The sequence below is a fragment of the Solenopsis invicta genome, chromosome 11, assembly GCF_016802725.1.
Source record: "Solenopsis invicta isolate M01_SB chromosome 11, UNIL_Sinv_3.0, whole genome shotgun sequence".
NCBI classification, from domain to species: Eukaryota; Metazoa; Arthropoda; class Insecta; order Hymenoptera; family Formicidae; genus Solenopsis; species Solenopsis invicta.
Window position 1 is genome coordinate 12614503 of NC_052674.1, and position 64181 is coordinate 12678683.

Consider the following 64181-nt stretch of genomic DNA (forward strand, 5'->3'; position numbering starts at 1 on the left):
TAGACAAGTGTCACTGCACAAAGTAATTAATAATAACGCTCGCAATAACACACCGTGCAAACGTGCGGCTTCAATGCGGCTGCGTTTTTTATGGATTTTTTATATACGAACTTACGTTGAAAGAAAGAGCAAATTTATCTTATTTTTGTTCTCTTTCTGTTTTTGTTCGATACTTTATTCAAGATTATTTCTTATGGTAAAGTGTATGCAATCATTAATAAACATCGTGTTTGTTTGTTAGATGATAATAATCCGGTGCGGGATAATAAGAGCTCTGAAAACTGCATTCACAACAGCTTAAGGTTGTAAAATCATTTTTGATCGTCTTGCGTAACAAATCAATAAATCAGTGACACCGTTTTATCGATTTATTCCTTTAAGACGTGTACGCTGAATCACATATAATTAATTTTAGACATACGATGTTTTGCAAGTATACCATGTTATGCTAAAAGAATGCTATAACTGATGACTATTTAAGTATTGTATGCTCTTATCCTTACAGACAATTAATGAGTCAACTTCTTATTAGTAAAATAAGTAGTTTCAGGAGTTTATGTTATTTTTTCTTGTCTATCTCCTGTGTAGTTTTGTATAAAGTTGATTAGAGACTGTGAAAATTGAAAAAGCAGCAGATAACCCGTTTTCTATATTTCAATTATTGAATTTATTTACCTGTAGCAATTTGTTGTTTAATTCTTTATTCTCGTGCAATATTACTATCAGCAGAGTCAAAGGTGGGCTCTGATTAGCAATTTGATCAGACGATTCGCACGAGCAACAGCTATTTGACGAGACAATTGTTTGTCATTATTCGTATCGAGATAGATCTTCTTGCACACCGTGGTAACATTATTAAAAAAATCTGAAAAAAATTGTTACCAATAAAAATATGCATTTTTTTAACTTTTTTCTTTCGTTAAAATTACTTACAATATTTATATACAATTTTTTTATATCTATGTTTTTCAAATGCTTTCTAAAGATGCATAGACAAGAGTTGCTGAAGAATTTTTTATACTTGTAAAAGTAATAAAAATTAATTTATGAAGATTCCAGACCTAAAACAGAAAGTGTCAAAAACACGTATTAACAAAAAGATTATATAAATTTATTAGATATTATCCCAGACAACACGCCTTATAATATGCGTGTTGTTTAGGATTAAGAAAAAAAAAGTTTGTATTACATAGGATTAGCAGAGTACCAAGTTGTACGAAACCTCGGCCTTTGGTATTTCTCAAACGGGCACAGTGTACAGGAGCAATTTCCTTGATCTGTTTATAAATAAACATATTAACAAAGGTTATATAATTATATGATAAAATATATGTTCTTTTATTTTTAAATTAAGTTATTAAAACATTTTATTTATTTTAATAAATAAAACTAATTAATTTTCTTATTATGTTAATTACATGTATATATATATTTTTTCTGTATCACATAATTATTTGTTTTCTAAACTTTTATAAAGTTTCATTATTTGAACATTATATTTTAATAAGGTATTTTTCAGATTCATATTTAATACCTCCTGGAACGATAATATTTTTGTGTATCTACGCAGTACATCACGACTCAAACTTTTGGCCAAATCCGGAATTATTTAATAGGGATAGATTTACCGATGAAAATAAGAAGAAACATTATCCTTATTCATACATATCATTCAGTTTTTGACGTCATGACTGCATTGGTAAAATATTTATTGATATCATTTTATGTGTGTAAATGGATTTTAATATATATCAAATTACAGGTAAACATTTTGCTTTGCTGGAAATGAGAGCAATAATGGCTGAATTAATTCATAACTTTTATTTGGAGCCAGTGGATCTTTTGAAAGACATGCAACTGGAAGTTGACATGCTCTTACACCCTATTAATCCGAGGCGTATAAAATTTATTCCAATCACCAAATAAATATAAAATGATATCAATAAATATTTTACCTATGCAATTACGTCGTCTAGCACTGAATGGTATATACGAATATTGATAATGTTTTTGCGTTTTCATCTGTAAATTTATCCGGATTAAATAATTCCGAATTTGGCCAAAAATTGAAATCATGGTGAACTGCGTAGATACACAAAAATGTTACGTCTAGCGGATAAAATTTTTCTTTCCTTTCTTCATCCGCTTTTAAAACTTAATAAAGTAGTTACTTCTGCATGGCGGCACAGCAGCTGTCTGAAGTTTGCTCCTCGAATTTGCGCCGAGAAACGCTAAAGTCACAAAATTAATCTGAAAAACAAAAAATTCAAGAAAATTTTGTTAGTTTATGTAAAAACGCACAGCATATACTTTAACAAATATAATCGTTCCAGTTTCAATATAAAGTATTTATTATAAACAAATTATTCAATAAAATAAAAACGGCTGCCATACTATTTCTCCTCTAATAATTGTCATACTAAAAGAATTAAAAGAATAACAAGAATAAAAGGAATAACAAGATTAAAAAGAATAAAAAGAAATAGTACCTGTGGAGCAGATGACTATATCAATGTTTCTACAAGTATTTGTAGTATACATATACATATATATAATTCAAGTATAGACTAGTTAAGTGATTAATATGCGTTTTTATAATTTTGGTATGAGATAGAATATTAAGGATAACCTAATAGAAAAGTTGTAACATCTATTTTTTGTGTTGGAAGCTTATATAAACGACATTATTATTAATAAACAAAATTGTTAACAAGTATATCTGTCTAGGATTACATGCTCCCTTTATTTTACATTGTCTTTATAATTAAAAGTCTTAATATATGATATTAAAAAATGTAATTACTTTATATGTTATTACCTTTAAATCATCTGGATGACGAATAAATACCATAGGCACAAATAAATTCCATATTTTAAAAATTGGATAATATAGGTCACTTAATGTGATTAGAAGCTGCCAGAGAATATCTGAAAAATATGTAAGTATCTCATATATACACTTGACAGTAAAATGAAAGTATATAAATATACAAATTTCGAGAAAGCGAAACATCATTAAAAACGTTTATATAAGCATTTTTTTAAGTATACTTTTATCTTAAAGTATCTACTTTTTATATCGATACTTGAGTAAACAATTTACTGATTTTTGACTAAGAATCGACGACGACCAACGAAGCAATATATAAGAGCTTAACGCTTGTAATTATTGTATCAAAAACGGTATTGAGAGTGCCGCAGTCAGTAAGAGATGTATCCGATACAGCGGTTAACAAATTTTGCAGAAATATATTGAAAATTGTAACTTACCTGCTGATCCAAATAATAAAATATTTTCAATGATTGGATAATTGGCCTTGGTCCTAGTATTTTATTTATTAATTTACTTTTTATGGTCCATATCACATATCCAATGCAATATAAAGAATGATGAAAAATACATCATTGCAGGTTGAAATGTTTACGTAAGATCTGTGAAAGTAAATGGATGAGATTTAAGTAAATAAAAGTTGATTTTTAATTAAAATTTTTATTATTGTAGGAAAGCTCGGTCATTTTATCAACAGAAAATTATCGCTAACAATTTTGTAATGCTATTCATTAAGGATGTAACAAATATATTGCTACGTATAAATGTATATGTTAGTATATCATAAATTTCCCTTTAGAATTAGTAATTTATATTAGTAATTGTTACTTTTTCAGTAACATGTAATATAAAGGATATTTGTATATATCTCGTAATTTAAGTCCATTTATATTTATAATACGAATATTGTTGTTCACAAGCTTAATGTTAAATCAACATCTCAGCAACATTAAATTGCAAGGTTGTAAAAATTTCAATAACATTACGTTTAGATAACAAATTCTAATAATTACTTATAAAATTATTCTGTATCGTAATGTATTGTCGGTTGTAAGCAGACGGCGGTTGTTCCAAGTCAAATTGCAACGGTAGGGTGCTCTAAATAATTACCGTTCTACGGACTCAGGACGAATAATTCGGTGCGCGAGATCGACACGTCGAATCAATAAAGAGATGTTCAGTTCCTTATGCCAGGAATTAATTTATTTTCGGTGTTCTCTCCAAGAGAAACCTCGTTTAAGGAGTAACACCACCTTTGAGGCCCTAAAATGATACCTAAGTTTGGAAATTTATTGTCGGTAAATAAATAACTTTATATAAAAAAAGCTTAGAGGGCTTTATTGTACATATATTGACAAGTAAAAAAATATTTTTTAATTTTCTTTTATGCACAAAATGGCGACGTACTGGCCTATTTACAAAATGTAACATCGTCTTTTCTTAAAAATGAATTTTTGCGTGCAAGTTTTCTGCGACATGGTTTATGCTGGAACCAAACAAAAAAAATCTACATTATCTACATATTCAAAACTAAGAAAGTACGTAGGGATTTTTAAAAATATTAATTTTTATTGAAATGGCAGCTATTTATAGAAAAAAGTGCATTTTTCACCCAAAAATTTGTTTAAAAAATGCTGATTAAAAAAAAGTTTTCAACATTTCGCAAAAAGCCTACGTACTTCCCTGTAGAATAGTTACAAGAAGATTGTGTTAAAATTTCAAGTCAATCGGATAAAAATTGTAAGAGTAACCTTGCACGCAAATTTGAAAAATTGTGTTTTGAGAAAAACGCGTTTAAAGTTTTGGTAACCGATTTTTTGTGTATAAAGTTGACAATTTTTAATTTACCTCTAATCTGCGATGCCTGCCCCATAAAGCTGTCCTTCCACGAGTTCAGCAGCCTCATCATGTTTCTTTCTTGTTGCAAATAATAATGTTCTGGCCTCTTTTGCTTCGTGAGTGAGACTGCGCTCGGCAAGTGCGATGCGGCGCGCATCCGATTCTTGGCAAAATGTATAACATGTAGGGCCCACTAAGAAGTTTAACACTTTCATAATTGCCATTAGACCGTTATAGCCATCATTATAATAGCAAACAGCCAAGTTTGCTGCTATATCTAAAATATTTTTGCTACTTGAATACGATTTTGGAGTTATCGACCATATTGTAGCGTTGATACTCTCGTTACAATTTTGTGTGAAGCCTCCTATACATCTTGTGAGTAACTCATCGCTACTCAATTCTTCGTAAATCGTACAGCTTTGAATACATCTTCATGCATAGCTGGCTTGTGTTTAAAATCAGAGAGTTTGTCAGTGGCCTTTGCTTTTTGATATAATCACCACGAATTTTCGCCGGTAGGACAGAAATCATGCTGCGGCTTACTATCGGTAGAAATTTTGTGATAAAGTGTGGCCCATATCTCTTTTCTCATGTCTTCCACGGAATCCTTATTACGCCTTATTGCTAAACCATAATAAATCGACAGTTCATCAATTAGTTTTCTAGTTAATTTGCCCTTGCCGAGGACTTTCGTATTTTTTTTTAAGTTACGCAGACGGGTCCCCATCCGTTTTTGAACGTGACTTACGCATTCCTTTTTAAACACAGGAAAGGTTCACTATCTAAGATGCCTTTAAACGTCTTATTATCGCCGTCACCTACATAATAGCGATATTTCAGGCCATGTAACTCTTCGGAACGAGAAAACATTTCGATGACTGAGTCAACTTCCATTTTGCCGGAGGATCCTTTGTGGTTCGCATGGCACTCGTTTGCATGATTCTCCAGCTATTCGTCACATTCAGCAGTGGTTTTTTTCTTTTCCCAGAATTCGCATCCTTTACAATATTTTGACTTAACAATCACATCTATAACTTTATGAGTATACCAGCCGATTAATGTAGTAACTCCAAATAAAGAAGAAAAACCTCTTTTGCGCCAAGATCCATCGCCAGATACTGTCAAGCCAGTGTTTTGCCCATGTTCCTCATTAAGTTTATTTTCCTCGGTAGCTGCATTTTTAAATGACTTCTCACAAACAGTTGCAGTAGTGACGGAAATATTTTTTATAATTGTGTCATAAAAAGACTGAAAAATTGGATGCGGTAAGTTCATAAAGGCGCAAAACTTAGTAATGCCGTTTAGGCCGATGCCAAGTAGCCTCATAACAAACACGATACGACGATTTATATCATAAGTATGATTTACAATTTGAGGACTTCCATTAATAACAGTTGGTCTGCATCCTTTACAATTCACTGCAATTTTATATCCTAAACCTCTCATACTTTGATCAGTAAATGTAATGTCTGTTTTGCACTGCTTACATATTAATACCTGAGATAATGTAGAAAAAACAGTGAAAAAATCGATAAAACGATACTCAAAGAACGGAGAAACATCTATATCGTATTCTTCAGTTGAAGACTTCAGCTTTTTTGCAGAGGTGCTTACGCTCTCAGTTTCCTTCTCCAATACATATTGATTGTATGGCTTTCTTCCTTTAATATTACGTCGAAAAGCACGTTCAGACGAACTATGGGTACCTTTCTTCCCACTGTACAGTTTTTTTATCACTCATATTGTTTAATATGTCTTAAAATTGATCGTAAAGACAGAGACAATACGGGAGGGTTCCGATAGCGCACATCCTGATAGCCCACCAACCAATCATCTTGACTTATTTAACTTAACCTACGGAAAATCTCTAGGCATCTGTCATTGTGAGTAGTTATCTTAAAGAACTTAGACTGGTACTTAGACGCTTCTGTAGTCTGATATCCAGGGCCTCCTAAAAAAGAAGAAAAAGAAAGTGAATGGTTTGTGTGCTATCGGGATGTGCGCTATCGGGACCCGCCGAGACAAATACAATACGCGTGCTTTCCAGCTAAGCTAATGGCGTCGCATAAACACAAACCGACGCTTCCAAAACTATTTACCGATATAGTACAAGTAATGACATCTATATTGTGTTAGTCGAAGGTCTATTTTTGGTACCTAAATAAGGCCCAAATACCAACGGAATATACAGAAGACGGGGCCGCTCCAAATCGCTTGCAGCTGCTCGGTAGGCGCATAGAGACGATTCATTTAATCAGCTCAAACACCATAATACAGTTTGAATTTTGTTCTAAAACTACTTACAGCATATTTTTATAAGTATAAACTAATGATTTAAGCAAAAAAAAAATCGATTTTTTCAAACTTCAAAGGTAGTGTTACCCCTTAAGTACAGATCTTTACAATTGTTATTTTGCGGCTCCTCGCGAACAAGAAGATGTTGCTCAAGTGTATGCAAAATGTTTGTATGTTGTGAGAAGTGTATAATGTGAAGTAGAAAAATATATGTATGTAAGTCCGTTTCTACATGCTAGCTCGCTATTTATACCCTTGGCTCGGTTATCTCCACGCATTTGTAATAACAAATCAGGAGAAACAATACTCTGTGTGAGGCTACTTATTTGCTAATTGGTTATCGATAACTGTCTCTAAGAATACGTAACATATTCATTTAGTAGTTTGTCAGTTTTTAATGGCACTAATGTGTCCACAAACGATAGCTGATTATAAGACATTCTCTTACTTTTAAACAATTCTAAACTTTTTCAAGGTACATTTTAGCACTTAGTTACACGTACGTACTTTCTCATTGTTTTTAAACTTGCTATCACACGAACGTATATATATACTTGAGTGTTTTTTTGTAATTTAACTTTTTATTCCTCTGTACACACTTTGAGTTATGCAAAGTTAAACGATAACATGGGATTTTATTAGAATAGTTTTCTAAGCAAAATTGTCATATTGAAATATTTTTCAATAAAACAATTGTTACATTAAAGAGCGATGTTCGAAAACATTAAAAATATCACATTATGTTTGTTGTTTAATGTTAAACAGGCATAAAATGATATTTCTAACGATACATATCTCTAGTCTTTAAATGTAAAAAAAATTCTAAATGAATAAAATTCTAAACAATAAAAATTAAAAATTTATAACTTTCTAACAAAATACTATGTCTTTTTAAACCAAACCGTTTTTTAAAACACTATTTTTGAGCTAGCCATATTACCACTACTTTTATCTTCCACCGATTATGCAATGCGTCACATTTTTATAAATCGCGTCCTAAGTGCTAAACATTTCATTACTTTAAACGTAAAATCAATTAAACATGACGAATATAATCGTTTAACTTTCAATACAAAGTATTGATTGTAATCAAAGTTATTCAATAAAATAAAAATGGGGGCCATATTGCCCTCTTCTCCTCTACATGTCGTAACAGAGCAATAATAAAGTAACTTTGAAGACACGGTTGTTTTCTTATTAACTTACAAAGAACGGTGACGCTATATGTTGAGTAATTTTCCAACAAAATGAGAACAATTCTTCGCAAAAGTAATATATATATAACGTCGTCTACTATTTAATCTACGTGTTTACTTTACTTTTATGATAAAGTTAGTACTTGGGAATACGTGATTATTTAATACGATAAGTGCCACGCCGGTTTTACGTGCCGTTCCGTTGATGCCACAGTTAGCCGTCAAGCGCCCCCTTTCCGGGCCATCGATAGGCAAGGCAGATAAAGGTCTGCCGCTGGTCCTACCGGCGAGACCTGAACGGAAAGTCTAGCGCCACTACCTAGGGACCGGCGTGGCAATTAACGTGTTAATAAAAATAAAATGTTATGGTTACATAAAATAATAATTAAATTAATAATGGAAAATTTTTATATACTGTATCAGAGATTTGGCTAGAAATAACACATGCATTCTATATATCCCAGAATTTTTTCAAATTAGTCTAAACCTCCGTTTGTTTGTAATCTAGGCAAAATTAAAAACGTAAACTTTTCGAGAAAAATATTCAATCGACCAATGAGGACCAATCCCAGTAAACATTTCGCAGCATTAATGTCTTCAAGACATCTAAAAGACATCTTAAAAACATCTCAGAAAAGATGTCTTGAAAAAGACATCTTCAAGACATCTAAAAGATGTCTTAAACAAAACATCTTGGAGACTTCTTTAAATAATGTCTGAAAGATATCTTTAAGACATCTCGTAAAAGACATCTTTCATACATCTCTAAAAGATGTCTTAAAGATATCTTTAAGAGATCTCGTAAAAGACATCTTCCACTTGCGCACGCGCACGGTAACGGCCAATCAGACTTAGACACACTTTACCTCGTCGCAACATTCCGCAGTAGCTTCCTCCCGCATCGTAATGCTCTCTGTCCCTATATTTCTATGTCCATGGCGAGAACTATAACCTAACGTTGTTCCGTGGCCGTCATTGACGTCGTTGTTGACTCTGGTTGAATCACAGACTTCTATAATACACTAGACCGCTAGCTTGCGTGATCTTAACAGAGATAATGGCCAAGAAATCCATGTACAAGTGGAGGTACTGTGGAATGCGGATTCCATTGGTTGACTTTGACGATAGTGGGGGTTCGTCCAATCATTGCTTATATACTTGCGCGACGATGCATGCGTAAAGACAGCACTTGACCGAGAACGGCGAAGTATGTTGTTAAGGTTAAGAAAGTGAATATAAAAATAAATAATGCCAATGTGTTGTTGTGTTCTTGGCTGCCAAAATAAGGCGGACAGGTAAAAAAATATCAGTCTTTTTAGGTAAGTGAAAATAATATGTTATTGTTAGTATTTTAATCAATATATAAATCAATATAATCGATATAAATAATGTCAAATATTTTCTAGATTTCCACGGAATAAAGACATTTTAGACTCATGGATATCATTTGTGGGCAGAACAAATTGGCAACCGACTAATACCTCTCGAATATGCAGTTTACATTTTAATAATGATGACTATTATCGTTGGAACGACAGGTTATTTCTAAAACCTGGAGTTCTTCCAAGAAAATGTATTGTGCGGATGAGTGACAACAAAGAGAATTTTGATCCCTTCAAAGTATTAAATGATAAATGTAAGTGATATATAAATGCATAATTAATTTATGCGTTTCTAATATGTTGTATTTTTGTATTTTGAGTAAATCATATATGCTATATATTAGTTAAGATAATATGTACATTAATTTACACTATAAACAGATAATTGTAATTTCAGTAACTGTGAATAGCAGCAAACGTGCGTTCGAGGAAACATTAGAAAGCGCAGAGAATTTTAAACTTCAAGCAATTTCGACAGAATCTTTTAATGAAATTGAAATATTAAAGGAACGATTGCAACATGATCGTGAATTACATCAGCAAGAACTAAAGAAACAAGCAGAAATGTTCTCTGTGATTTTGGAAAATGAAAAGTCAAAACTCAAGTCCGAGATAAAATCTGGTCTTGAATTGCATCAGCAAGAACTAAAGAGACAAGCAGAAATCTTCTCTACAATTCTGGAAAATGAAAAGTCAAAATTTAGGTCTAAGATTGAATCTGGACAACAAAAATTGCATACTCTACAACGTAGTGTAAAACGAAAAGAGGAACAAATAAAGTCTATGAAACATTTATTCGATGAATTAAAAAAGAAATATGTAAGTGATACCGATGCACTTAATATGTTAAGTCGCGAGTTTGAAGGCATGTCACTCAATCTTTTTCAAAACGAAGTAAAAAATAATTTGCGATCTGCAAGTGGTAGAAGGTATTCGAAGGAAGTAAAGAAGTTTGCTGTAACCTTATTCTATAATTCTCCTAAAGCTTATGACTATTGCCGGTTGGTTTTCTTTTTTTCTTTTCATTTATTTACATGATTTGTTGTTTTGCATGATTTGCTGTTTTGCACTTATGTTTTATATTTTTCTATTATAAAATACAACAAAATAAAATTTGTATGTTACTATAGAATATGCTTTATTTATATCTAGCGGGATTTTCAATTTGCCACATCCGTCGAGCATCAGACATTGGCATTCATCTGTAAACGCTGAACCTGGGTTCCACAAAGAGATAATTTCATTTTTAAAGAATTTGCCCGCAGAGGATAAAGATTGCAACATGATTTTTGATAGTATGTCGATACGGCAGCAATTACTCTGGAATGAACAAGAAGGGAAACTTGTTGGGTCTGTGGACTATGGAAATGATATTCATATAGAAGAAAAAAATTCATTAGCAAATGAATCATTAGTATTCATGCTGGTTGCCCTTAATGGCAAATGGAAATGGCCCATAGCTTATTTTTTGAAGAAATCTTTATCTGCTGCGACACTTGCAGAATTAATATTGACTGCCTTATCTTTAACAAGTAATAGCGAGTTAAAAGTACGATTTATCACATGCGACGGCGCATCCGTTAATATAAGCGCATTAAATAAGCTAGGATGTTGTATTTACGTAAATAATTATGAATCTATTGTTAATAGTTTTAAGCATCCTACACAAGATTATAATGTTTATGTCATATTGGACGCATGTCATATGTTGAAACTAGCTCGTAATGCGTTAGCAGATTTTAAAGAATTTCATACAAATGATGGTAATATTGAATGGCGATATATAATACAATTGCATCAATTGCAGAATCAATTAACTTTTCGATTTAAAAACAAATTAAATTCGCAATGCATTAATTGGTGGCAAAACAAAATGAAAGTTAAATATGCCGCTCAGACATTAAGTTCATCTGTAGCAACAACAATTGAATTTTTAAAAGAATATTGTCCTGAATTTCAGGACTCTGAAGCTACAATAACATTCATTAAGGTTATAGACAAATTATTTGACTTTATGAATTCAAGAAATCCCTTTGGAAAAGGATTTCATACACCTATAAATCGAAATAACATAAACGCGTTAGAAACAATCATGATTGAAAAAATAAGTTTTTTATTTTCATTAAAAATTAAAACTGGTGATATGCTGTGCTTAAGTGGTAGAAGAACATTTATTTGCGGAATGGCTACAACAGTTAAATCTATATTCGCTGTGGCAAAAGATATATTTTCAGAAAGAGAATCCTTTAAATATATCTTGACGTACAAATTTTCACAAGACTATTTAGAAATATTCTTCTCAAAAATTAGAAGCAGACATGGTTACAATAACAACCCAAATGTTTTACAGTTTAAATATGCCATGAGACAAATTCTTCTAAGAAATGAAATAAGAGGCTCACCAAATAGCAACTGTTTACATTTAGATAGTGATCCTAGTGGCACAATGTATCAATTTATTTGGAAAAAAAAGAAGCAACAAAATGCAATATTTGAAAGTATGGACGATGAAAGTGACAATGAAATAGAGACATTTAATAATGATTCATTATCTAATTGCAGCACATTAAAAAAATACATTTTATTTTATATCGCTGGATACATTATAAAAAAAAATTATTGTCGCAGATAGATTGTTATACTTGCGCCATTAATTTACAAAAGCAAAGAAGCGACCATAATTATGCCCATTCAAGTATTTATTCTAAGTTTTTAGATTTTGCTAATAATGGAGGTTTGATAATTCCAGATAATAGTGTATTTAAAATCATAATTGAAACAGAGCGACAAATCAACATACAAACAAACAATTTTAGCAATCTTAGAGATCCTAATCTTAATTTAAAAGTATTAAGCAAAGTAAAAAATTCTTTGACTTTAGACAATAATATCTTTCCAAATTTAAATTGTGAAAATATTAATATATTAGAAACTTCACATAAAATAAAACTAATAGTTGTGATAGCAACACGGTATATAAAAATACGATTACACTCCTATTCTAAATTTTATTGCAACGAAATCCTGAAACTGATTCGCAAACGGCATCGTTTAACGAAGCAAATTTTATTTTCAAGTGAGTGATATTTAATAATATTGTTACAAATAAACATCACTCACTTGAAAAAAAATTACTTCTTTTTTATATTCTCTATTCATTGTAATATATATATATATATATATATATATATATATATATATATATATATAAAATTAAAACTATTGATATATATTGCAAATTTGTATTTTTATCTTATAAATAAAATAATATAAAAGAATTTTGCAATTTAGGATTATTAGATCCATACAAACAACGCACACGTCTGATTAAGGCAAAACCGACTCGTAACCTAACATGACGTGGCAGCCATCTTGCATTCCTCAATACTGGCAGCAGTACATAGATTTTTCGGCCAGGCTTACATAGGGAGCTAGCGGTCTAGTGTATTATAGAAGTCTGTGGGTTGAATCTGCTGTGAAGACCGTTGGTCCGTTTGGGGCAACAAACGTATGTGGACTCATTTATTGTTTATCCGTTACGAGTATCAAAAATTAACTAAGTGAACTGTGCTAATATAATCAAGTTTAAGAGCAACTCTATATTATATTAACCTCATCAAGAGCAACTCTATATTATATTAACCTCATCAACCTCATTCCTTGTGGAATGATATTATTTCCTAAAATAAAAGAGATAAACTATTATGAATTGCATTGATTTTAATACATTGATTAATTAATGTATTAAAGTCATTCCAAAAGGTATTACTATAGCAATAACAATTATGTTCTTACATCGGAACCCAGAAATCTGGCCAAATCCATTAATGTTTGATCCAGATTGCTTCCTTCTGGAAAATTCTCGCAACAGGCAAAAATATGCTTTCATTCCATTCAGCAGTGGACAAAGAAGCTGCATAGGCCAGCAATTTGCAACAATAGAACAGAAAATTATATTGACTGCTGTTCTCAGAAAGTAAACGGTAAAGAGCGTAAAAACAATGGACACAATCAAGTATAGTGCCTCAGTTCTTTTTTGCGATCTGCAGAGAAGATACTTACACATTTTACGTGTAAAAAATAAAGTTTGGTAACATACATGTTATTGTTATGATTTTTTTTCTTAGTGATTTATAATGTAACAGTAAACATTAATAAATGTTTAAAGCGAAACATAATGATTTTTTGTACTGAAATCTTTTGACATTAAAAATAATATTAAAAAATTTAAACATTTTACTTACGTCCAATAGTTGACAAATTATATTAACTATTTAATGCTTTTCAACCTTTAAACGCATCATCTTAAACAAATACAATTAGATAGGAAGATAGAAATGTTAAAAAATTTTAATATAAATAAGGATAATAAGTTTTCAGGTGCGGAGAGTACAGACAACTTTTCGGGTGAAAAGGATATATTCAACTCACTTCCAAACTTTTGTAGGAAAAAAGTGGAATCGTTCCACGAATTAAATATTATTAAGGAAATTGATAACAATATTAAAGCTAAAGAAATGGTTTTATTTGACCTAATTAAATTAGCTAACCTTAGCTAAGCTTAGATAAACCAAGCCAGGTCAGAGAGTACTTTCTTATTAAATATTTGAGGACAATTTCCAAGGAATTGTGTATTTCAAATCCAATATAAATTTAACAATAAATTAAAACTAAAGTTTTGTGAAATTCGGTTTTTTTCTATATTTTGTTAGTTCTGTCATAGTTAGAGTCCTCCTCCATTGGAATTAGAAGCATTAAAAGTGAATACAGTAAACTTTTTGATCTATTGTTAAGTTGACATTGCATGCCTCTAAGAAACCTGATTTTATTGTAATGATAGGTTTTCTTTTAACAACTTCTCTACATTCAGACATGAAAATCATGAATACACTAAGGGAAAGGGGTTACTATTGTCTGTAATAATTCTTTGGATCCTATTTTACACGACCTGGAGCTTTTTTGGAGAATAACTGAATTAGAAATTGTTTGTATATCAATCTTTTGTAAAAGCTTTTTAAATAATAGTATTTCTATTGTTTCTTTATATAAGCCTATAGGCAAATTTATATCTAGGAAGGATTGAAATGACTTGTTTAACTTTTTCAAAAATAACGGTATTCTTGAGGAGACCATTATCGGTGGGAATTTTATACTTTATTTTATAATTACTTGATATGTGCGTATTATTCTAAGTATTTTTGTTTGTAACTAAAATAGTACGATTTGCCATCGTAATTATCTCATAATCTCACCAAAACATTATTTTAGTATTCTGAAAACGACATGAAATATATAATCTTATCGTTTCCTTAAAAGTTTTCTTTCAATTTCAAATTGCAAAATATTTTTTTTATTTTTTAGTAAACTGCAATATATACTATACAATATATTAATATTTATACTATATATTATCTATTTATATCTGTATTTTTAGTTGAACATTTAAATTTATAATTCTAACTCAAAAATTTATGTTTAAAGAAAACTTAGCAATTATATTACCCTATGTAAAATCACATGAATAAATATAGGCACTAAAATCCAGCTACGACCAAAGAACGCTTTCTTATTATGAAGGCGTTGTTACATTATCGGTCCAAAAATATATCTCTACTATATTATAAAAATCAAACGCAGTAATCATGTATGTACGTATGCATGTCAGAGTTCTCTTCATAACTATTTGTTTCCTTTTCAAAAATTAATTAAGTTTAAGCTGATAAATTACTTGTTTGTTAGAGTACACATATTTAATCTCTATTTAAGATTTAGTTAAATTATTCTTTCCTACTAGATTAAATTATAATGCATGATTTATATATACATAGTTGAAGATGTGATAGTACCTGTAATCGAAATAATGTGAACAGAACAATCTCCTAACAATCTTTCCTGTTTAACGTCTTCTGAGTCAGTAATATCGAGGAAATAAGCACGCGTGTCATAGTTAGCATTAATTATGTTTTTACGGTATATTTATTGGTGTTTTTATGGTACGTTTATTGATAATAAATATACAATCTATTTTCATTTTGTCTCAATAAGTTTGTCTAATTCGAGTCTTCTTTAATGAACCGCAAAAAAAAGTTATTATAATAAGATCAGAAAATGGAATTAACGCAAAACTTGACGCAAACATTACACAGCAATTGTTTAAGGACAGGATTGCCTTGATCAATCAAGTAAAAAATAAAAGAAATAAAGAAAGAAATAAAGAAAAAAGTGGTTATCAATTTGTAATTTATTAAATATTCGTAAATATTTTTGTACATGTTTACATATACGAGTATCAATATCCGAATAGCCTGTAACACCTGCGTCAGCGTCTCAATATCCGCACATAACTTGTCCTAATGTCTGTCCACAATGTGACAATCAGTTTGCTGATATTAAAAATATATAAAAGAAAATATAAACAATGATAAAATTAGTAAACTCATTTTCATTTATGTGTGAATAAAATATTTAACATTAGTATTATAATATAATATTACAAAATTTCTTCAACTTCGCTTTTTGTGAAAAACTCTTTTTTTAGTCGTCTTTACTAAAATATTGTTTTTATATTTTTTAAATCACGTAGCTTTAGGAACATTAAATATTGTACTTACTTTTCTTATAGAAACGTTTCATTTTATTTTTAATACTATTTACTTCTAATTCTTCTTCTAACGGTAAATATTTTCTTGAGAATACATTTTTTTTCATTTGACGTTTTGTATAATTCGCAAATTATAAAAACCTATTTTAATTTAATTCCTATTTGTAACATAATATTTTTAGATGTATATTATAATATTTATAATGTATTATAATACTTTTAAACATTAATATAAAGAATTTAAATAATATTTATTTCCAGTGCTGTTATCCAATCATTGGATGAAAAAAATTAAATACTGATTGTTTTTTTGATAGAAAAGGCGACAAAAGTAATATTTTATTAAAATATATAGTAACATATTTTTAAGTAACTTTTAAAGTAATTAAAACCAATTAAGCAAAAACAAAATTACTTTTTTGTTCTCGAATTCATTTTTGGATAACCTAGCATCCCACATAGACAAAAGCATCCTCCAGCACATATTGATTGAAGCTCGATAAGAGCGTCAAACAACGTGGATTCCGTTGTCAAAAGAAGAATCCCAGCACTCACTAATTAAAATTTAATCTTAGTCGTGGACCAATGCGGACTCTATCTTCTTTCAAGAACAGTCCCAGCACCCATTAATTAAAGCTTGATTAAAAGCGTCAATCAACGCGGACTCTGTTCTCGAAAGAATAAAGTTTGTCCCATTAACTCAGGTAGCCAAATGCAGTGAATTTGTTGTCATGTTGCCAACAATGTTGCAGCAATCAAGTTTGATAAACTCGGGACAAGGTGAGACAGCATTTTGTCTGTAAGGTTGCACTCGAGTGATTTCCAATTCTATTAATGGAAAATAAATAGCAACATTTCAACATTGAATTTAGTACTTGCAAAGTTGTTGCTATCAAGTTGCTGTCATTTTTTTCGAGAACAGTCCCAGCACCCATTGATCTAAGCTCGATAAAGAGCGTCGATCAACGCGGACTCTATTCTCGAAAGAATAAAGTTTGTCCCAGCACCCATTAACTCAGGTAGCCAAATGCAATGAGTTTGTTGTCATGTTGCCAACAATGTTGCAGCAACTAAGTTTGATAAACTCGGGACAAGGTGAGACAGCATTTTGTCTGTAAGGTTGTACTCGAGTGATTTCCAATTCTATTAATGGAAAATAAATAGCAACATTTCAACATTGAATTTAGTACTTGCAAAGTTGTTGCTATCAAGTTGCTGTCATTTTTTTCGAGAACAGTCCCAGCACCCATTGATCTAAGCTCGATAAAGAGCGTCGATTAACGCGGACTCTATTCTCGAAAGAATAAAGTTTGTCCCAGCACCCATTAACTCAGGTAGCCAAATGCAATGAGTTTGTTGTCATGTTGCCAACAATGTTGCAGCAACCAAGTTTGATAAACTTAGAACAAGGTGAGACAGCATTTTGTCCGTAAGGTTGCACTCAAGTAATTTCCAATTCTATTAATAACAAATAAATAGCAACATTTCAACATTAAATTTAGTACTTGCAAAGTTGTTGCTATCAAGTTGCTGTCATTTTTTTCAATAACAGTCCCAGCATCCATTGATCAAAGTTTAATCTTAATCGTCAATCGATGCGGATTTTATTTTAAGAACAGTTTCAGCACCCAATGATTGAAACATGTTCAAGACTTCAATAAATGGGACTAGAATTGCTCTTGAAAGAGGATAGATCATAGGATACATCTTTTTGTCTATCTAGGATGTTTATTTACCTAAAGATGAACGTAAAAACAATAAAGATAATTTTGTTTCATAGTCTTAATTACTTTAAAAATTTTATAAAAAGTGTTACTTTGTTACTATTAGGTGTGCAAATTAATTCCGTATTTATATTTTATATCATAACTCTGTTTTAAAACTAAATGTTTTTTCACTACTTTGCAGTTCGTACGTGTGTATCTTTAAGTGCACAAAACCTAATATGCCTTAAGGAAGAAGGCATTATGACCTCACGAAACACCTGTGAACACGGCGATCGACAAGTAGCATTTGAGACGGAGCACTCTTTTCGCATTTCAATTAAAAGTTTCAATTAAAGACGATTGCTCCGCAAAAAATGCATCGAATTAATTTGCACACTTAATACTTTAACGATTGAAAGATTACTTTGGTCGTTTTTATCATATTATAATGAATATAATTTTATCATAATCTTCTACATATTATATTTATAAATTTTATATCAGCTCAGGAAAATGTTTCTGATAGTGATTCATTTCTGACAATAATGATTATTTTATAATTTATAATAGAAAAGGTGAGCAAAAATGACAAGTATTTTTGTGTATTAGTTTAAGAATAAAATAATTTCTAATTATAACACAATATTTAATATCATAAAGCTAATATATAATTAACAATTTATTAAATTATCAAGAAAGGAATAATTATTGAATGATTACGTACATTAATAAAAAATACATGCGATATCTTGAATGAATTAATAATACAACAGTACACCAAATTGTGATCACTAATAGCAATATAAATTCAGACTGTCAAACTTGAGGACGGACATTGGAACTGTCCTAGACTAACAATAAGTTTATATATAGTAGCAGACTTTAAAATATTTAAAATCAATTTAAATATAATAAAAAATAAATTAATACAAAATCATAGAGAATGTACTCAAAGAATCATTTTGAATTAAAATATCAAAATATTTATTTCAAAAGTCAATTAGAAAGATTTTTTACGTTACAAAAATCATTTGCTCTTAGTAAAATAATTAAGGATTAAAGTTTTCTTATATAATGTTACCTCAGCTAATTATATTATTATTTAAGTAAATATTACACAACAAATGTAAACATTTAGTTATGTATACAAGCATAAAATATCAACGTCTTAAATATTGTAAAGTAATTAACAACAAATAAATAAGTAACCAAGAACACGAAAGAAAAAGGAAGGCGATTTGGTGGTCGCCTTTTTCTTTCCTGCTTCTATATAAAACAAATATACCTACCTATCTACACGAGTAAATAGGTAAACTAAATCGTAAAGATCGCTAGGATAAGTTTAAGATCAGGAAAAATTCGTCATGCTGATTATCGCGAGCAATAAACATAATTGTTAAGCACCTATGAATAACCTATGAAGCAATTGTAATATTAACTATCGCCTAGAACGTATAACTCCAGCAAACTTTTCCTCTCAAAAAGTAATGATTTTTATACAAAGCAGAAAATAGGTCTTTTAGCGAGATTTATTAGTAAGTTGATAGTTATGTAAACCACAATATCTTGATTTAAATAATTCTTTGATGGCACGATCACTTTACTAATAAAAAAAAGAATATATATATATATATATACATATACATATAATTTGAACTAAGATAGTGAATGAAACTTTCTCCTTCTTGTAACAAAAATAACTTTGAAGTTTTCTCTTAAAAAAAAGACCTTTCAAATGTCCAACGAAAAATAAGGGGGCTTTTTTCCTCCCTGTCGCTCTCCCTTATATTCCATGCAAGGTAAAAATCTCGCAAATCCATTAGATTAAGTAAAACTAATTGAACCACTTTTTACCCGCGTCAATCAGCGAATCAATCTCGCACTTGTCACTCATATTTAACGTAAAAGGAAAAACTCGACGAGATGCACTGCGATGCCCACGCTGGCAAACTGACGCTAAATTGCATCGAAAATGGCATCCGTGGTCCTGCAAGCACGGAGTAAGACCCTAAGAGTGAGGGAAGCCACAGATGCTTCGCCCAGGTAAAGGCCAGAAGGTGTGAAACAAACGGAGAAATAAAAAAGGGATGTAAGGATTAGAGAGTAAAACCCCGGAACATGCACGTGTTTCAATATTCGAACTTATAGTTCAACAATGTCATTTCTGAAATAAGAGGAAGTCTTACATCATTATATTAACTAACCGAATGTCACATTAGTAATTGTGATTTATCGAGCTATCAACGTACACATACATGTATTCTTATACGTACAAAAATATAAATATATAAAAATATACATATACAATAAGAAAGCGAAATAAGGAAACTAACTCCTTGTAAGAAAAAGAAATTTATATTGTAAAAAGAGGACAAAGGGATTAAGAAAAAGCTGTATTTTTCCTTTCCTGCTCTTTTCTTAGAACCTCAGGATGCACGTCTAAGAGAAATCTTACATGTGGGTCCTCCCTTAAGGAAAAAATACCCGCGAAAGAAAAGAATTATCCTTCTTATTCTGCAAATGTTGTGTACCCCCAACATTTGTCTAAGGCGGGGGGTGTTACGTCCTGTGGAGTAACAATTCTTTTCTTTCGAAATCGATGCGGCCAAGCAACCGAAAATCGCGAACAGATGGTCTATCTTAACCGTGCAAATAAGCTAAAATTGTCTAGTCAAGTCAATACGGTTGGCCTACGCTTGACACGTGCCGGTTTTGGCGGACGCAAGCGTTGAAACGCGGATGATTGACCCCATCGACATGAAACACTTGTCGCACAATTAATAGGTAACGTTCTTCTAAGGAACCTAACTGACAGGATGGATTACTCAGATGAAAAAACAGATTAGAAATCGAACGCGCTGAGAACGCGCGGGCAACAATAAGAGACAGTACACCTGCGGATTAAACCGAGGAACCATAGGCAGAATCGGGTATAAAAAGAAGGAGCTCCTGAGCATTTCACTCATTTTTTCGCCATTCGTTGTTCGCGATTCATAATTCACTCCAGTTCGATCCATCGCACATTCCGTGACATTATATGTCCGAGTTTGTGACGTTCGAATTCGTATTCATCATACTTAAATTTGACGCGGCTCTGTGAAAATTAAGTCAAAGTATTCTTCTGCAACTTCTGAACACTCTGAGTGCCAACCGTCGACCAGCCGTACACCGTTGTAAGTTGAATCCGTTCCGCCAAACACCAAATCATTCGCACCTTCATAAATTTCAACCAACAGTAAGTCTTAGACATCCATTATTGTTACTTTTCATAAGACTACCCTCTCTCTCTAGCAAGATTTTCATTATATTTTTCAAAATATTTTATACCCAGTATTATTTCACTACCTTTCCTTTCCTCCTTCTATTACCCTCTTTACTTTCTGCAGGATACAATCGAACTCTCTTTCGATTGGGTCCGCAACTCTCTTTACTTTCCGCAGGATACAATCGAACTCTCTTTCGATTAGGTCCGCAACTCTCTTTTTTTCTTTCTGCAGGATTATCGAGCTCTTTAGATTGAATCCGCAATTACCTTTTAATCCCTGCTGGATACAATCAAACTCTCGTTCAATTGAATTCGCAGCTTTGTTTCATTCCATCGGAAACGAAGAATTCCTTTTCTTTTATTAATTCAAACTCTTTCCTTTTCTTTCTTTCGAGTAGATACAATCTAGATTTTATTTTCCTTTATTAAAAAGAGAGAACGTAGCCTTAAACCTCAAATTCATTCTAGTGCGTAATCGAGTCCCTGAACATAAGTCTCGAAGAGGCATTAAGAACTGTCGGAATCGTCGAAACAGGAAGGTCCAGAAGCTTGGCGCATCGTTATCGCTCTCCGAAAAATTAAACAATCTGCGAGGAGAAAATTCTGTTTTGCCTAGCGCTCTAACTAATTTAAGAACTTCTGACGAACCGACCGATTCATCTCCACCAGTCTCAAATCCGTCCGCCGAATCATTTTCTCTTTCCTCCTGTCGTCGTCGAGAGGGATCTCCCTCTAACTCCCCTGGATCTCATGTAGAAACAGATTTTAAACAATCACCAGGGTCACCTTCTTCTACTTTTGATCCCTGTGCAGAGCCTTTAGTGTGTTCTCGGGATTCAACCCTTTCTCCTACAGATTTTCCTCCTACACTTTCCCCGGATTTTTTTCATCGTAACTCCGATTCTCCTGTTCGAAGACCCCCGGAAGATCCATACTCCCCCGCGTTAGAGTTTCCTCAAGAAAACCCGTATTCCTACTCATTATTTATTCCCGAAGAAATAGAAAATATCGTATACGATAATATCGAAGCGAATCGAAGAGTAGCCAATGAATTGGAAGAAATCTTTGACTCGGTCCAAGAACTACCTGAATAACTAAAAATCCCTTGATCACAATACACACCCACACACGCACATTTATATCTCGTTAATCTCAAATGTAACCGATTAAAATTTAAGTTTATAATTGCATTTTCTGTTAAGATTTCTTAAACCTATCACAAGATTTTTTTTTCTTTTATCGCACGTTCTCTGCAAACAAAAATGTTATTCACGAATTAATTATTATTATTTTAATCATCACCTATCATTGTAATCGTTTATTTTTTTTATTATGTTAAAATAAATTGTAATCTTTAATTTTAACCATTTTCGTTTATTTTTACTACCTCTATACAATACAATAATTAAATTTAATATAAAAAAATTTTTATTAAGAAAACGGTTAAAAAACTTTTAAAAAAGTATTGTCTGCTTATTGAAATGTAGATCGAGGTTTTTTCATTCATAGATCTATTTTGTCTATCAATAATATTTATGTTTCTCAACAGTACTGTGTTCAAGAAAGAAATCTTGAACTTCAAAACCAAAATTAAGAAATTACTCACGTGAATTCTATGTTCATATCTCTTATTTTTATCTCCTTAAATTGAACTAATAATTCTACGTGAATTATACAGGATAAGTGAATTTATTCTCATGAAATCCACATTGCTGTCACCTATTTTAATCTCCGTCAAATTTCATCAATAATTTTATGTGGATGAAATGTATTAAAATCTATGTGGATCTATGTTCACGTAGAATTCATGTGGATATCAACTCGATGAAGTCATATCCATGAATTTTACATAATACACGTGGATAGAACGTGGAATCCACGTACCTGTTCTCATCGGATATAAGCATTACAGCTATCCCTATTATCTTCGTTATTAGTTGACAAATTTTAACGATTGCATATGGAATTATATGTTTAGTAACTCAACATTTCTACTGTTTAGCATTTTGTTTTGTTAACTTTTTTTAACATTTAATTACATATACATCTTCATTACGTTATTATACATGTATGTATACACAATTGTTTTTTTTTTTATTATCTAACTTATTAATAGACTATACACATTTCAAGTTATAAAAAATTATTTAATAATATTTCATTAAAATATTTGTTTAAGCAAGATTTTCATATCAAAATATTTCTTCGATTATCATTCTATAAGGTAACGTTCAAAAATACTAAAAATATTTTATTTTTATTGTTTATATTAAACACATATTAAAATAATATATCTAATAAACCCCAATGTTTCTAAACTCAAAAAATTCTAAATTAATGAAATTCTATAAACGATAAAAAATTAAAAATATATAATTTTGTAATAAAATACTGTGCGTTCATTAAACAAAACTATTTTTTAAATTTATTTTTGGAATGGCCATATTACCAATCTATTCTGTTTTTCACTCAATATGCCATGTTGTTACATTTTTATAAATTACGTCTTAAGTAATAAATTTCATAACTTTGAGTCTAGAAATTATTAAATAACAGTTTATCGAAAACAATTTTTTTTTTGAGCCGTGTACGAACATACGAATGACACTTACAAAAGAATAATATAGGTACAAAACGTACAAAAGAATAATATAGTATTAAAAAGAATAATAATAAATTTTAAGTATCAAGTACTTTACCATAGTTTGACAGATTTAGAAGCTCAAACATCGCTCCGAACGGATATCTTCCAACTTGCGGAATATTTTTAAGTTTTTCATGGATCTGGTAGTGTCTATGCACTACCGACACAATTAGGAAAAATGCCACAAAGTAAAGTGTACATAATCCCAACGAGACGAAATCCATTTTCGTAATCTGTAAACACATAAAATAATTAGGTGAAATTCTAAAAAGTTAAACCCTCTGATTTTGCTGTGGATTGATATACTACTGCATTTTGGTGCACTATGAATACAAATAACATAAATGATATAATTTTTTAAAAACTATATAATACAATTTTTATTAAATTTATTAAAATAATATAAAAAAACAATAAGTTTTTAGATTTTTTTAGTTTTGACTTTCAAAATGACCTCATAGGCGAATTTCATATTTATAATTAGCACATCAAAATAGAGTAGTATTTCAATCAATAGCAAAATCAGTTCATCATTTTGGAATTTTATCCAACTGATTTAAATTATCAAATAAATTAAATATAATACATTAAATTAGATTTAAAAAAAATGGAACTGTAATAGATATTATACCATAAAAATTGCACTCTTTTGCCGTTATTATATCTCCACTGATTAAAAATGAAATAATACATGTAAGTACCACAAAGATATTTTCTATTACGATAAATTGATAGCGCATGTCTACGTAAATATATATGTATATTCAGGGATAGCAAGTCGTTACTTCTTTGTTACTTTATTGTTACCTTTATCTTTTTATTATAATGATTGGATAATGACGTTAAAATTTTTTATTAGAGAAGAAGAAAGTATTATGGCTACTGTCGACAATATGGCTATATCTATTATCTCCGTTATTAGGTGACGCATTCTTTGTGGAGTTATTCATTTAGTAGCCCATCGTTTTTTAGTGATGCTAATATGTCAGTACATTAATTATTACTGACAATTGTTATAAGGCATTTTTATACAAAGAAAGCACGTTTTCGCAACATTGCGGGACAGTTGGTAACATGGCCGTAAATGGGCAATCTTTGGAGTGGGGGATATTGCCATCCGTGGTCGACAAAATGGGCAAAATCAATATTTTTGTACAATTCCGAATGCGCACTTTTGTCACGTGACACCACACGTTTCGTGACGCATGCGCTGAGCGTAGGGTCGAAATGCATGAGCAAAGATAGTATACTGATCTCTCATAACCTATAACTGGGACAGGCAGTAACAGAAAAATGCCACACGCTAGTTCTCCCTCGAATGCCGCAAAAAATGTACTTCCTTTGCATAAAATACCGTATGCAACATGCGGCCGAGGGCGTTTTCGACTTCGGATGCTGTTTTCAGCCGAAAACGGCAAAGATTGGTTGCATAATATACTATTACTTTTGAGCACTTCTAAACTTTTTCAAGGTACACATTTAACCTTTAATTACACGTACACGCACCGGCAGAAATGGTGTCCCTCCGCGCTGACGCTCGGCTGCCGCACCCGCGCAAAGCGTACGTACATGTTTCGTGGCAGCGCGGCGGAGATCGAGGTGCGGGAAGAAAGTAGTGGGGGCCGTTTTGATAGCGCATCTTCCTCGCTCGACGCTGGGTCGAGAGAGAAGACAAAAATCGACGTGCTACCATGGAGAAACTCGGTGTCCTTTGCTATACACCTATACGGGCGGTATACGGGATACCATGGTTGGTTGGGCGTTGTTTTAATTTTTAATTGTATAAAAAAATTTACTCGGATGCAAAGATTTATTTGAAAAATAATGTAAATAGAATTACAATTTTTAATAATAAATTAAAATTATGTCATTACTACAATACAGCTTCAGTTCATGGGACTGTTAATTTATGTCAAAACATAATTTTAATTCATTAATAAAACTTGTAAATCTCTTTAAACAATTACTTATTAAAATAATCTCTATTAAAAAATAATTTTAATTCGATAAAGGACCCCGCACAATTTATATGAAAAAAACGTGTTTGGTCAATTTACTTAAATTTTTTATATGTTGTAGTACTTGCATCCCTAATGAAAAATCTTAATTTTTAGGACATTTCTATGTTTAGTTTCGGAATTAAAAATATTTGAAGGTCTCTTTCATGACATTGGCTCATATGTATACCTACACTAGTTTGAACTTCTATGCTTGTTCATATATGTGTATTGGTACGTATGAATGTCCGTGAATGACTGCGTATGCGTGCACACGCGGACGTATGCGTACGCGCGCGGGCGTGCGCGCATGCACGCGCGCACCACACACACACGCACGCGCGCGCACACACACACACACACACGCACGCACGCACGCACGCACACACAGCACGCACGCACGCACGCACGCACGCACGCACGCACGCACGCACGCACGCACGCACGCACGCACGCAGGCACGCACGCACACATACACAATAGGCACAAGTAGAGGGGGTTTAGAGTAATTACATACTATGAGAATGACAAATCATGCGGTCCTTATCTCTGCTGACAAACACATGCACGCGTGCGGGCGCGTGTGCACGCACATGCAGTCATCTACAGACATTCATACGTACCGATATACATATATGAACAAGTATAGAAGTTCAAACTAGTGTAGGTTAGGTAATACATATGAGCCGATGTCATGTAGACCTTTAATTATTTTTAATTCCGAAACTAGACATAGAAATGTTCTAAAAATTGAGATTTTTCATTAGGGATGCAAGTACAACAACATATAAAAAATTCAAGCAAATCAACCAGACACGTTTTTTTTTCATACAAATCGTGCGGGGTCCTTTAACAATAAATTAAAACTAAAGTTTTGTGAAGCCCGGTTTCTTTCTATATTTTGTTAGTTCTGTCATGGTTAGAGTCCTCCTCCATTGGAATTGTAAAGACATTAAAAGTAAATACAGTGAATTTTTTGATCTATTGTTAAATTATAACATTGCATGCCTCTAAGAAATCTGGCTTCATTATAATGATAGGTTTTCCTTTAACAACTTCATTACATTCAGACATGAAAAACATGAAGTACACTAAGGGGAAGGGGTTACTATTGTTTGTAATAATTTTTTGGATCCTATTTTGCACGACTTGGAGTCTTTTTAGGAGCATAACTGAATTAGAAATTGTTTGTATATCAATCTTTTGTAAAAACTTTTTAAATAATAGGATTTCTATTGTTTCTCTATATAAATCTCTAGGCAAATTTATATCTAGAAAGGATTGAAATGACTAGTTAAACTTTTTCGAAAATAACGGTATTCCTGAGGAGACCATTATCGGTGGGATTTTATACTTTATTTTATAATTACAACTCTCATATTAAATTACTGGATCCTATTATCATGGATATATGTCATCGAAGAATTGCTTTGATTAAAATAATTATCTGTTGTTAAGATTCACATGGTGTCCGGCTCATAAAGATATAACGGGCAATGAGATAGACGACGCGTTGGCAAAAGAGAGGTCCAGAGATGGAACTCCCATTATTAATAAGATCGTCTTTAGGGAGGGTAATAGGACGCGTGCTTAATGATTATCTAGCGATGGATGGTTACTGCTTTGACTCTATGGAGAAGGGAATGAGTGAATATTATTCCAATCATTTTAAAGATTTGGATCTTAGAAGTTTTAAAAAATCTAAACTAAACAGAGGTTTACTCGGAATCGTTGTCAGAATAATTATAATTATAATTACGGTTTTGGCCTTTACTAAAAATATCAAACATAGGTTGAGATTGGTGAAATCCCGGCCATACTCTTGCGGAGAAGAGGTACGAGTTATTAATCATATTTTCTGGGCTTGTCCCCACTTAAGTATAGTTTCCAAGATAATGATAAAAGAATTAATGAAACTGGGTCTCCAACCTCTATCAGTGCAATACTTGTTTAATAACCTGGATTTTAAAGTCATGAATATTATTAAAATATTCACAAATACATAGGGTAAAGTGGATATATACACCGTAGCTATCAAAAATTTAATTTATTAAATATTATTTACTATGTTTAAAAAAAATAAATTATGCTAATAAAAACTTCATACTATTTACTATTATAAAAAAAATTGTAAATATTTCTTTTCTTATACTTGAAAAAAAACTTATAGAAACCCTTGCATTTTTGTCGTATAAAAAGTGGCGGGATTTACGACTATTCATGTGTAAGATACACGGCACATCAATTATTTACAAATAATATTTACAAATATAATATAAAATAACATAATGACTTACAAAATGTGTTTACAAAGTTTATTAGTGAATAAAAACAATAAATATGTTTACAGAGTAATAATAATGCAATATTGAAGAAATTAATATGCACAGACATCAACAAAGTACAGATATGTACGCATTCTGTTCTCAACATAGTGTTCAACATAGGGTCAATGTTGCTTTCCAATCACGCAATGTCTGTATTACGGCATAAATCCCGCTCGCTGAAAAGGCCGTATATCTTAAATAAATGGAACATACAAGATATCAAACTAAATAAAGAATACGAGAACTATGCACTTGTATCTTGCTTGTATTTCATCCTTTACTATCGCTCTACATTTACATATCATGAAATAATCATTATGCCTTTTATATTTTCTACAGTAATCATTTTACGTAGATGGTAATACACTATCGCGCTACTTCTACATGAAAAAATTAATTCAATTCACGATATTTTCATTAATATTAATAATAAAGAACTGTAATTACAATACAATACTAATATAGCATAAAGGCACATAACAAAGTGGTTGTAAACAAACTATCTTTATTCCTTCTATTTTTTCTGACTGTTGTGGCGTACATTCCTTCGCGGCGTAAATACCGACTTTACCCTGTACGAAAGAATTTGACATTACGTTTTAATGCATTACAATAGTAGCACTTTAATATTTAATAAGTGTCTTGTGACGAAATAATACTTAAACTTTAGAAATATTGCCAAAATGGATTCCTCGGGTAATTTCATTGGTCTCAGGTATTGGGGAGGAGATGAGTTATCTCGGGGCATTATCCACTGCATGAGGCAGAAATTCCTGGCCAGGATTTACTACCTGACCCGAATAAAAAATTGATACTTAGTCCCAACAAGGACTGTCCAAGGAAAAATCCATGGCCCTAAAGAAGAAGAAGATGATGAGAAGGCGTGGTATGTGGAGAACTACTTCTCTTCAAGGCTTTGGGGCGAGCGGTTTGCATAGCTAGCTAAGGTGCTTGTAAGACTTTAATAAGCAGAATTTAAGCAGAATGGTTGACTTATAATTTTAAGACAAGTTCTACGACTTAAGTCTTTGTCTTTAGTAACGCACAATAACTGTCTTAAGTCTTAAACTAAAAAGAAATTTTGTTTGTAACTTAAGACTTGAGACACAAGACAGTTATTGTGCGTTACTAAAGACAAAGATTTAAGTCGTCAAACTTAGTCTTAAAGTTATAAGTCAACCATTCTGCTTAGGCTCTAAACCACACTTAATCTTATAAGTCCTCTCTTCCTAATCACTTCAAGTAATAACCGATCTCAAAAAGTGCATTAGATTTTAAATCACGTAGAGGAGAAAAAGCTATTACAGGTACTGTCGACAATATGGTTGCCACTATTATTTCCATTATTAGGTAATGTATTTTAACAATTGCTTATGGAGTTATTCGTTTAGTAGACCGCCGTTTTTTTAGTGACGCTAATATGCCAATATATAATAACCGACAATTGTTAGAAGGCATTTTTACTTTTGAGCACTTCTACAGTTTTTTAAGGTACACTTTTAACCTTTAATTACATACATTTCCTCATTATTCTTAAACTATTATCATGCAAAGGTACATACACTCGAGTGTTTTTTTGTTGTTATCTAACTTTTTATTCAGCCGTTTACATGTTATACAAAATTAAAACAATAACATGGAATTTTGTTAATATAGTTTTTTAAGCAAAATTTTTATATCAAAATATTTCTTCGATAAATCGATTGTTATTCTAAAAAGTGGTGTTTAAAAACATTAGAGACATTATTTTATGCTTGTTGTTTAATGTTAAACTAGGATAAAATGATATTTTTAATAATATTTCTAATAGTATTTCTAAAGTTTCTAAACACAGGAAAATTCTAAATCAAAATTTTAAACAATGGATAATTAAAAATATATAACTTTGTAACAAGGTACTGTGTTTCTTTTAAATTAAACTAATTTTTAAAAATTATTTTTATGGATAGCCATATTACAACCACTTTTTTCTTCCACTAATTATGTAGTGCATTAGATTTTTATAAATCACGTCCTAAATAATAAATAGAGGAAAAGAGGGTAATATGGCACTCATTTTCATTTTATTAAATTATTTTGTTTATAATTAATATTTTCTATTGAAACTTAAACGATTACATTCGTCAAAGTGTTGTTTGACAGATTCTAGGCTCAAAGTAATGAGATATTTGTTATTTAGGACGTGATTTATAAAAATCTAATGCTCTGCATAATCGTTGGCAGAAAAAAAGTGGTTGTAATATGGTTATCTATAAGAATAATTTAAAAAAGTTAGTTTAGTTTAGAAGAAACACAGTATCTTGTTACAAAATTATGTATTTTTAATTTTCCATTGTTTAGAATTTTCCTAATATAGAATTTTTTTGTGTTTAGTAACTTTAACTATACCATTAGAAATTTAGTTAGAAATATCATTTTATCTCTGTTTAACATTAAACAACAAGCATAAAATAATGTTTTTAATGTTTTTAAACACCGCTCTCTAGAATGACGATCGATTCATCGAAAAAATATTTTAATATAAAAATTTCGCTTAAAAGGCCATATTAATGAAATTCCATGTTATTGTTTTAACTTTGTATAACTCAAAATGTGTATAGCTGAATAAAAAGGTAAATAATAGAAAAAAACACTTAAGTGTATGTACATTTGTGTGATAATACACTTAACCCACACAGCACGGAATGTCATTAGAATATTGCTGAAATATTTCAAATGTTTTTTACAGAATATCTTATTTAAAATATTTCTGCAAACTTGCAAAGATATTACAAATAGGATATTTTATTTGAAATATTCTACAGACGTTCAATTTAAAATATTGCATTCGCAATATTCTCTCAATATTCTGGAGATTTTTGTTTTCAATCTTTCCGAACGTTTTATACAAAATAATCTAGCAACATTCTATTTGAAATGTTTCAAAATGTTGCGAATTAAATATTTTAAAGACATTCTATTTTAAATATTACTTTCGCAATATTCTCTTAATATTCTGGAGACCTTTCGTTTTAAATCTTTCCAAACGTTTCATATGAAATAATCTAGCAACATTCTATTTAAGATATTTACTTCTAACGTGTGCGCATGTGCGCCGCCATGATAATCTGATTGATGATTTTTGCAACGAGCGATAACAACGCGGCGCCTGCCAGCACATGTCTCATCTTGCAGATGGCTCGTGGTCACAGTATAAGAAAGAAGTTTTTTCTTATACTGTGTTGTGGTGTTCTGGCCCTCATCTCTCCGTGTCTTACGTGTGCAAACGTGTTAATTCCTCGAGGCAAATTAAATTGTAACGAGCTTGTGGAAAATATCTTATATATAATAGATTGTGGAAAAAACGAGTGAGAATAAAAGAAATGTGAGTATAAAGAAATTTATTTTTATCTATAATATTTGCATGTCTATTTGCACGTGTGCCTTGTAAGCTTTACGTACACGATGCTAGAAATCCGAGATCTCGGTTCAAGTTCTCGAATAGAAATATTTGTACTTTGATGACTCTAAATAGCGTTATAAAGTTATTAGTCTAATATGTGAGGTTATAATTATTAAACTTTATACCTTTTTATCAGATCAAAAACTCGGACCGATTTCTAGCATCGTATACACAATATGAAGCTTAAAAAATCAATCACGATGAGTCATATTTGGAAACACGATTTTTGAGTCCGTTTGCTAATGCAATCATCCGTCATTTTTTTCAGAACCTCCTTTGTGTTTTCCACTCTATTATTGTCTTTGTAAAACGCGATATTAGATTTTTTATTCTAATATGCTTTATGCATAATCTACATTATATTTCGATTCTAAAATACTTTCGGAACTTGAACTTGACTTTTTGTGCCTTTCGTGATACGAAAAAATGTATTTCGCGGAGAACGTGGATTGATCTACGTATGTATAATGTACACAAAAATAACTATAAACCGCGTGTGATATTTTAATTGGCTTTCAATAAAGTATGTCGGGGTGTTCTATTACATTTTGATCGATATTATTTTTTCTTCTCTTTATTTTGTTTGAACGACACATGATCCATTTCTTTCAGTATTATATGTATCTTTTATAGGTTTTAGAAAACTTCTAGTTCAAAAATGTCAGTTATAAATGATAATTATTATATTAACCTTTATATTAATCAAAAATCAATTTCTTAAAAATTGCCTTTATAGTTATTTAAAAAACTATGTTTTTTAAACAGATACACATATATTTTGAAGAAAAAAATTAATATTATTACAAGATGCCTTCTAGACGTCGTTTGCAAAATAAGTTGTATTCAGACCGACATATTTGGAGACTATTCAAGCAAAATACGGCTGTATCAATAGAAAGAATAATTGAACGTCTTCGTGGGCAGAAGTCTAATGATGAAACATCTTCACCATTGCAAAATAATGATTCTGCTAGCATAACTGTTTCTAACGTAGATTTCGATGATTATACCTATGATGACAATGGTTCTTCATCCCGTGAAAGCAGTACTTTAAATGTACAAGTGGAGAAAATGAAGATAACTTAGCTCTAAATGCGGAAGTCACTAATAATATTGAAACAGTATCTGAGAACCAATCTGAATCAGAATATAATGTACACAATAACGGTGAAATGTTTAAACGGAAAATACGAAATTGGGCATTGAAGTTTTCAATTAAACGTAATGCATTGAATGAATTATTATTAATTTTAAGAAAAAATACATATGTGCCATTTCCTGCAAATGCTCGAACATTGCTCGATACGCCAAAATCTACCAAAGTATTCGAAATTGCAGGGGGGAAGTATTACCACTACGGATTAAAAAATTTTATTTTAAATATCATTAAAAATCGTATTACAAAATGTAATAATACATGCATTAAATTATTAATAAGTACCGACGGCGCGCCATTAGGAAAGTCTTCGGAAAAAAATATGTGGCCCATTTTATGTTCCGATTCAAACTCCAGAAATGTACACATGATAGGTATATATTATGGGGAAGGAAAGCCAGACAATTCAAATTCATTTTTAGAAATGTTTACAGATGAAGCTGTGAATTTAGTTACTAATGGTATTGAATATGATGGAATTCAGTATGAAATTAAAATTCATGCTTTAATTTGCGATGTTCCAGCGAAAGCTTTTATTTTAAATGTAAAGTACCATAGTGGTTATAATAGCTGTACGAAATGCGATATTATAGGTACATGTATAGAAGAGGTCACGTGTTTTCCTAGCGAACAAAGTACACATTTAAGAACTGATGAAAACTTTAAAAATTTTGTTTATTCTGGTGAAGGCAATTATCAAGTCAGTGAAACAATTTTAAATAGAATACCTTTTCTTGGCTTAGTTTTAAATGTACCCCTAGATTACATGCACATGATATGCTTAGATGTTATGCGCAAATTGTTATTACTTTGGATACATGGGCCGTTAGGTATTAAAATATCTGCAAATCAAAGAAACATAATTTCTGATGCTTTAATTAAATTCAGGAAAAGTGTACCATCTGACTTTGTTAGATTACCAAGATTGTTGAAATTTTTAAAACTTTGGAAAGCTACTGAGTTTCGACAATTTTTGTTATATACCGGTTCTATTGTATTAAAAGATATTTTAAGAAAGGATATGTATGATAATTTTTTAACACTGCATGTTGCAATTACAATTTTAGTCAGTTGTACTTATTCACTGAATTCACAATATGTTGATTATGCAAAACAGTTATTAAATTACTTTGTGGCTTTATTTGAAATTCTTTATGGTAGACGATGTGTATCTCATAATGTTCATAACTTGACGCATTTAGTACAGGATGAAAAAAAATATGGTGCGTTAGATAATTTCAGTGCATTCAGATTTGAAAATTATATCTCATGTATAAAGGGCATGATTCGTAAAAGTGAAAAACCATTGCAACAAATTTCGCGACGGTTGATAGAGTTTCAAAATACAGCACTTCAGGCACGTTCGAGTAATACTGGCTTATCACTTGAAAAAGTACATACAGACGGCCCTGTTACTAACGATAGATAATATGATTCACAGTACAAAATTTTGCGTGAGGGAAAATTATTCTTTAATTGTAACAATAATGGCCGAGACAATTGTTTGATGTTATTTAATGGAATATTTGTCGAAGCACTAAATTTCGCAATGAATGGAGATACTACATTTGTAATTGGAAAGCGATTAATACCAACTGACGATTTGTTTTATGAACCTTGTACCTCTGGTACATTTTCTATATACGTACTTAAGAAAAGTAATGATGTTAAGGCCTGGATGTGTAACACAATTATTGCAAAATTGTGTAGACTATCATACAATGACAATAAATTATGTATATTTCTCTAATAGCACAGGGACGTCCTACGGACGTCCTGTCGGGACGAGCAGGATATCCTGGGGACTACCTGTTATAGTCCTGAAACATCCTGTGGACGTCCCGTCGGGAGTCCTAAGGACGTCCATTCGCAATCTTCGGGATATACATACGCATTTCAGGTCCATTTTAGGATATTTAAGGAATATCCGCATAAATATATTATATTATTACCCTACATAATTCCAATGAGCAAAACAATATTTTAATAACATTTTAAAAAACATTTTTCGCAAAAACAAAAATCGGGAATTTTTTCTCGAAAATCTCCAAACGGTCACCCATCCAAGTCGCGACTCGGGTGAACGTTGCTTGACCTCCGTGATCGCTGCGAACTGGATCCCTCGTGATGATGTGTGAACACTTTATTCTAATATGTGTATATAACTGATAGATTAAGTAAATTTATATTATTGAAAAGATAAACTGTGTATAATTAAACCATATTATTTATATAAACATATATGAAATTATAGTTTTTCTACTGATATTTACAAATGCGGATTAGCATCTGGAATAACTTTTTTGTTATTATTTATTTAAGAATGCAACTAGAAAATATGTCAATATAATACAATAACTAAATTAAGTATGAACAAATGTTTATTAAAGAAAACATTAAAAAAAAATTTTTTTAAATATTGTCTGCTCATTGAGATGTAGATTGAGGTTTCTTCATTCATAGATCTATTTTGTCTATTGATACCGTTGTAAAATTCTTTGATATAATTAATATTTGCCCTTACTTTTTGTATCTGAATGTATAACTATTTATATTAAAGAATTTTACAACAATTGCAAAGCTGTATTTTCCGCTAAACGCAGCAAATTTTTGATGATATATGAACAGTGGCTCTAAATCTTTATATGTTTGAAATTGTGAAATTAACATTTAATTATTATATATCAAAGAAATTTTTTTATTTTTTTTTATTCGTTAGGGATTAAATATGTGATTAATTATTTAAAAACAATGTATAATTTTAAGTTGATCTTTATGATTCAGAGTAGCTGTCTTATGTATTATAGGCCTGCTTTTTATTGCTGAAGTAGTGCACATTCAGCGTTAAAAATAATATTTAGGTATATGTTTAAAATTTGATGAAAGCAAAAAAGAAAAGCTAGTGCAGTCCAATGCAGCAAAAAAAACAAATCCTACTCGTATACTTAATTTTCTGATACAATACAAACGTTTTTTTTTTATTAAAATAATTTTATATGTTTAAGTGTAATTTATAATAAAAACTTTCTTAAATTCTTTATATACATACTTAGATATTATATATAGTCTGGATTAACCCTCCGTAGGCAGTCTTGGTTTTTTTTGTTTAAAGCAAAATTCTTAATCTCAAATTTCTTTGCTCAAATTCAAATCTTTATTAAATAACACTAAAGGAGTTTTAACATTAAAGGAGTTAGTTATTTGATAATGTAGGAATGCGGAAAAGTATTATAACCGTGAACTTTTCTATTTTTCCTTAGCTTTTCTAGTTTGTGTCATATGACACAGAGAGACGGTCAAAGGACGTCCTTAGGCTCGTCTTAGGATTTAGACATCTCAAGAACGTCGTTTGAATACAGTGTGCTGTGTGGACGACTTAAAATTACGTCCAGTGGGTATAATGTAGGCTGTATATAGAATTCCTTTAGTTTATTTAACATTGCTCGGGAAGTCCACAAATTTTCATCTTAGTATCATATCCTAAGTCCCATTATTGTCCCGGGACATTCAAGACGAATTCAAGATCATCCCGAAGACGTCTTGTGCTATTAGGGTTTCCTATATCTCATACTTATAATTAATGGTATTAAATGATGTTAATAATAAATAAATGTCTTTTTATGCAGTTTTATTATTAACTCGAAGTTATTTTTATTTTTTAATTTTAAACAATGAAGTATGTAAATATCTTTTATTTCTTTTTAATTAACACAAGAGAAAGGGACATTTCGTGAAGAAATTTTTAAATCATTAATATCTATTTTTAGTCTTTAAGTAAATTATATTGAAAATCAATGTTACTGCGTAAGACTCATGGTTTTTAAAAGGATGATATTTTCGTTATGTATTATATATTTAGCATATTCAAGTCATTTTTTTATCTAGTTGCTGGCTTCACATTTTGGACGTGTTCGTCTGTCGACAATGACGACCTCAAAATATAAAATTGTGGAGTTCGACGAGGGGATAGAAATGATTCCAACGACATGGCTTAATCATGACCAAACAATAGCTTCTTGGCCTCTTTACCAAAATCAAATAAAAATTAATAAAGCTATTTCCAATATGAAGACGCCAAAAGAAGATTGGAAACAATGTAAAATTAAGAAGATATGCAGGTAGACTGATAAAAATAATAGCACGTACAGCACGCCTTACAAATTTAATAATTTAAAAACATTTACGTACAAAAAATATATATAGATATATTATTTTATATACATATTTCTTTTTCAGATTCATACGAACAAGCAGTTGATAAAGTTGCAATGGCTATGGAGCTTTTTGATATAGAATCTATTACTCCGGAAGAATATAAAAAAAGTAGACGTACGAGCTAAAGTGCGGCATTCAGATGATGCTTACAGTTCTCATGATTCTTCGGATAAAGTTCCAGTAAGAAAACGCAATACTTCTAAAGTATTACCACCATTCCCAATCGTACCAAATAAAGGTAAAACGTCAAAATCGAAAAGTTGTGACAACATTATGCGAAAAGAAAAATCCAATGTGAAAAACATGAAGCCACAAGATTCTTAACTTAATTCACCGACACAGAAATCTGACGACGAGGATGACATTAATTATGACGGTACATGTTATTCTTATATTCAAAATTTTTCATAATGTTCATTATAATAATATTGGATTGTTATCATCAAAAACAGAAATTGAAAAAGACGATTGCGTAAGAAAAGAAAATTTAGAATCAAATATTGCTCTTGAAAGTGTACCATCGACATCGTCAATGCGAAAACAGGATCCATTAAAAAAAATAATTAAAAAAATTGAGGAGCAACAAGATAAACCTATCAAAATTGGTAATTTTTAAAATTTTGAATTCCTACATTACTATTTCTTACTTTTCTAATATAATCTGTGTTGTCTGCAACATTTGTTAAATTATAATATGTCATTTTGTTTTAAAATATTATTCTTTTTTTCTACAGTTTATTTGAAGGAAATTTTGTTTATTCAGCACAAAATTTTGTTACAGTTTGAAGAACTAAAAAAAAAACAGAGCAACCGTGACTGTAAGCAAGAATCAACCTCATTATAAACTAATACAACAGTAGACATTTGCAAATTTGCAGAAAGTCTACCGTTAAAAAATGAGGAAAATTTACAGAAAATAGAAATAAATCTTTAAACAGAAGAGTTTCGTACAAAATGGGTATGATACTTAATGAAACTTTTTTTTACAATGATTATTAATTATTTTAATGTTGTAATTGTATAAAAATAAAAAAACTGTTTTAGCACAGTTTTGTAATTGTAAATATAACTAAGTAAACGGTAATTTTTTAAAATTATCTTTGCAACTTTACTTTCTGTAATTGTTGCTTTAAAATTTTGAAATATATCATAATCGGATAATTTAAATATGTTTGTATATATTAATTATGACATGTGTCACATAAAATAATTTGTATTATTAATTATTATACCATAAATAATCCAACTGTAAACAGGCTCTTAAGTGTTTCTTGTTATATCCGTAATAAATATAATTGTCGACAAATAAAATGATACAATTACTGATAAGCTGTTACAGACACAATGTTCCAAATTAACGATTCTTTTTAAGACAATGAGAATAGGTCCAAACAAAAAACGGTACTATCAGAATGACTATTATTCTTTATTAAAACATATTTTTATCTACGAAAATAATACGTTATATGCACGTTATATTTCATCTCATAATTTATGAAATTTCGCCACGGTTACGATCATTTAAAATTCTTAGGCCCGATCTTTCATTATCCGGTTAACTTGTGGTTAAACTTAACCTAATGTTTTATCCAATGAGCTTCACTCATGATGATGCCATAAGTGAAGCTCATTGGTTGAAACTCCAAGTTAGGTTTAACTACAAGTTAACCAGATAATGAAAAACCGGGCCTTAATGTACCAGTAAAATGAAATCAGCAAAATGAAATCAGCCGATTTTTGTAAATTTATATTCTTTTAAAGCTTTTACTAATAAATACAAATAATTTTTCTAATAATGAAGTATCCTAGCTAGGGCTTCTTTGACGTTTATGTATTAAAAACAAGAATCGGTAATCCTGCCTGGACGTCAATGTCTCTATACAAAGGTATTTTGTATGACTATAGTTCATAAAATAAAGCAATCACTTTTGTTTGAGTTTGTATCTTCACTTGTATGTATCCGAGGAAACGTAATTGTTATTGTCATTGCTCTATTTTGTTGATGTAAAAATTGTAAACTATATATAATCTGTTTATATATGTAGACACACAACACATATATAATACAGAGTATATATGTGACACACATAATGTTCACATTTCTGCATTTGCAAAAACTAATTTACGCTATCTTTTCATTATAACTGCTTCCAATGTTACAATTTACGGTAAGAAAATTTTTATGTAAGAACATATATAATATAAATATATACAGACATATATAAATAAATTTATTTACATACGAAATATAAATAAATATAAAGCAACATATATAAAACACACACACATATGTGTGTGAAGTGTTGTGTGTGTGTGTGTGTGTATTTGAAGCAACAGTCATTGTATTATAGGGACTCTAATATTGCTACATTAAACTTTCTTAGTGCTTGATTTATCTTATAATTATCTGATAAAGATATAGCTGCTTTTTTTAAGTCTACTGAAAATCTTTCTTGATTCAATTTTCATACAGATTATTTAAATTTATATATTTCTGTAATAATGTTTTTCATCGAATTGAATAAACATATGACATTGTATTGATTGCACAAATATCAATTGCTATGTTGAACTTTCTTCCGAGTTGTTGTGTCTAATTTACATTTACTGTAAGTGTATTGTCCCTAAATATTATACATTATAAAACAATATTAACCAAACATCACTTTCCAAATTAAAGAAAATGTGACTTTGAGTACATAACATTCTTATTAAAACAATTATTAATATTTAATTTAAGCAAATTTTAAGTATACGTACATTATGTTCAAATTTTAATACGTTTGTTCTATGTCAAATATGTTGTGGGATAAAATGGATAATTTAAGTAAAGAAGTTCATGAATTTAAAATTGAAAGCAAACAACAATATAATAAGTGTATGTCAAAAATGAAGGAACTATTTGCAATCTTAAAAGAGAAATTCCCAAATAACGAGATCGAAAACGAAAACAGTGACTTAATATTGCTCATTGTTGCCCGATTTCCCATTATTATCTATAGAAGAATTTTGGGAATTTTGGGAATTTAATAATAGATTAAAAACGATGAAGCAATTCGTAAATTACTTGTAAGTATTATTACTTATTGTACACTTTATATCTTCTACACTTTTTTTACGTATATAATTTTTCACCGGCTGAAATAGTTCTATGAAATCAAGAACATGTACTTTTTTCATATTTAAATAATACTATTTGAATATTTTTGACAGACGCAAACTATTATGCAAATAGGTGGTGATACAAGCCAAAAAATAATCTCCAATATCTTGACACATACAATGGCATATGAATTAGGACACAAAATGTCTTGGACCGGTGCCAAAGGATCGATTGCTATCAAAGATACTCTGTTTATTCACATTATAATTAGTGAGTAATTAATATATGTTTTTACATTAAAACAGTTTGATATATGCTAACATGATTATTATGAGGGATATAATAATGCGTGCATCTTTGTAATAACATATTAAGAACAATGTACCACTGAAGAAGAGTAAACAATACTTAATTTCTATTTATTTTTACACGTACGCAATTTGTCTCGCGGGAATGTGATATACAAGCGTTTTTCTGTGGTTATTGGTATTACCGGATTTTTTATTTTTATATATTTTTATATCTGTGCATATTATTATTTCTTACTACGTATGTTTGCATATATTTTTATTGTTTTTATATTTCTTTGTATTATTATTTTGCGCGTATATATATACCCAGCCAGAAATGATTAGTCGAATCGACGTCGATTCGACGTCGATAACACTGGTCGAAATATGTAGTCGATTCGACTTAAATATGGGCTTAAATTTCGACCAGACATCGATAAGTCGATTTGATGTCGAATTAATACTAATTCCCAGCGAGAAATGACCTATCGAATCAACATCGAAATACCATAATATCATTTTGATGATTTCGATATCGAATCGATGTCGAATTGACGTCGATTTTGTTATCATTTCTCACTGGGAATATCTAGAGATGAGATTTTAACAGATAATATTAACGTGAACTTGAGTAATATCGAATTGCTATTTATTACTGTAATATGTTACTTTAATATGTGAATAAAATGTTGAATGAAAATATAAATGCATATGTGTATTTGCCAAACAAAATATAATTAGAAATGCTTATCTGTTTCTTTGAACTTTTTATCACGTCTTCTAAAACTTTCATCATCTTGTTTTTGATATAGAGCATTCTTTAACCATTGTTCTATGTATAATGATAAATTCGTAACAGATACATTAGGTCTCTTGTTATGAATTGCGCCTAAAAATAAAATGTTTTGTGTAAAATTACTAATAGACATAATAGAAATAAGAAATATTAGAAGGCAAAGTATTTTCCTACTGTTATAAAAAATACAAATAAAATTTATAAAGTAATATGTATTCACTTATAATCACTTCCCACAACAGTAATTTGCAAAAAGGTCTCTTTTGATTGCCATCGCCTCGAAAATTGTATTTACATGCAAGAGAATTACAAACAGCTGCAGCCATAACTAAATACAACACTTCACTATCATTCACTTTAAATTCTTCTTTGGCTTTTACTTTCATTTGTGAAAAATAATGTACCTAATATAATAATGTAAATAAAAAAAAAACATTATTTAACTAGAACAAACTATTTCACAATTAAAACATAAAATCAAATCAACATAGTAAAATATTCAAACAGACCTTTAGTTCTTGAAGAATACACCAATAACAGTGAGCGCTCACTCAACTGTAAAACGCAACCATTCAAGAAACACAATTGCAATTCGCGCCAAGTCTAAAAGCGTAGCGTAAGTGCTGCATACTTATATTAGCGTACATTGCCGTTCGATAATAGTAATAGTCGTAATTTATCAACTTTGTTTGCACGATAATGATTAATGTGGGCGCATTTCGAGAGTATAGTTAATAATAATATATTAATATAATAATAAAATAATATAATAATAAAAAAACCTTTTTTCTACATTTTTCATTTTACATTTTCATAGAAAGCTTATAAAATTTGACAATATTTAAGGTTTTTAAAAATTCCTTTAGAAAAATTTCAAATATGATGAATTCTTATAATAATTATAAATGTTATAAGATATGAAAATTATTATAAATATACATGTGTATGAAAAATGTTAGTGCAGCTTAGTGATATATTCATTGTAAATGCCCGGGAAAAAATATTTTATATAAAATATGTCCAAACATAAATATATATGATTATATATATTTACATGTAATTTATATTTGTGTTGTGTATATTTATATGTAAATAAATATACATATAATTATATAAAATTGTATATATATAATTACATATAATATAATTATATATACGGATATATTTTACATATATGTGTACATAATTATATAATGATTATATATAAAAAAAATTTTTTCCAAGTGTCATTCTTTTATGACAAATGTAACAATTTTTAAGATCCATTTATTGCTATTAAAAAGTTGTTAAATCATGCAAATGATATATGCATCTCTACACAATTTGCAGATCATGATTATATACAGGTTATAAGTTGATTTAATTGTGTATGCAAAAGAACACATATCGCATTCCAATATCTCAACTTTTTAATGCATGAAAACAATGTAATAAAAAAGTAAAATATATACTGCGCGTTCCAATTTATGTTGATCCATGTAAAATTGAATAAAAGTCAATAGAAATTTTACAAAAATATTTGCAATTACTTAATAAACAATTTTTATGACAAAGTAGAAAATGATAAAAATATCGACTAGTTTTCGACCATCGACCATTTATCGACGCATCGACGTCGAATCGACGTCGATTCGACTAATCATTTCTGGCTAGGATATTTTTTGTGTAATATATTTTTTATTAGCTTGTGTCGCGTATTAATAACTCCTATTCGCGTGTACATGTATCTTCTTTCGGTCTCTTCTTATCGTGTAGTTCACATCGCTGTGTTTTTTGTTTACCGTGTACGCTGAACAATGTACCGCTGAAGAAGGGTAAAGAGTACTAATGTGTGCTTTTAATTATTTGAGAAAGTTATTATAGTTTATGTATCCTTCGTATATACATGAATGTATGCTCTTTGGTACTTACAACCAGGGAATGGAAAGTTACTTTTTAAAAATAACTTGTTATTGTTACTCGTTACCGAATCAAAAAAGTAACTATACCGTTATACGTTAGTGACTCAAAATTAACTCGTGACCGTTACCGTTACATAGATAGTAACGATTCGTTATTTTGTTGTTACTTTTTTAATTTTAAAATAAAATTAGATTATGTTTAAAAATTTTTATATAATTCTAAACTTACAGTTCTTAAAATAAATAATACTACAAAAATTATATAGAATTTTCTGAATAAGATTCATATAGAATTTGTTAAATATAAACTACATACATTTTTTATTGATATTTTTAATAGAAAGTTAAATAATTACGTCACAAAGGTTTGACTTTTATTTGAAGGTTTTACTTTGTAATGTAATGTAAAAATTAAATCATGAAAATGTTTTACTTTATATAGTATTACATTTTTATCGGTATTAATTTACTATTTACTTTAAACAAAAGTTGACATCTTTGTAAAGTTCGTTTTTATGCTAATACAATTCTGTGATTGGTTTATTTTACAATTATTCATCAAAACGATCTTAAATATAATATAACAACGAACTATGAATATTGATTGAATAATGAAGATTAAAAATTATATTATAAATTAAAAAGTAACGATGAAAGTAACTATTAAATTCGTTACCGTTACTAGACTGTAGCTACGTTACCGTTACAGTTACAAAAAATAAAAATTAACGCCGTTACTAATTTGTTACAAAAAAAATAACTATAACGGCAATGCGTTACAAATAACTCGTTACTTCCAATCCCTGCTAACAACATATGAGAAATTTCAATTTTTTAAAAGGCTTTTTAACATTTTATATATTTATGTATACAATAAATGCAATTTTCTATTTTTATTGATTTCATATTAATACTTAATCTTTTTATAGGTGTAGTTAATGCCAAAGATAATGGAAAGATTAATAGTATCGCAGAGATTAAGAAACACATATCGTTTAAGATACAAATATCGATGCACATGGCAACATATCGATGACACAATAAATGCAGATGCAATTTTTAGACGACTGATCGTAATGGTTTTCATTTTTCTCCGTGCATACATATTTTTTTTACAAGCACACATCCCTCATAGAACTCCGTCCGCTGTAGTTGAATTTTCATATACGATTCTTTTGGCAAATTTAAAATGAAATAGTGGCTACTTTAATTGCGTTTCAGTTTAATATTCCATCACGCAATTTATTAGAAAGGCTCTGAAGAAGTAAATCAAACTGAATAAATGCCGTGAGAACCAACACAAGATGTTTATGTGAGAATTAATGTAATTGACAAACAATTATTAGACGTTTTGATCCGCTGGTTTGGATCATTCTTATTGTTAGTGTAAACTTATTATTCCATATGCTATGATAATCAGGCTTGTGTAACGCAGGTACAAAAATGGATAGTCGAAAATGATGCAGTACAATTGTAGTCAGTGTGACCATTCAAAAAACTTGCCACAATGACACAGACCGCAATGTATCACACTGCAATTGTACTGCATTATTTGTAACTGACAATTTTTGTACCTGTGCTACACAAGCCTGATTATCGTCGCATGTGGAATAATAAGTTTATACTGAAGATGATCCAAATCAGAGGATTGAAACATCTAATAATTGTTTGTCAATTACACTAATTCTCTCATGAACATCTTGTGTTGGCTCTCACGACATTTATTCATAGTTACATTTATTTTTATATAATACTTTTATGTAACATTTTTACACGCATTTTTAAGTAGATATATTCAAATTCATGTATTTAAAAAACTTTAGCTCTTACAAAATTCTTATAATCTTTCGAAGTTAATACCTAGAAATAAATAAAAGTGAGACTAATACACTTCAATATTGTTTACATTTTGACATTTACAAATGTGTGTGAAGTTGGCCCCGCACTTTTCAAATTTTGTATTTTTCTTAATTATACTGCTTTGGGCTACGTTTGTGTTGACTCGTGCCATAAGAAAAAAGTTGACAACTCAAATAAAAATTACAAAAAAGAAATTAATAATATTAATTACCAGCTCCGCATTTTTTCGCGACACTGTTCAAATATAAATATATGAAATATAAATAATTTGCAATGGTTGTAATATTTAAAGAAATATAGATATTCTGAGAGTTATGGTTTTATATTGAGGTATAGCTGAAGTAAAAACAAGAGATAATGATCTCTAAAAGCTTAAATATTGATAAAAATTAAAAAAAAGAGGAGGGGTAAGTAAAAAATTTACATTTTTGAAATTTCTTCAGTTGTGCCGGATTGTGCTAGAGTAGCACAACAACTATTCTTAATGACAACATTTCTGCAGAGCAACATACTTTGCAGTACAGACAAATTTATGGAGCAGACGTTAGGAAGTTACTATCAATATAAACAGAATTAAAAAGAAAAAAAAATTAGGTGAACCTTTTATTCAGATACATTACTTCTTTTTGTATTATTACAATTTTCCGATTACCAATCATTGGAAATGGACTACCAAACGTCAGTAAGCAACCACCAAACGAATGCTTACTGTTATAATTTCTTATGCAGTCTGCAAAGCCAAATTTTACAAAAAGGGGGCCAACTTCACGCAAGTATGTCTTTTTTTTTATATTATTAATTATAATTTCGACTACCAATCGTCGGGAATGGACTACCAAACTCCACCAAACGACCACCAATCGAATAGTAATATTCGTTACTAGATTTTTAATAGTGGGGGGGCCAACTTCACGCAGCTCGAGCAGTGCCAAATGATACGTATAGGGACCTGCTGAAAAATTATTCTCACATTACTTTTACATAATTTTTCAGAATATCTGTATAATTTTATAGTTTTTTCAGATTTTTTTATAGGAATTAGATTATTTTTCATAAATACTTTGAATGTCTACATCTTTTATCAAAATTTTTAAATTTGTTAACTATTAAGTATCTTAAGATTTCTATTATTTTTTGTTCTAATTTCAGATTAATTGTTATAAAATGTAAAATAGTTAAAAGTATTTTATAAAAATTGTAAGATGAGAAATCTCAGAACATTTTAGAATACACACGTATGAAAAGTTTAAAGAGAAAATGTACACTTTCCTAGTAATTCTAATTATTTCCGAAAAATGTTTCAATAAAAAGTTATTTAAAATTCTTCAAATTTTCTAACACTTTCTTAAATCTTTCTCTAACAAAAAATGAAAAATACCATAATTTCTCAGAACATATGTGAATTTTTCATATTTTTCCCGAAAACATCCCTGATAAAATTTTTTCTCGTAATTACTCTTTATACGAATTGAAACATTTTTCGGAAATAATAAGAATACTCGGAAAGTGTACATTTTCCTTTGAACTTTTCATCCTACAATTTTTATAAAAAATGCTTTTAACTATTTTACATTTTATAACATTTTATCTGAAATTATAGAACAAAAAATAATAAAAATTTTAGGATACTTCATAGTTAACACATTTAAAAATTTAAAGAAAAGATGCAGACATTCAAAGTGTTTATGAAAAGTAATCCAATTTTTATAAAAAAATCTGAAAAACTATACAAATCTATAAAATTATACAGATATTCTGAAAAATTATATAAAGAAAAATCTAAGAAAAATTTTTTAGCAGGGGCTTGTACGTAACATTCGGCACTGCTCGCGACGCGCGCGCGCATACCGGCCGAAGCAGCTGTCATCTAACAAGCGCTTAGTATATTACAAGTTCTGTCGATATAAATGCTCTCAGGGTAAAACGTTGTAACATTCATTAATAATTCTCCTGTATAATAGACTGATATATAATAGACAAAAAAGAACTTTTGCTATGTTTCTCAGTGCACATGCATATTCATAAAATTGAATATATTAATTATGTAATTGATACATATTTAACAAAGATATCATAGTCCATTTCAAAATTAGAATAAATAGAGGAATAATTTCACTGATTAACCACATCAGTGTTCCTGATTATTGATTCTCTCAGCAAGAGAATTATTAATGTAAATTTGAGAACAAGATTAAGTAAGAATTAATTCGAAACATACAGCTATAAGCTTAAATAATCAAATATTTTTTAAGATTTTTATCTTTTAAATTACTTGGTTTTATATTTCAAAATTTATCATTTTTTTTACAATTTTTTCAAAGTTTTTTGTTTACGATTTGCATAAAACATTTTTATAAGTTGCAAAAAAATGTTTTCTGCATTCTGGAAACATTTCTGCGTAAAATGCTGTAAAGCTGACTTTGCTATCATTTTTTCTTTAGCCAGAAAAAATTCATAAAGAAGTCAAGTTTTTTTCAAAAAAAGTTTTTTGCGATTATTTAAAAAATACAGAGTGATGAAAGAAAACGGACAACGTAGTCGTATTCAACGCATCAGAATCCTATAGAAACATCATTTAAAGTTTAAGGCACAAGACCCACCCTTCCCTAATTTTGTAGACCTGTGTAATTCTAATTTTCCGAAAAATGTATGATCAATATTTGACTTATTATTTCCCTGACTTATTATTTCCCATTTTCTTTGTTTTAGATAATTCGTATATATTTATCTAGTTCTCTTATCTACAGTTCTCTTTTTTTTGATCAAATTTGTAAATACCATTTTTGCGCTATAATTAAATACGTACATACAGTACGCTTAGGTACGTATCTAGCATAGGAAACAGGTGTAGAAAGATATTAACTTTAAATACAATAACCTTTTGAATATCACTGCAATGGTCTCCTCCTACAAATTATACGTACCTATAAAGAATATCATTATTTTTTAACATAGCAAAAGTTTCAAACAAACTTCAAGAAGGTCGTTTTGCAATAAAACTACCTTTTATTTAATAATCCATACACGGAAAAAAAATTTACTTGTTTCGAGCAAATACAATTTCTTAAATTAAAATTTCTAAATCCAAAGAAATAATTATTTTGAAGTAACAAATTTTTTTTGTTTCTATGAAATATTATCTTTAAAGCAAATAATTTATCAATGAAGAAATATTTCATTGGAACAAAAACAACAGTTTGGTAGTAGAAAATTATTTTATTAAAACTAGTACCTCTAATTACTTGAACCTGACTCTTGTTACTAAGTAAACATTTTCCTTCAATGTATGACATGAATACTAAAAATAATTTATTAATATATTGTATCAATTAAGATATATATATAAATAATAATTTTTGTTCAAAGTACAAATTTTACTTAAGTGAAGCAAATTTCGATTTTAAAGATTACTATGAGACAAAAATTTCAAAGTAAAATTTTTGTTTTAATGCAAAAAATATATTTCTAGATGTGATAAATTTATCTTTCTCTCTCTTTTCTAATCATGATTCTAATATTAAGAAATTAACATTAATTGAAAACTTTTATCTCAAAAAATTATATTTTTGTTCTTTCATCACTTCTACATGTTTTAGGTAAAATGTTTTATTAATAACATAATGTTCAATAATTAACAAAAAATATAATTAATATATACATATATAAAGTATCATTGTCTAAAATGAATATATTTACGTAAAAGTATATTTTTTTTAATGAAAATAAATTTATTTCATTTTTTTTAATGATTATCGTTTTATATAAATAATATATTCTGTTATAAGTATAATCGAATTAATAATTATCTTAAAAAAATTAATAATAATTTTATTTTACATAATCATATTTTTTACACACGTTTCTTTATTGATAATTAATAATTTTTTAACATGTTTGCTCAATTGTCAACTTCTGTACTTTACGTACATAATTATATTAAGAAAAAAATTATGCCAGTTAATGTTTATAAAACTGTACATGAAACTGTTATTCCACAATAATCCGAATGCGTTTGATATTTATTATTTATTATTCATATGATCACTCATAATCGGTTCGACTCAAACGTGCTAACAATACTTCGTTTCGGATCGTAAGGCTCATCATACAAGATTTTCCCGTAACACGTTATGTTGCGTTAATATGTACGTAATCTTAAATTTTATTCAACGCACAAAGAAAATCGTAAAATAACATAAGTTGACACACTTACGCTACGTTTTGATTTTCTCTGTGCGTTGAATACAGTTTAAGATTACATATGTACTTAAAGCAATATAATGCGTTACTGAAATGCTTGTGCGGTAGGCGTAAGGAAGAGATTCGATTCTCAATTGTTGAGACTCGCATTCATTTCTTTGCCATGCTGCTGTACTGGCAAGCGCCACGCGCCATAGCTCGCGCAGGCTTGACGAGAGCAGCACCAAAGTAACAATTGAACTCAACCAAAAATCTTTCTTGTGGTCCGAAACGGAAGCATTGTTAGAACGAATCAAACTGATCTGAGTGTTATCGGCATTACTAATGTATCACAGGCTGTGAGTGTGTTTCAAACTGCAATAAACTGCGTATAAAACGTGATAAATGTGATTCGGCAGTGAACTGCTTCTCCCGTGAATTCGCTTAATTGCTTCCCGACTTAAGGAACAATAGTGACAAGACACCATTTCAAGAATTTTTCAATTGTTGCAATAATGGCTGACGAAAAAATAAAAACAATTTTGAAAGAACTGAAAATTGAAAATCTTACAGACGTCTTTGAAAGTAAGTAGAAAGATTTTTGTATTGTTACGTGTCTTATTTATATGAAATATTTTCTTTATAATAAAAACCTATAATATACACCTAAAATATGAAAATTGCAATAAGCAATACATATTTTTTTTCTGTAATACACATTTTCTGTTTTAAATAAACATTGCTTTAAATACTATCTTTTTCAGAAAATAAAATTAAAGAAGAGGATTTACAATATTTAACTGAAGAACTTATTGCACAATTAATTGAATCTATAGCACCAAGAGCACGTTTTTTAAACTACTGGAAAAAAAATTACATTAAGGACAACATTTTAACCGATTCTGTGCATAACTTAGAAAATCCATTTAAAAAGAGAAACATGTTTTATAATTTTATTTATGATGGCAGTGATTACGGCAAAATATTTTAATCAAGTAATTTTTAAAAATAACAATTATGTCCTAGGTCTAACTTTTTTCAAATATACTGAAATTATAATACTGAAAGGTTATAATTAATATGCTAAATTAGTATAAAAAAGTAGTAACTTGATTACAAAAGATTATATAAATAAAATTTATTTTTATAATTAGATCATTAATGATAGCGCAACTACATCTGAGACTTCAAATGAACAAACAGATTCAGACAAAGAAAATTGTATAGAACGTCAGCAAGCTTTTTCGAGTGAATCACAATTTATAATTCTGACTATGCCATCAATAAGAAAATTGCTTCAAAAAGAAAGTGCTGATCAACGTATAATAAAAATGTATGATAAAAACGGGGAAAGTTTACTGAAAAAAATCGCAATAAAATGTGTGACATTCTTATTTCGTATCTTGAAAATAAACGTGCAAGATAAAATGTTTATTTTTTTAAATATATATTATCTATGCTCTTTCTTAAAATTTTATAATATCTACACTTAATAATAATACATTTTATTATTATAGGAGAAGCAACGAAGTTTGTAGTAAAATTAGCAATCTTATTGTCAAAGATTTTCCAACAGAATGTCTAAACACATATTTTGTGCCTCCTATAAGTAAAAAAAATTTTTTGATTAATAAATCAATTCCAGCACGAGGTAAATTAATAAATATGTGGAGAAATCGTAACTATGAAAATAAAAAAAGTGATTGATATTGATCCCGAAAGCAATAATGATAAAGAAAGTAGTCATCATACAGATGACTATATTTTAGAATTAAATTATCATAACACAGTTAAACGTTAAAATAAATTAATTATTTTAAACATTAATTGTGATTATAATATTGAAAACTTTTAGTTTTATTAATCTTTTTATTGAAACTAATTTTTTCCAAACAAAATCTGAAATAAAAAGTTTTTTAACATCGTTTAATGAAAAGTATTTTATATTATAAGTATTTTGATAAAAAATTTAAGTATAGCTGTAATATATTCTATTCATACAGTTTATAAATACTTTGTGTTAAATCAAATTTTTTTTACGTTAAGTTTGTTATAAAGTAAATATTTTTCTAAAAGCTTAATAATCCACATTAATTTTTATTTCAAAATAAAAACGTGATTTATTCAATTAATAAAGTATATAATAATAATTTTCTTTTTTTTTCTAATAGATCCCGAGTTTCAACAAAGTTTTGACTGGTTGTTTCATAATAGAGCACCATGGGATTTAGTCAAGTCTCATTGGGATTGTACATTCAACAATCGTCATTTACAGTGGAAAACTTCCAAAGATACACAACTTATGTACATTTTTGAATAGTGGCCTATTCTTTGTATGCCAGATAATTACAAATTTATTCAGAGTGATTTTATGAATATGAAAATTTGTAACGTGGAAGTCAATATTAAGACATGGATGGACTTTTTTAATAAATTGGTCAAGAAGATTCATATTAATAAAAGAGATGATACTGCTGCTGCACTTTCTGATAGCATTAATGATCATGCTATGAAAGATGATAATATTATAAATAAATGTGTTTTCCATATTAATATTACATATAAAACTATATATAAAAATTGTTACGTTATATAAAAAAATATTTTTTAGAGGACAAAGTTGCTGCTACGTTAATGTTACTATCTCATTTTATACCACCAAAAGGAATGCTTCGACTAAATAAACAATATTATAGAGCATCTTTAGCAGATTCTAAAGATAGTATAATAAGACACGTAATGGTACGTTATATATAATATAAAGTATTATATTTTCTGTTATATTAATCAAATATATTAAATATGTAACATATCTTTTTTACAGAACGCTAATAACATTCAAAATGTAAAAGAAGATGTCATCAAGAAAGCAAAAATATTGAACGTATCTGTTCAACCTTATATCATAGTAGTAGGACCCACAATTTCCGAAATTACTCATTCATATGTTAGTATAAATAACATGTTTCAAATCATATCATGTTTTCCACGTTAAATATCCAGTGTTTTCCGAACATCTGTGGATGTTATTTCAAAAAAGTTTATATAAATTTACAACTAAGCGGGATAAAATTATACCGCATGTTGAGTATTTAATTGATTATTTAAAGAATGAAAATTACAAGAATACGCAACAAATTGAAATAGTACATGAAAATGATTAATCTTTAAAAAATCTGGAATTACAATAAAAAGATTCTTTTTCCAAAGCTGATTTTATAAAGAAAAGTTTTATGAGGGACGTACAATTAGTTGTATTTCTAAATATTTTTAATCTATAAAAATGTATGATAAGATTATTTTGTTAGTTTATAACTTTGTTAGTCTATAAGTTTGTTAGTTTATAAGTTTTCTTTTTAAAAAGTTACAGTCTAACAGTCAGGATTGAATATTACAAATTTTATTATATAACAAATTTTTTTTATTTTTTGACAAAAATTATTATTTTTGAGTTAGGAAAAATGTATGATATTGCTTGTATGTTTTGTGGAAAACTTTTTCCTTCTTTACTAGAAAATACTAATCACATTAAAGTATTTCATAAAGCGTTAAAAAATTCACAAATACAGTGTAATATCGGTGTTTGTAAAAGAACGTATCATAGATTCCAATCGCTATTAAAACATATTAAGTCTCAACATGCAGATATTATACAAAAAGATTTGTTCAAAAAAAACTTCAGCAAAAGATAATGAAAGAAAATTAGTATTATTAGAAAACGATGAACGAGAATGTAATTTGAACGTGCATGATAATGATTGCATAAGTTCCGGTAACTTAACGGAGAAAAAAAATGAAATAAATCTAAAAAGTTTTCAATGTAAGGTTATGTATTTTGCAACAAAATTTATAGCTAAGCTTTATTCAGAAAATAGTACTGACAGAAAAACTATTCATGACATTATATCTTCTATTGATACGTTCTTTTTTTCAATTTGCTTAAATCAATTACAATCTGAATATGAACAATTAACAGATCTATGTGCAAAAATAGAAATTATGAAAAATTCTATACAAGTTTTTAAGACCGAACATATGACGTTTAAATTTTTTAAAGATAATGGTTTTTTATTTTTACCAGAGAAAATAATTATTTCAGCTTCTCTTTCATTACGAAGATGCAAAAAAACTACACAATTGTTAACAAAAAAAAAAAAAAACAAATATTGTAACAATACCTTTGAATGCAGTTTTGAAAAAATTTTTAGAAATGCCTCATGTTTTTGATAAAATTATATCTTTCATAAAAAATTGTTCGGATTGTTCTGTAATAAAATCAATAACACAAGGTACAATTTGGAAATCTCAAGAAATAAATGCTGAAAATATAAAAATACCTTTAACTTTATTTTTTGATGACGTTGAAGTAAATAATCCTTTAGGATCACACAAAGGTCTGAATAAAATTGGAACAGTTTATTGTACAATATCTTGCTTACCACCTGAATATGCGAGTATGTTAGAAAATATTTCTTTACTGCAAATCCATAAATATACAGATCATAAATGTTTTGATAATAAAAGAATATTTCACAATATTGTTAAACAAATAACTGATTTAGAAAATAATGGCATAGTAATAAATGTTTGTGGTAAAGAATATAAAATTTTTTTTAGTCTTATATACATAGCGGGAGATAATTTAGGATTAAATAGCATTTTAGGTTTCAATAAAAGTTTTAATTCTATGTACAGTTGTAGAATTTGCACAGTTTCTAAAACAGATTTTTATAAACAATTTTTAGAAAATTTTCAACTAATTAGAAAAATTGAAGATTACTCAGAACATTGCAGTAAAAAAATATTTGGTGTTCAAGAACCTTGTATTTTCAATGAAATACCTGCTTTTCATTTATTAAATAATTTATCTGTAGATCCAATGTATGACTTGCTTGAAGGTGTATGCAGATATGATTTAGGAAAAATTCTAAATAATTTTATTAACGTTGAAAAACTGTTTACTTTACAACACTTAAATAATCAATTGAATAATTATGAACGCACATCTTATGAAAAAAACATTACTCCAATATTACAAGTTGATGCAATAAAAAATGAACTTATAATTCTATCTGCTTCAGAAATGTTATTTTTAATTAATAATTTGTGTTTATTAATTGGTAATTCCTATAAAAAACAAATTTTGGAAACTGTATTTACTTCTCAGAAAAGTATGTATTACTACATTAGATTCTTTGACATTAAATACTCATCGATTACTTGAAATGTATATAAAAAATTATTTAAAATTGCGCATAGATCTTTTCAAAAATTGTTTGAAACCAAAACATCATAATTTGGTTCATTATTCACGAATTATTGAAAAATATAGACCATTAAAAAACCTATCATGCATAAGGTTCGAAGCGAAGCACAAACAAGTGATTGCTTATTCAAAAACGATATCTTCTCGAAAAAACATAGTTTACTCATTAGCATTAAAACATCAACTTTGTTATAGATTCGTATGTAATGAAGGTTTTAATAATCGCATATCTCATGGTGTCACTATTGGAAACTTTAGTGATACAAAAGAATTTTCATTTTTTAAATGTATTTCAGAAGACTATAAAAATGTTCAATACTTCAACTGGATTCAATTAAATGGTACGAGATATGAGGTTAACAATGTAATACAAACTAACAAGATTATGGATAATGGACCTATAGCTTTTGGAAAAATTAACGTCATTATATTAGTTATGTTTGGTTGTTATCTCTAACAATCAAAAAGTTTATTTTGTTTATACGCATTTCTTAACTGTAGGATATTCAGAACATTTGACTGCTTATGAACTTGAATTGACAAAAAACATAGAATATGTAAGCCAAGATAATTTAAAAGAGTATAAAATTTTCAGTACATATTTCATTGATGACAAAATTTATACAGCAAAAACAATTTTTAATATATATATTAATTACACTACAATATTAATAATTAAAACAATTTTTATGTATTATTTGTATACTTTTATCTGTATAATTTTAGTTGCAGCAAATAAATAAATTTGATTTAAATAGATATAAATTTAATTTAGTATTATTTATTTCCATATAACATTTTTTTATTCTGAATACCATATATAATAAAATCAAAATAATCTATTTGAAATCTATTTTGAAATAAATAAAGAGTTATTCGAAAAATGTATTTGTTCGTTGCATTGAAATTAATTTCTTAGTGCAATAAATATATTTTTATTTCAAAAAACCATTATTACCGAACAAGAATTAATATTCTCAACAGAAGACAACTTTTAATTAACTCAAAAATAAAGTTACTTTTCGTTAGAAGAATTGTCTTTGTTTCCAGAAATATAGGTATTCATTGAAGACAACGTTTGCTAAATCTTATTTAATTTTTATTTGTTTAAATAAAATATTACTTTTATTTCAATAAATAATTCTTTGATTTTATAACATTTTAAATTGCTTCCAAAAAAAAATTATTTTTTGTCAGAAATATTTTATTTGTATCAAGAAATATAAGTATTCCCTGAAGACAACGTTTACTATGCTTTATTTAATTTTTACTTCTTTGTATAACATATAATTTTTATTTCAAGATATAATCCTTTGCTTCTAGAAAATGTTTACAAGTTACAAGAAATTTGTATTTATGAATCAATTAAATGCCTGTTAGGGACTATTTTAGAAAATTATTTATTTGAAGCAACATTTTACTTAAAATTAGTAAATTTTTTTTTCCGTGTATTAAAATTGTTTGATTATTTAGAACAAGCTAACGTTTAACATTTTACATTCTAATTTTATATACATATATAATACTCTTCAAAATTATCTTTTAATTTAACTTAAATTATTCTTAACGTAAATTTTAAATGATTTTGCGTACATACTTATTTTTATTTTATTTAATATTAAAAATATTAAGAGGGGCTAATAAAAGTCAAGACGCTGATTTTGGTGCGACTCTCATTAGCCCCTCTTTTATTAACTCTTCTATTAATTTTTAAGAGTCCTTCCATTTTTTTAATATTAAGACAACATTTTTAATACTATTAAAATAAATATTTTTTTAATGTAAAAAGAAAGATGGTCTATCCTATTAATTTCAATATTTTTAACCACATTTGCATTGCAAAAAATATTCTTTTAAATGTTAAAAAGATGTTACTTTGTTCAGTGGATATTTGTTAAAAATTAAAAATAGCACTACGCTGCAAAACAATGCTGCGGAGATCTCTTTCAGAAAAATAATCGAGTAGACAAAATTGAATTATTCATAAACGTAGTTTTATAATTGTGTGTGTGCGCGCGCGTGTGTGTGTGTGTGTGTTTAACGTATTCCTTACCTAAAATACAAGTCAAGTTATCCAACCCTGAGAGATTTACACAAAAGATTAACACAATAGAAATGTAAAAGAACACTACGACAGACTTGTACGCCTCCGTGGCTGCAATTCTTTTGAGTACAAGTGAAATTGTTGAATTCAGTATAGGTAGGCAGGATGGAGGGAAGACGCAAGTTCAATCGGTGATTGGCTACTGGACTACCCTCGCTACGCTCCAACTCGTGGTGGAAGGAATGTTATACTTCCACCATGCTTCCAAGTATACGGCGCGACCTTATTTCTCGGAAGGCATCCGAGAACGAATAAAGCAGACCGCTTCGATGGTCGTTGTAGAGCAACAAAAAGAGATTTTCATGAAACAAAAGTTATCGAAAAAAAAATCTGGCAAGACATTTTGCTCGGCGCTCTATCATCGTCAGATCGTCAAAAAATTTAGTGCTCGCAAAGATCTTATATTAAAATATTCTTTAAACATCGTAGTATCAAAATATAAAATTTCCGAATTTATTATTTGTTTTAGATGATTACGCAGATTTATTTTCTGTTTGTTTACTGCGATAATGTTCCTTATTCATATTCTTATTTTTAATTTTTAAATTTGACTTTTGTATGACATTTTTTGTTACTTACAAAACTTGTTTCTATTTTTATTTGAATGCTATCGTCAAAAAATTAATGTTAACATTACAAATGTACAATGTAATTTATTTGTTTTGATATAATTTTACGTTTCCTTAGATTTTTCTTCTTTATGTGTCAATGCGTTGTGTGTGGAATGTCGCGTGTATTTGAACGTGACAATTGCGATGTAGTAGTGACACCGGAAACCGTATTCCATACATACATTCGTCTATGAATATAATGGCTAAATGCGCTGTAGAATATATGAAAAGAATTTCTCTATCCCGACTTTTCCTGCCGGCTCTATCCTTCATTTCGTAGAGTCTACGTTTCAAAACCGGTTTAGGTGTATATTTAAGGCTAGTGAAAACATCGAAACTTTGAAACTTCAAAAAGTCAAATTCACACAATTATTAATGTGATAAAATAGTAACAATAAATACAATAGTAATAGTATAAAAATAGTGATGCTAGGTACGTATTTATATAATTATATGCAAAATTGGAAATAAAATATTTTAAATAACTGTGTTATTTAAAATAATTAATTTTGACCCCTTCGATTTTGACGAGTCTTTAATACAATATGTTGTAGTACAGATAAAAATATGGGACACGTATTTAATGTTCCATTGAATGTAGATCTTTGTAGGAAATGGGTAAATCGCTTTAAGTAAAAGTTTCGATTAGCAATCCACAGCTTCGCAACAAATTTGTGAAGTAAGTAATTGAAATTAATCTTTGTTAATGCATTTTTACATGTAAAGGAAATAAAGCTTTTGACAGAGTAGAATTTTTAATTAATGTTTATCCTATTTTTCAGTTTTGCAATATTTTTCTATATTTCAGGTACATTTCGATCGAAAAGACATAGCGTTTATCGCTAAACAGAAACAAGTATGTAAAGATGCCGTACCACGTTACTTCTGTACATGTTCATATACGCATGCCGATCACTGCCCATTATTAAAGAGTCCGATTTCGACAAAGCAATTATTGACGGAATTAAATGTAAATATAAATCAAAATGATTTAGACTCAGATATTAATCTTAATGAATCTGATATGAATTCAAGACAACCTCTAATGTTCAACTGTAAGATAAAATCTCTATTAACAAAAAATAAAAATTTAAAGTTAAAATTAAATGAAACATGTGTAATTCAAACTAGCAAAATAAATGTTCAAAATGCTAAATTGAAAGAAGTTATTACAGTGGATAATAAAGCTTTAAAGAAACAGCTCACGAGACTCACTCGACAGACTACTAATGTTCAGTGGGAAGAAACTTAATCCTTTGCCACTGTGATTTCGTTTATTGTTTATTGCAAGAAATTTTCACAATTACAATTAATTACACTTTCACGCAATATCATTCGCGTGGGTCGAGTTATCCTTTCTTCGGCGCGTAAGAAATGACAATGCCACAGAGTGCACGCACCCTGCATCGCCAGCGATGGATCAGGAGCGTATATTTCGCTTTGAGCCCGTATTGACGTACATAAACCTTTCAAAAGGACGGCGCTGTTTAGATTATATTTATTCAATACTTATTATTTTATTAATTATAGGGAAAAATGGTTCATGATTTTTAGATTTAGTTTTTTTTACAAGGAATAACGCTATAATTAGTGTTTTTTAAAATAATCCTATATATAATTTCAATACTTTTATTTATTATTTTATAATTCAGTATAATAATCAGTAATAAAATAATTTAATAATAAAAGGTTCATACCGCTCGCACGCGTGTGGCACTCATACGTGTGGGCGCTATGAGCCTCAAGTGAGGACATATCTGCATGGTGTGGTGCAGGCACACTGTGACGAATATTACGCACACGTGCACGCACCGTGCAGTCACTATGCAGGCATTTTGTTATCTGGGTATAGAAGATAGTATTAAGATAGTATTAAGCTAAAGCACGCTTCTGATAGATGGAAAAATCAACTTAATAAAGGACAGAATGAACAAAATTAGAATAAGATTCTTATTTTGAAAAAAGTGTAGGCTTTTATCTAGTATTTTGTATATCTATTAAAAAATGATAAGAATTATATTTTTATGTCATGTTATGTTTTATACTTCTACTTTCAATCTGTGTTTATTTCTGTTTTATATGAATAGCTAAAGATTATATTAAAATTAAAAATATATTCTAAAACAATAAAATTATTTCCTGGCGTATTACCTTTGGTTTGTATATACATAACCCTTTTCATTAAAATAATTATTTTATGAAAAACTAAACGGCATCTTATTAAAAATATTCTTTACAGAGTACTTAACACGGGTACTAAAATGCTAAAATTATAAAGGTAATTTAATAAACACAGTAAGATTTCAAATTTTTATAAGTTGTTTTTTGATATGTACACGAAAACATAAATTACTCTTGTTTTATCATTTTATCATTTTTGATAATATGTAGATTTATTTGATATACATAATTACTTTTTTTTACGAAAGCAAATTATATATACTTATATCTATAAAACAAAAAATTATCTGGTCGAGGTGGTAAGACACCGGGACCGGAGATTCCGGAGGTGCCAGGTTCGAACCTTGGGTGGGGTGTTATTTTTCGCAATAAATTTCTTACAGTTTTTTCAGGGGGGAATAGGTATATAGATGCAAATCAGCATCAAGTATTATATAAAATTAATTATTTTAATATAAATAGTGATATTACTAATTCTTATTCGACATGCTGTGTTATGAAAATTAATTCGGCGCACATTCTGGTTGAGTTCGGAGAAGTATATAAAATCACATAAATAAAAATAAAAAGCACTAAGACCTAGCTACGACCGATAAAGGCTTTCTTATTATCATTGTGTTGTTACACTGTCGGTCCAATAACATATTTGTAAAAATTATCTATTTTGAGTTAATGTTATAGATTTAACAATATTATAAATAAATATTCTTAATAAATAAAGATTATAAATAAAGAAGTTTTAATATGCTTGGAAAAATATAACTTGAAAATTCCCATATTAATTTATAAACAAAAATATTAAGCACTATTCCGTTTTTTCAATTATTTAAATAAAACCAAATACTATTTTATTTAAAAAATTAAATATTATTTTTAAAGGTATCTTTGGGAGCACACATTAACATTATAAGAAAAAGCAGACAAGACTTTAAATTGCTATTAAGACATCAACTTGCTATCTGAAGTAAAAAACAAAAATATCTCAATTATTATAATATGCTTTTAAATAATTACAATAAGGGAGTACTTATATTAAAAGCGAAAAAAATAGAATACAGAGAAATAAAAACCAATCACTAGTTGCAGAATGGATACCAGTGCAGCTTTTGTTTGATGCTACTTTCCTTCTTTGTACTTTTCCGTTCTACATGTATCATGAATGCTCTCTTATCGTAATTATCTCATATTAATTATGTTATAACTATCAAGAGGTTGCCTCGTGTAATAAGTTGTTGCAATTTGACGTCATTCTGAAGTCTAAACGACAAATAACTATTGTAGTTTATTGTTATCTAACGTCACATACTCTTATTTTGCCGTCAATATGACGACGTGGCTGTAACATATGGACGGCATTTTCGGGTTTTTCACGACGAATTTAAATGATGTCTATTGGTCATTTTATGACCAAAATTTGTCGTCATTTTTACATTATTTTGCTACTTGAGATATGATGTAAAATAAGCGTCAATTTCAGTTTTTTTACAGTTTTTTGGTTAAGGGGACTCAACTTTAATTTAATTTTAAATGATTCAATTTTTAATTTCAATTCATTATTTTCGAAACACATAAATTTCAATTTATCAACTTTTTTCCCCAAGTTAAAAATTTATTTAGATAAAAAAAATTGCAAAAGAAAAAATACATTCTCTCATAACAACAATGTTTCTTTGTTATTATATATAATGTCAATTTACAAATAAAATATTAAATTTTTTTAATAATCTACGTTATAATTATTTTAATTATAATCTAATTTTCTCTTAAATCTTGCAAATTTCTAATTTAATATGAATTTCAAAATTAATTTTTAATTTAATAATAAGTTAATTTAATCTTAACATAATTCTAAATTGAGTCAGATTCTTGTTCATGTAACTGATTTAATTTTAGAAAATATTAACTTTAATTTAAATAAACGTATTGACTTACCTTATTTAACAAAGATCCTTGATGGGACAGGCAAATCGTCCGCGACACGGCACAGCTGGCTGTTTGATGCGCACTAAAGGCGCGTTGTACCCACGGGAGCGTTGAGAGCTCATCGCGCTTTCCGGAGAAGCGAAATCGCCCAGGCCCGTCTGAGTCAATCTGATTGTGAAACACACAAGTGTGTTAGTTTCGCACACGTTCAAATTTTCCTAGCACGTTTTAGCTCGGCGCAATTTTTGGTCGTCTGTTAACGCTTTTGGCATTATCTTTGCGCACACTTTCCGCATGTGTAGATTGTTCGTAACAGTTTCATGAACGATAGTTTTTGGTTTGTCTAATAACTGTGACACTAAATGGACACTCAATCGACGGTCTTTGATGACGGTGATTATTAGATATACATCAAAAACTAAAAACTATCCTTCATGAGATTGTTACGGACAATCTACACATGCGGAAGGTGTGCGCAAAGATGGTGCCGAAAATGCTAACCGACGGTCAAAAATTGCATCGTGTTAAAACGAGCCAGGAAAATTTGTACATGTGCGAAGCTGACCCTAACTTTTTAGACAACGGGACCCATAAAAAGTAAGCATTTTGGAACAATTGAGGGGATCAAAGCAGCTTGCACCGCGGCTTTAAAGGACATTCCGGAGACGGTCTACCGTGACGCATTCGATGCCTGAAAAATTCGCTGGAGCCGATGTGTCAACTCAAGAGGTTCCTACTTTGAAGTATTTTGATATGTTGTACCAAAAAGATCAATAAATTCTTTGTAAAAAGATCACTGACATTACTTTCCGGACAAACCATGTACGTGTGCACATTATATGAGATTTTTCGACTATCTATAAAATGTAAATTATTATTAAGACACTACAACATTAAATTCTTTACTCAGGTTACCCTCATGTTTTTGAGTTACATTTCATTGAAGCTTTGGAGTTCTATGATTGTATAAAATAGAAAAAAAATTTTTAAATAAAAATTTCTTATAAAAATATGTTTTATATATTGTTGGAAAAAAATTTAGGAGTCAAACTTGAAGAAAATATATACGTAATTTTTTCGAAGATTTTTTTTATTGAATGAAAGTTTTAATGTCCTGTATAACATAGCCAAAATTTTGGATTTAATGTTTTGTACGTTTTACTTACCGTTTACACTTTTCTTCAGTTTCTCTGATCAGATTCCAGCAGTAATCAGTCAATATGTTATTGACTTCTTTATGAAACCTTTCTTTACTTTTTAGATGCTTGATGAAAATGTTTATCACTCCTAGCACCAAAGTTCTGTGGAAAGAAATTAAGATGTGAGTGCTGAAAATATACTTTTAGAGAATTTGCAACTTTTGTAATACAAAGTGCATCTAACCTTTCTTTAAACATAATCTCATAATTTGGATATCGGGAATTCCCAATGAAACTTATTATATAACTGTTTTTAAGGCTGTTTATGCTCTTTTTTTATCGTTAAAAAACGAATCAAACTTGAGCATGGATGATAGCCTTAAAAATGGTTATAAGTTTTCTTGAGAATTCCCGGTCTTCAAATTATGAGATTATGGTTAAAGAAATAGTACATGTATTTCATAGTATAAAAAGGTGCGATGTCTCTTAAAGTATATTTTCTGAACTTACATCTTAATTTCTTTCCATAAAACTTAAGCACTGTGAGTGATAAACGTTTTCATCAAGACAAAAAAAATAGAAAAACGTTTCATGGAAGTCAATAATATATTGACTAATTACTACTGAAATTTGATAAGAAAAATTGAAGATGAGTGTATTGGCAAACAAAACGTACAAAACATTAAGTCCAGATTTTTGGATGTAATACAAAAAATTTAAGCCTTTTATAAAAAAAATATTCCCAAAATATTGCGTATAATATTTTTCAAGTTTTGTACTCCTCTAAATACCCTTCCAACAATATATATGTCCCATTTTAATATATTACTCCAAAAACTTTTTTATATTTAATTGTAGAAAAAAATGTTTTAGACAATTTATTTGGTATAAAGGAGGACACATGATTCGGATGTGAGTCATGTCGTTGATGTTGTTTTTAAGAAATTTTATAATCAACCAATTTCTTAAATGCAACTTGATTTTTTCCTTGAGATAAAAGTAGATTTCGTCAAGACGTTTTCAAAGCACTCTAATAAAGCTCTTTTTCGTTAAAAATTTCCTGAGATATTTTTGTCATAATATTTTTAATACAAAATATGAAACATCTCGTAAAGTATTCACTTTTTGATGACTTTACCTTGATATTTTTATATGTAAAATAATAAAAAAAATTAATTATAAAAAAACTGAAAAAATTATTTTGAAAAATCGATTGCATTTTGTAGACGTATTTCATTTTGCAAAATTACAAATGTAAAAATTATTATTCGACTTTTTTCATTATTCTATGTGTAAGAGTATTAAAGTAAAGTTATCAAAAAGTTATGCTTTACAAGATATAGAATTAGTCCAAATAATTCTCTGACTACCATACTAAAAATCCACTTTTGTCATCCCTGTTATCACCCATACTTGATTTTTTAAAGGAATAAAACTATCCTCAAAAGAAGTTTTGGCTGAATTTCTGGAAAACAGATAGAGATAAGAAAAAATGTTTTGAATGAAAGTTGTTTGTCTAGAAATTCTGCATAAAAAGGGTTTCTTTTACTTTTTTCGTAGGATTCACTCTTTGGCCGGAAACTGCGTCTGAAGAAAGGTAATTTTTAAAAATAAAGGGAATTTCCTCTTAAGGAACTATTATCACAAAAATAAGTGTCAATATATTTTAAAATATAATTGTAGAAAGGTGTTAGTTATCTTAAGTATTGCAAACTGTGACTACACCGCATGTGATATTTGAAGTATCTTGATATAAAATACCTAAAGGAACTAGAAATTGACAACTATTCCTTAAGAAGAAATTCCTTATATTTTTAAAAATTATCTTTCTTGAGGCACGGTTTCCGGCCAAAGAGTGAAAATTTTTCTATGAAAGATTTCCTACGAAAAAAATAAAAGAAACCTTTTTTGTGCATAATTTCTAGACAAA

At 29.2% G+C, this 64181-nt stretch overlaps 1 protein-coding gene and 1 long non-coding RNA gene across 5 annotated transcripts; both read left to right on the plus strand.

The window, feature by feature from the left end:
- The first annotated feature begins 8490 nt into the window (after nucleotides 1-8490).
- LOC105203915 (DNA transposase THAP9) lies at nucleotides 8491-12690 on the plus strand. Of its 2 annotated transcripts, none has more exons than XM_039454757.1 (4): nucleotides 8491-9482; nucleotides 9570-9799; nucleotides 9943-10546; nucleotides 10698-12690. In XM_039454757.1, exons 2-4 carry the CDS (start codon nucleotides 9748-9750, stop codon nucleotides 12175-12177), a joined length of 2136 nt encoding a protein of 711 aa, XP_039310691.1. In that variant the 5' UTR covers nucleotides 8491-9482; nucleotides 9570-9747; the 3' UTR covers nucleotides 12178-12690. The 2 variants fall into 2 exon arrangements, with proteins under 2 accessions (XP_039310691.1, XP_039310692.1); XM_039454758.1 differs by having other exon boundaries at nucleotides 8502-9482; nucleotides 9943-10364; nucleotides 10698-10899.
- Nucleotides 12691-35147: 22457 nt separating this feature from the next.
- On the plus strand, nucleotides 35148-45891 carry LOC113005835. Of its 3 annotated transcripts, none has more exons than XR_005575810.1 (6): nucleotides 35148-36074; nucleotides 36569-36801; nucleotides 36920-37274; nucleotides 37351-37503; nucleotides 37680-40271; nucleotides 43918-45891. It is a non-coding gene; the product is annotated as an uncharacterized LOC113005835 (long non-coding RNA). The 3 variants fall into 3 exon arrangements; XR_005575808.1 differs by lacking the exon at nucleotides 43918-45891 and having other exon boundaries at nucleotides 37680-39967; nucleotides 40112-40530; XR_005575809.1 differs by lacking the exon at nucleotides 43918-45891 and having other exon boundaries at nucleotides 37680-39967; nucleotides 40134-40530.
- The last annotated feature ends 18290 nt before the right edge of the window (nucleotides 45892-64181 follow it).

What these genes read in the sequence shown, in the direction of transcription:
- LOC105203915 (XM_039454757.1), top strand. Translation starts at nt 9,748, where the DNA reads ATGAGTGACAACAAAGAGAATTTTGATCCCTTCAAAGTATTAAATGAT. An exon ending in CAAAGTATTAAATGATAAAT is followed by an intron (nt 9,800 to 9,942) that starts GTAAGTGATATA and finishes TTGTAATTTCAG; the next exon opens with TAACTGTGAATAGCAGCAAA. An exon ending in AAAGCTTATGACTATTGCCG is followed by an intron (nt 10,547 to 10,697) that starts GTTGGTTTTCTT and finishes ATTTATATCTAG; the next exon opens with CGGGATTTTCAATTTGCCAC.